This window comes from Pongo pygmaeus, chromosome 1 (assembly GCF_028885625.2).
Source record: "Pongo pygmaeus isolate AG05252 chromosome 1, NHGRI_mPonPyg2-v2.0_pri, whole genome shotgun sequence".
Taxonomy (NCBI): domain Eukaryota; kingdom Metazoa; phylum Chordata; class Mammalia; order Primates; family Hominidae; genus Pongo; species Pongo pygmaeus.
The window spans coordinates 53,457,019-53,529,107 of NC_072373.2; the positions used below are offsets into that span (position 1 = coordinate 53,457,019).

Sequence of the window (72,089 nt, forward strand, 5' to 3'; positions counted from 1 at the left end):
AACTTTTACTTTAGATTCATGAAGGATTTCTACAAGGAGAACTACAAAACACTGCTGAAAGAAATCTCATAGAAGTTTGTTGTCTTTCTCCAAAAATTGAAGGATTTAATTTGTAGAAGAGACGGGAAAAAATGAACTGGATGAGGCTTCCTTTACACAGCAGCTGCTGTTCTCTCTGTCAGGTCTGTGCCATGAGGCATGAGTTCCTGTTCCATGGAAACTCTGGGATAATTAATGTTTGTTGTTTTAAGCCCGAAGTTTTGGGCTAATTTGTTACCTAGCACTGGATCTCAATAAATATTATCTACTAGCTTCTAGCATGTGGTGAAGAAACTTGAGGCTCCTATATTAGGAAGACTTGCCTGAGGAAATAGTTTTAATAGGAAAGCTAGAATTATAAGTTAATTCTCACAATGCAAGATCAGGGTATTTGTCTACCATATTATACTGTCTCTGATTGATTATTTAACTCACAATTAGCATAAATCTATTGATTAAGTTATGTCTCCTATCACTTCAAGTTTATGTGCTTTCAACTAGTCATCAAATCAGCTGTGTTTAGAAATAACCTTCCTCTTCTAAGAGCAATAGTTACTATAAGATGACATGTCTGCTTGGGATTCAATAGAGGTTTATTGTGTGCATAGAAAAACATGAGTCTAAATGAAAGAGAAGGTATCAGCGATTCTGTGAATAGCTATCGCGTGGCCTCTGAATAATAAGAGAGTAATTTCTGTGAATTTATCAATGCCAAATAAAGTAGTTTGTTTTAGCTGAAGTGAAACCAGTAGAAATAAGGGAAGCTGAAGCCAAATGTTGATCATCTAAATAGTTGAAGGTTATACTAAGTGAGTAAACTTTGTGCAATTTAATAATTATGAAATATTATATTTCTTAAGTGTCTGTTTAGCTATAGTGTTTGGCTTGATGATTTACAAATTGAAGATGTTTTTAGTTAGTGTAGACTAACTGCTATAAAAACAAACCTAAAATCTCAGTAACTTGCCATAATTAAGGTTTATTTCTTACTCACATCACTGGTCATTAGTAAAATAATGCCTCGTTGGAGTAGGAGTTTTCTGGTTAGGGCTGCTTCTTGCAGGTATCATGGATCCAGGCTCCTTGTACCTATGGTTCCACACGTCTTAAGGGCTCAGTTCTCTAAATCTGTCTAGCAGAGAAGTGAAATTCAGACTGTGGTGAAAATACACATGTTCTCAATTACTTTTGCCCGGTGGTGATACACATCAATTTCATTTTCATTCCCTTGCTGAGAACAATCACATCTGATGGGTAAGAGGCCTGGGCAAGAAGATCTCACAGTGCGTCAAGATGAAATAAATGTTGGGAAATAACTAGCCAGTTTATGCTACAAGATACATGTCTTTATAATTGCATGTATGATTTGTGATTTCCTTTTACATCAAGAAGAAGTCAGAAAGGATTATGTATGAAATTGAATGGGAGAAAATTGTGATGTGCCAAGTAGAACAGATTAGGTAAATACATCTTTAATATCACTATTATTTCTTCTTCAAATGTTCGATATAAATCCTTAATGTTGGCTATAATTTGATATAATTTACCAGTAAATCAACTGGAATTCAAGTTATTTTTAAGGCATTTATTTACAAATGTAATTTAAAAAGACAGATGTAGAATGATTCAATTCTCAATCTTGTTGGACATAAAATTTTGTAAATAGCAATTAGCTCAAATTAGATTGCTCAGATTTGTATACTTACGGATATTTTGTCGCTTTGATTTCAACTATTAAGAGGTATTAAAATATCTAACTATGATTGTGAATTATTTCTTCCTTTAGTTTGGCCAGGTTTTCCTTGTGTATTTTGCAGTTCTGTGATTAGATACATATATGTGAATGTTTATTACAACTTCCTGATAAATGATTTTTTTCACAATTATGAAATGTTTCTCTCTGTCCCTGCTATTAACTTTTGTTTTCAAGCCTGATCTTAATATAGACATATAAGCTTTCTCATGCTTACTATTAGGATGGTATATTGTTTTACATTCTTTTATTTCAATGAATCTGGGCTTTTATTTTTTATTTATTTATTTTTTTGAGACAGAGTCTCACTCTGTCACCCAGCTGGAGTGCAGTGGTGCAATCTCAGCTCACTGCAACCTCTGCCTCTGGGTTCAAGTAATTCTCCTGCCTCAGCCTCCTGAGTAGCTGGGATTACAGGCGTGCACTATGACGCCTGGATAACTTTTATATTTTTAGTGGAGAGAGGGTTTCACAATGTTGGCCAGGCTGGTCTCAAACTCCTGACCTCAAGTGATACACCCGCCTTGGCCCCCTAAAGTGCTGGGATTACAGGCATGAGCCATCATGGCTGGCTTGTGCTTTTATTTTAAAGTGTATTTTTAAATGCAGAAATAGTTGGGTGTTGTTTTTTTTAATCCAGTACGGCAATAATTTCCTTTTAATTTGAATAGTTAGTCCATTTGGGTTTAGTGCAATTATTCATGTGTTTGGACTTATGCCTATTATTTTGGTACTTGTTTTGTATTTCATCTCTTTTTTTGTGTTATTTTTTATTTTATTCTTGCTTCCTTTTGAATCAGTAAAGTACTTTAACATTAATGTATTGTTTCACTTTATTTCTTTTATTTGTCATGTAGCTATGTCCCTTGTATTATTTTTTATTTGCTTTTCAAGAGATTGCAATAGATATCCTCAAATTGTTAGAATCTATTTAAGTTGTTATTGTGTCCCCATTTCGTGTAAAATGTAACTAAAAGGAACTTTTTTTTTTTTTTTTTTTTTTTTTTGAGATGGAGTCTCACTCTTTCACTCAGGCTGGAGTGCAGTGGCACGATCTCAGCTCACTGCAACTCCCATGTCCCAAGTTCAAACGATTCTCCTATCTGAGCCTCCCAAATAGCTGGGATTACAGACACATGCCACCATGCCTGGCTATTTTTTGTATTTTCAGTAAAGATGGGGTTTTGCCCTGTTGGCAAGGCTAGTTTCGAGCTCCTGACCTCAAGTTATCTGTCTGCCCCAGCCTCCCAAAGTGCTGGGATTACAGGCGTGAGCCACCATGCCCAGCCAACTTAAAGAAATTTAATAAAGTTATTATCCTTCCCTTTTTTTGTCATATGTTTTACTATTACTTCATACCGCCCTCAGCTATCTGAGGTCTTTGATACAGTTTTAATATTTTTATTTATTCTTTAGACTGAATAATGTTTATCAATTTTTCTTCAAGTTCATCAATTGTTTCTTTTGTAGGTGTTTAATGCTATTATTTCAATCCAGGCTACTTTTCATTTCAGATCAGGTACTTTTAAGTTACAGAATTTCCATCCATTTCTTCATAACTTCCCATTTCTCAAGATTTCCCACATTTTCATTCACTTTATCCATTTTCTGCCTTGCAGTCCTTTGATATATTTTTAGCAACTTAAAAAAAACAAATCCCTTGTCCCTGCTAATTCCAACATCTTTTTACCTTGGTGTCTCTTTTGATTTTTTTTTTCTTGATCATGGGCTACATTTTTCTGTTTCTTTACATAGATTGTAAGTTTTTATTGTATATTGGACATCATGGGTGACATTTGCAATATCTGAATTATATTGTTTTTCTGTAAAAGGTATGGTGATTTGTTATGGCAGGCAGTTTAATTATGAGGCATCCTCTTGATTCTATCAGGCTTAATTTTATTTTTTATTAGGACAGATCTGTTTTAGTTTTGTCCTAAGAATTGCCCTTACTCTTTAAGTGTAGTCTTTCAAGGTTTACCAGTGCCTCCCAATTATATATGTCTGTACTGAGAAAGTTCTCATACCTATGTTTGCCTTCCAAACCCACAGCAGCCATTCTCAGTTAGCGCTCATGGAGTCTAGTTGTGCGTATTACAGCCCAGCCTTTATTTAAAGACTCCATGCAACTGTCTGCTATTGCTCCTATGCACAACTTTTTCCCTTTTAGACCCTGAAATCCTCACCTCTTCTCCATGCTTGAAACTTGCACCACCAGTGTAGTGAGACTTATCTCTTTTGGATTCATTCTCTCTCCACTGTGCAGTGAAAAGTGCCCCCAGGCTGGAATCCAGTCCAGAAACAGGTATAAAATGATATGTTTTCCTTTTTCAAAAATCATGGCCTGCATTTTAATTTTTGTTGTCTCAAATTTTTCCAGTTTCATAGCAGTTTGTAGAAGGAGGCATGTCTTTTTCCAGTTCCTCCATTATGGTAAAAATTAGAAATCGCAGTTGAATCAACTCTCGTAATAAATAATTGATAGAAGGTGAAGTCTGTTTTTCTCTTCATGTCTTGTCTTTTTTTACATCATGTAGCTCAGGTATTGTATGAATACAATGTGGAGTCCTGGGTGCTCATTTTTACAGCTAATTACAATGATTATAATTAATATATAAATACTAATCACCCTATCTAATTTTTAAAATTAAAAAAATCAACAGCAATATCAATTCATCTTTAGATGCTGCTGATTCAGTAGGCAATCACAGCAATTGCCTTAATTAGAAAAGTTATTCTTAGAAGAAAAGACAAACAATAAAATGGGGCCTTTTTCAACTTTCTGAAAACCAAGACAGGCCTTTTTTTTCTTTTTTCTAAAAATTACTGTGTCCCTCTGATGAGTACTTCTACGGATATAATACCATGGGAAATAAATGACAAGTGGGTAACGGAGATTTTTCAAATTCACACAGGTTCTCCTACTCTGCCAGCATGAAAATGCTGTTGACAATAATAAAATGTGATTTTGTTTTCATCATATGCTTCCAAAAATCCAGTGTTAATAACAAATAAATTAAACTGAATAGGATTTAATATAGGAAACCCTGAGTTACAGCCAACTGAAAACCAGAGGTCTTACAAACTGTAAGCGCCAGTTCCAATGAAAAAGTATGTAGTATATCCTACTAGTCGTCTTTGGAGTATATATGCAATTAATTAAAATAATTTGACTTCTAAACCTTATACTGAGTGAAAATCAGAATAGAGTACTTTAAAATCAATAGAGTATGTTAAAAACTTTTAGTTAGCTACTAAGATAATGAAATTTCAATTTTGTTAAAAGAAGCATTTAAAACCATTTTTACTATGTTGGGAGTATTATCTATTCTTATTTAATTATTCCGAAGTTATACTGTATATCTTATTGACTCCTATTTTCTTCATTTTAAAACTACATATTAATTTCACTGGTTTATTATTTGGATGCAGACACCACAAAAATTAATTAGAAGATATTTTAATGTTGTAAATGTGATTGATTAATATTCTTACAGTTTATATACTTAGGTATCTTAGAAAGGTACTTCAATCTGACTTTAAATTCTGTAAGAGTGTCTTTTTAAAATCTTCTTTACTACTGCTATTTATCACCACTTATTACACATCACAACAGACACTTATTTCATATAATTTTCATGTTACATGTTTCCTAGTATGTATCAAGAAGAAAGAATGGAAGAGCGCTCAAGCTTTCTCCAATGCTGACATTTTGGAAATGTCATAGTTTATAAGGAAATAATGAAAAACCATATTACATGGCAGAACATTCTGACCTTTTGCTTGGAAATTGATAAGAGTTCTTAGGCAAACTCTGTAAAGAAACTCAGAAGTAAAATTCAGTTACTAATAAGTAATTGAAGATTTCAAAGGTCACAGCACGAGCAACAATTCGGTTTAAACGCTAGGGCATGGAATAAATTTATTTTTCAATTATCAATTTTCCCCTCTAATGTTATTTCAGGGGCAACAGACATGTGAATGTGTGTGTGTGTGTGTGTGTGTGTGTGTGTGTGTGTGTGTGTTTAAGGCAACTTTGGATATTGATTTTTAAAGTATTTTTAAAGGTTAAATTGAGGTATACTTGGCATATAACAGGTCGTACATAATTAAAACAAACAACTTGATAAAATTCGACGTATGTGTATACCTGGGAAACCATCGTCATGATCAAGATAATGAATGTGTACGTCACAGGCAAACTTTCTTGGTGCCTCTTTGTACTCCATTCTTCCCTATCCCAACCCCTAAGCAATAACTGATCTACTTTCTGTCACTGTGGACTATTTCACATTGTCAAGATATTTTTGTAAATTAAATCATACTGTATGTTCTTCTTAATTATCTGGCTTCTCTCAACAAAATTATGTTGAGACTTATTCATGCTGTAATACATATCAAGAGAAGATTACTATTTATTGCTGAGGAATATTTTGTATGTACATAACACAGTTTGCTTTTTCATTCACCTGGTTATGGAAATTTCAGTTGTTTCAAGGTTTTGGCTATGAAAAAGCTGTATAAATGTTTGCATACAAATGAGATGGCTGGATCAGAGTAGGCATATTTTTAACTTTTAATGAAACTGCAAAATGGTTTTCTAAAGCTGTTGTACCACTTTACATTCCTCCCAGCAGTATATGAAAGTTCCAGTTCTTCAACCTCCTTGCCAGGATTTGAAATGTTCAGGTTTAAAAATATTTTTTTTCAACTTTTATTTTAGAATCAGGAAGAACACATGCAGGTGTGTTACAAGGATGCATTGCATGATCCTGAGGTTTGGAGTACAAATGAATCTGTCACACAGGTAGTGAGCATAGTACCCAATAGGTAGTTTTTTTCAACACTTAACCCCCTCTCCCGCTCTCCCCTATGACATTCTCCAATCTCTGTTGTTCTCATTTTTATGACCATGTGTACCCAGTGTGTAGTTCGCCCTTACAAGCGAGAACATGCAGTATTTGATTTTCTGTTCCTACATTAGTTTGCTGAGGATAATGGTTTCCAGCTGCATCCATGTTGCTGCAAAGATCATGATTTCATTCTTTTATATGCCTACATAATATCCAATGGTATATATGTACCACATTTTCTTTATCAGATCTACTCTTGATGGGTACCTGAGTTGATTCCATGTCTTTGTTATTGTGAATAATGCTGCAATGAACATATGAGTAAATGTGTATTTTTGGTTGAAATTTTTTTTCTTTGGATATACATACCCAACAGTGGAATTGCTGAAGTGAATGTTAGTTCAACTCTCAGTTCTTCAAGAAATCTCCAAACTGCTTTCCACAGTGGCTGAATTAATTTACATTGCCACCAGCAGTTCATAAGTGTTCCTTTTCTTCACAGCCTTACCAACATCTGTTATTTTTTTAATAACAGCTCTCTGTATTTTTTAAATAATAGCCATTCTGACTCATATGAGAGGTGTCTCATTGTGATTTTGATTTGCATTTCTCTGATGATTAGTGATGAAGAGCATTGTTGCATGTTTGTTGGATGCTTGTATGTCTTCTTGTGAGAAGTGTCTGTTCATGTTCTTTGCCCACTTTGTTTTTTCCTTGTTGATTTAAGTTCGTTACATAATCTGGATAATAAGCCTTTGTTGGATGCATAGTTAGTGAATATTTTCTCCCACTCAATAGGTTGTCTGTTTGCTTATTTGATAGTTTCTCTTGCTATGAAGAAGTTCTTTAGTTTAATTGGAGCCTATTGTTACATGAAAGGGGTTCTGATGCGGACCCCGAGAGAGGGTTCTTGGATGTTACACAAGAAAAACTCAGGGCGAACCTGTAGAGTAAAGTGAAAGCAAGTTTATTAAGAAAGTAAAGGAATAAAAGAATGGCTACTCCATAGACAGCGCAGCCCCAAGGGCTGCTAGTTGTTCATTTCTATGGTTATTTCTTGATAATATCCTAAATGAGGGGTGGATTATTCATGCTTCCCCCTTCTAGACCATATAGGGTAACTTCTTGATGTTGCCATGGCATTTGTAAACTGTCATGGTGTTGGTGGGAGTGTAGCAGTGAAGATGACCTGAGGGTACTCTCATCGCCATCTTGGTTTTGGTGGGTTTTAGCCAGTTTCTTTATTGCTACCTGTTTTATCAGTAAGGTCTTTATGATCTGTATCTTGTGCTGACCTCCTATCTCATCCTGTGACTTAGAATGCCTTAACCATCTGGGAATGCAACCCAGTAGGTCTCAGCCTTATTTTACCTAGTGCCATTCAAGATGGAGTTGCTCTGGTTCACATGTCTCTGACATTATGAGTCATTTTTGTTTGTTTGTTTGTTTGTTTGGAATAGTCAGTCTTTTAATTCCAAACACCGTAGCCTGTGACACAGCTCAGGAGGTCCTGAGAACATAGGCCTAAGGTGGTTGGGTTCCAACATAATTTTGTACATTTTCAGGAGACAGAAGTTATAGGCAAGGACATAAATCAATACATGTTAGTTATACATTGGTTCAGCCCAGAAAGGCGGGATGTCATAGGCAGATTGAACAATTTCCTGACTGGCAATTGGTGAAAGAGTTAAGCTCTGCCTGAAGAGTTGAAGTGTCTGTGAGCAGCCCGGTCCCCTAGCTGCACGGCCAGGCCAAAAACCTGTGTCTGCATACTCCATTCATCCATTGCTCAGCCAGGGTCTGAGGGTCAGACCCAGCAGGTCAGCTGTGTCTAAACTCCAAAGGGAGGAGGGTACAATGAGTCATGTCTAACCTTCCTCACTTTCTGTAAGGGCCTGAACTAATTTTTCAAAAGTTTTTGGAATCCTCTTGGCTGAGAGGGGTATCCATTCAGTCAGTTGGGGGGCTTAGAGATTTATTTTTGGTTTACAGTATTGTATTCCAGCAATCTTTGCCTAGTCTAGAAATTTTAAAGCTTTACATTTCACATGTAGTCATGTCATCATTTGAGTTAATTATTGTATATGACATGAGGTTTGGATCAAAGTTAATTTAAATTTTTTTTATTTTGTATAAGTTATTTCAATAGTTCTTTCACAGTTGTTGAAGACTACCTTTTCCCAACTAAATTGCCTTTGTAGAAAATCTGTTGTCCATGTATATGTGGCTCTCTAATCTCTTCCATTCATCTATGTATCTGTCTTTATGTCAATACCACACTGTATGATTACTGTGACTTTATGCATCTTTTGTACTTGGTCATTAGCTACCTATATCCAGATGGTCCCCAACTTATGGTGGCTTGACCTGTGACTTTTCAACTTAACTATGGGTTCATCGAGGTATTAAATGCATTTCAACCTACAGTATGGGGTTTTATCTTGGGTTTATCAGGACATATCCTCATTATAAGTCAGGGAGCCCCTGTATTTGTAATTGTTATATCTTTTTGATACACTGACCCTTTATCATTATAAAATATTCTTTAACTCTGGTAATATTTTTTGCTTTAAAATCCATTGTCTTTGTTTTAAAATGTATTAGTACAGCCACTCCAACTTTCTCTTGATCACAGACACTTGGGATTTAGCCTCAGCAGCCAGAAGCTGGGAGTAGGATAAAAAAATGCTAAAGTCTTTATCCTCTGGAGAAGGAAATTCTCCAACTGGGGGCTAGGGTGGGGAGTGGGAGGATGGGGGAGCCCTGTGTTTTTGGCTACTGCAGTCTGGAGAGGAGTCTGCTTCACTGAGCTGGAGAGGAGGGAGGGACTGGTATAGGTTCAAGTTCTGTATTATCACCCTTCTTAACCACTTTTTGTAGATTTTCTTGAATAGGTGTTTCTTCTTTTACTTGGTGCTCTTAGGATCAATTCCAGAAGGTTTAAATGGTTGGATTAGTTTTTGAAAAATAATGTCTCCCAATTTCCCTGGGAATTGTGTCAGTGGAGCTTTTCATGTTGTCATACCTAAAGTCAATCTCTGGAAATTCTAATTTATACATAAAATTTTGCTTTTTAAAAAGTATGAAGTAAAGATGACGATATGTTCACATGTATTACAGCTTGGTACTTACATGGGTTTCAGTTATATTATTTTCTCTGATGTTTTTATGTCTGTAATATTTTATAGTTTTAAAAAAGAAGAGAAAATTGCTAAGAGGGTGTATATCACTGAAATTATCGTGGCACTGGCTGAACTGTTTTGCATCTTTATTCCATGTGTAAGATAGATAGGTCAAACATAATCTGGCAGTATTGCTCAGATTGTGATTAATCACAATTAAGATTTATTTACATATAACTTATCACTATTACTGCCCACTTCAGACCTCCATCGCTCATTCTGGGTCCCCATTGTCTACACAATCCAGTCCACATTTATGAGCAGATAATTTACATTTTTTATTATCAGGACAAAGTCTGCTTCTCCAGCCTTATCATCCACTTCTCTATTTGTATGGCTTTTAGCCATTATGGAATATTTAATATTACTCGTGTATACTACACTTTCATTTAAATCTGTTTTTTGTATTTTCTTTGAACTGAAATTAGCATTCTCCATACTCCATCTGAAGAAATGGTAGTCATTGTCTAGGATGAGCTCATATATTATTTTCTTTATGAATACAATTAGTAGGTAAAAATTACTAAGCTTCTGTATGTGTCAAGCGAACTGCATACAATTCCAAATTTAATTTACTATCTTTGGAAAGAAGGTATTTTTACCCTCATAAGTGCATAAAGTACATTAGAATGAGTGAATTAAATCCCAGATTGCTATGTCATAGCCAATATATCAGTATTTCTGACACCGTAGTCTAGTATCTTTTCTCTAGAACATTCAGGTTTCAACCAAGTTTTCTTCAATATTTTCCTCCTCAACTCTCTCACCTCACTTTCCACACCCAGTGTACTTACTTGCTCCTTCCTCTCTGTTAACTGAGAATGTTCTTCATAATGCTGAGTCATAGTTCATAATGCTGACTTCATACTCTGATCACTTTGATATTTGATATTTGCAAGAGGGTGTAATTCATTTAATAAATTATGAAATTATTGAGGCTTTTTATTGTTTTTGTTATATTCAGTAACAAGAATCATGAGAAAAACAGAAAAATTATCAGAAAATCTTTGTCGAGTCTTCAGATTTTATGGTTCTTGTTTTAACAGATAAGTAATTATGAAGATTTGGGACTTATTTTTACAATGTGACAGTATTTATCTTTTTACTTAATTAAATTTAAAATTTATTCCACAGAGGCCAATAAAATATTATTAAAAAGAGGTATATATGTATGTATATAGTATCCAGTAAAAATTGTGCGTTAAATTTTACCTGTAGCTTTAAAAATTAGGCTTAAAATTTTATGGAAAGAAATCAAATTCACATGTATACATACGAGTAATACAAAACAGTTAAAATAATTTATTTGAATTATATTGCAGTGTAAACATATTTTACTTGATTCTTCATGTATTAGCTCTGACAGATAGGAAATTTATTTCAAACCCTTGAGTTCAATTTTTCAGTCTTTTGCTTTCTCCCTAATCTTTAATAAAATAATATTTTTAAAAGTCATACTAGCAAAACATGAAGTAATAGATATCATAAACCATTTATTTAAAAGGACACTTTGCTAATAATTATCCTGATGCCATTTGAAATGGCATCTTCATGTATTCTGTATCTTGCTGCAATTGATCTAGCATTAATCAATTATAATGCCCAGGAAAACTGATGTTCATTCATTTTGGTCAAGGATAAAATGTGAAACGGTGTCAAGTCACTAGAGGATTCTTTTTTTATAAATATCCTATTCTTAAATTTTACTATGCATATCTACTTCCATTTAGGCATCCTGAATATTAATAAATCTCAATGTATAAAGTGTGCACAACAGGGATTTTTAGCACATACAATGGAGTCAGAAATTTATAGTTTCTTTTTTGGTTAAATCTCTTGTCTTCCAAATTTCTTTTTTCTTCTGCTTTCTTCTTTTCTTCCTATTTTTAGCACAAAGTTGAAATTGCTGGCATATTTCAAGCAACATTATAATCTGCAGAGAAAGGGAAACAAGGGCTGTATGCTTTTTTAAGAAAAATGTAGTCTTAGATAGACCAGTATTGCCAGTAGATTATATTACATATAATGACAATGACAGTTATTTGATAACTGTGTGTGATGTGTGCATGAATGCACAATTGTGTATGTATCAAAGTAGTAATTTGAAATAAGATGGAGCAAAGAGTTCTGTTATCATTTAATCATATGCTACATTAAATAGCTATATAAAATATTTTAAACTAAGACAAATTATGTTTATTTAAATTACAACAATTTAGAACAATGCAGTTATTTTCACTTGTTTTCTTCATCATTTTCTCTTGTAATTTTCATACAGATTTCAAATATCATTTAAAAAGTGATATATCTAAATAATATAAACACAAAACTTTACTGTTTTATGCAGTATATCAACTGTACTCATGTCTTTTGTTTTCGAAAGTAAAACACATTTACATGTATTCCACTTGCCTTTAAAATTGATAAAAATAAAGATTGAAATGAAATTATCATCATCCTGTTGACAAAATGAAAACTCTCATTTTTAGTAGATAAAGTAATAGGACCTAATCATAAGAATAACAAATGAATATAACACTCTCACATCAGTGAATAACCAGTGAAAATTGACCCCAGTGCAAAATACTACGTGAGTTTCTTTGGATGCCACTTCTTTCCTTCCTGTGGGGGGCGATTTCAAGCAAGGATAAAGTCATGAGCTATGTTAGATGAGGGAGTAGAAATTAGTGGAAGTGATTTTTGTCCCAAAATACTTGGAGTTTTATCAAGTAGCCCTAGCTTACCTATTGCTTTTTGGTTATTTCCTTGGCTAAGCAATGCATACTTACACAACAGCATGAGAATAGCTCTCATAGGACCACGTGTGAAAAGCATTGACTGCTTCCGCTTAGTTTTGCTGCTTTTTGTCATATATTATTTCATCTGATGCTCACAAAACTGCAGGACAAGTTTTATTCTTTCTATTTAGCAAATAAGAAACAGGCTCTCAGAAGGTGTCATATGTAAGAATCAAATAGCTAATGATTGTTTTGTTAGGACTAAACCAAAATCTTATTATCTCCCATCTAATTCTCTTTTCACCATATTGCATCTATTGTGGCAAACTTAGTAAGCACTTCAAGGATGGCAGGTAATTTAAAAGCTTCTTTATCCCCCAAACAACCCTGAATTTTAGTGTTAGAATGTCTATTCTTCAGATGCAAAACTGTAGCTGAGATAAAATAAATGATTTGCTCAAGAAGTTAGTCGTGTTCAAAAATTGTGCATGTGTCTCAGGTTGCAAAGTCTCTATCATACATTTTTTCTGTCGCAACCATTCACTGGAAAAGTGGAAGTTTATAAAACTGAAAATTGTATAGCCCTATAAACAAGTCTTGAATTCTTTAATTAAACCTGGGCTGTGAACAGTGGCAATCACACACATGGGAGTGTGGCAAAAATTTATAGGAATATATAAAATATTAATGCAATAATTAGTAATTTGAATTTAACAAGTTGAAACTTTGTTTATTATTTCATGTGCATCATAAAATATTTATTAAAGCATGAAGTAATCAATATTTAATAGGTAGCCAGATTTATCTTTCCAAGCATTACTCAATAATTTTTTCAATAAAATGAATATTTAAAAAATATTAAGCTCTGTCCAGGTGCAGTAGCTCATGCCTTTAATCTGAGCACTTTGAGAGGTCAAGACAGGAGGGTCACTTGGGTCCAGGCGTTCAAGACAAGCCCAGGCATATGGCGAAACTGTGTCTCCATTAAAAATACAAAAATTAGCCAAAAGACAAAAAGTAGCCGGGCGTGGTGTGACCCTGTAGTCACAGCTACTTGGGGGTGTTAAGCAGGAGAATAGTGAACCCAGGAGGCAGAGGATGCAGTGAGCTGAAAGTGTGCCACTGCACTCCAGCCTATTTTGAGTTATTAAATTAATTACATTAATGTTTTAAAAAACAAATATATAAAAAATAAACAAATATATGCCACATATATAGTTAATATTACATACTAATTATATATGTGATATATATTTATTTGTGTGTGTGTGTGTATATATATATATATATATATATATATATATATATATATATATAAAAGACTAAAATCCTCTTTGGCCACTTTTTGGAGCTATTGTTTACTATTAAGACTGCAGAGCCATAACTCTTTCCCTCCAAGCTTCTTGAATTTTGAAATAATATCTACCACTTATTGCATTTTCTCAGAAATATGGAAGCATAGAACAATAATGACAATTTACCCACATTCATGTTTTGACTATTATTCCATTTGAAATGCATATATATGTGCAGATATATGTATTACTGTTTATATACATATCATCTAAGGGTAAGTGTGTGTGTGTTTTTAATCACTCTCCATTCTTCAACTGAGGAACTATTTGTATCACATAGAGAAAGATAAACGAATAATTTTTTATATTGTTAAAGTGGCCCTTAAAATTTTTATTGTGAGTTCCTTATTACTTCTTTTACCAGGTATTTCTTTTCTGCTTCCCCAAACCTCCACTGAGTAAATTTTTAAGTAAATATCTGTCTTGAAGTAACTCTTCTTAAATGGATAAATGAGGTCAGGTGTCTTTTATATGGCTTCATACAATTGTGTACCTTATGTTTATACATTTACCATAATTATAATTTTCTATTTATTTGTGATAATTTAATTAAAATCTTAGTTTCTTACCAATATGACATTTGTGAAGGTAAGGGCAATATCTACTTTTGCCCACTTTTTTATCTCTTTGTGCTCAAGATAATATCTGGAATATATTAATAAATATTTTTAAGTGAAATAATTAGTGCTAATTCCCATTTCATTTTTCTTTTCTCTCTGAAACTGTATATAATAAACATTTTTTCCATGGAGTTAAATATATTGAACTTAAATTGCACATGTAAATATTGTGATATTTTCAATAATACAGAGCTCTTTTTTTATTCATACTCATTTTAGATAATATTTTTGCATTACATTTTATTCTGGCTTTACCTTTCCAAGAAAGATATTTAATTCTGTAGCATATATTGTTAGTCTGCAGATGACACTTAATTTTATGAGGCTAACTTGCAACCTTCACAACCTAACAAGCCCTTTCTGTGTTCACTATCAGAAAAGTTTCAGAAAAGTTTATTAGTTAGGTATTATACATAAAGGTCTCAAATATCTCTTTCCATATCCTTTAACTCAATTTTCTTTCATGTTATGTTTAATAGTATTAGGTATGGTATCAGTAGCATTATATGTTAAACTACTTTGAGTTTTAAGAATGTGATGTTTTAGCCTAACAGGGATATATCGATTTAGTTTTGAATTTGTGTGGCCACTTTTTACTTTTTCCTGAGTGTCATCAAGAAAATTGCTTGCTGTCTCTGTTTCCTCATTTTTTATGTGAAATTAATAAAGATCACTAGTTAATGTGGGGATACATAAATTGGAAATAATTAAAATATATGTATTTTTGTCTGTGTGTGTGCATCCTGGTGGATAATATACCTTTAGAAATGGTAAGAATAATAGGTGCTAGTACAGCTTTAAATAAGGCATTAATAACATTGATAGTAATGTAGTCATGACATTTTAAAAGGAGAATGTCAGATCAGTAGTGAATAGAATAATATTTGTAAGACCTACTATTCCTTCACCTAACACACACACACACACACACACACACACACACACACGTTTAGAACTAAAGCCACTGAAGAATAACAGTACTTTCAGCATAGAAGTATAGCCATCCTCACCTGGTTGCTTAAGTAAGGTGTCCTGTAAAGGGTTACATTGTTAATATTTGAATTCAGTTTTCCAGAAGAGCTATTTTCTCCATTTAGTAGACTTAAATACATATGCACCAATTCATAGCTATGGTGGGTGCTTAAGATTTAAAATGCAAAATATTTATTATTTAGATGTTCTTGCTTGCAATTAAATGGACAGAAGAGAGGCAGAATCCATATTCCCATCTCTTTGGCTCTTTCTGCTGGTAAGCAGAGTTGTGAAAATTTAAGTTTTATATGTAGCAGTATTCCCTTGTTCATCCTCTGGCCTTGGTTTGTTGGCTATGCAGTGCCAGTGGCATATTCATGTATGTTCTTTATTTCCTGGATTGAAGATATCATTTTGCCTATGAAGGCATCTATGAACTGATGCCTTCAATGGCCTCGGAGGTATCTCTGGTAGGCCAGTTTTGCATGATCATGGGATTCATTCTAAGGTAACTTCAGCATTTCCAACAATTTGGTAACACCCAGTTCTCCGTATCATTTTTTTTTCTTAGAATACTTCGATTAGTTTGTGTTCTGCCTTGGATTGATTTTTGCTGCTGTGAGTCTCATGAGGAACTCCATTACTTACTAGCTTTCTTTCCTCTTACCTTTACTCTTATGTATTAACAGATTAAGGGCAGTGGTTCTTAGAAAAGTCATATATTATTTGCCACCTCCCAAAGTTATACACAAAATTCAATTTATAAAACTTGCAGGCTAATTGCAATGTTGTCATTTTTATTTACTCTTCTTACCTAGTAGCAATAAAGAATTCAGGGCAAAATGTAAGTGTTTAAAAAAGAGTTTATAATAGTTTTTATTAAATATTTTGAAAACAAGATTTACTCTGCAAGTCACTTCATCGTATTTATAATCTACATTGCTGGTCCTCAATCATAATATTATGACATGTATAACAAATTACTTTTAACTAATGATAAGGTGCTTAGTACTTTGACTGTGTAGCTTTGCAAAATTAGAGAGGTTTCAAAGTTATTCTCTCATTGATGTCACTCTTGCTCATTTTATTGAAGCATTATTTTTTAAATAGTGGTGGAAGTGGAAGGCATGTGTCTTGAACACTACTAATTATGCATTATGGGCCAGCTAACTACTCTGTGACAGAGCTCTTTGGGAACATTAAAAATGGTAATTACAAGTTAGTTTAGTACTGATATTGCCATGGCTGTAGGTTGGATTTATGCACAGTATACATTTTTAGATTCAAGAAATATTTATTGAGCTTCTACTCTGCAGGGTAGTGATGGTGCAATGATGAAACGGACAAAGACCTGGCCTCAAAGAAATTTTTAGCATGGATGATGGACATCAACCAGCCAAATATACAACTTGTTATATATTAATACCTGTTACAGTTATTAGCAGTTATTTGAAATTACTAGTAATTAATTAATTGTTTAATCATATGATTGGGAAGTTGAAAGTCTCAAAGGTTAGGAAACATTTTCCTTATCATGGGCCATTTAAACCGAGGTTTTAAGGAAGGAGTAGAAAGATGATATTGAATGAAGGAGAGGGGAGCTTTGTCCAAGCATAGGGAATAATATATGCTGTATGTAAATTCATACTGGAAAGAAATGAGGCAACTCTAACAACAAAAAGAGGACCTCTAGCAGTTTTATAAAGATCACAGGGGCAGATTAAAAGAATTCAGTTATAAAAGCAACGTGGAGCTATTGGAGGTTTCAAGGAGAAGAATGATATATTAGTTTAGGATTTTAGAAAGATACTTAGGATGGAAAATTGATTCGCGGAAATTTGTGGGAAGGCTAATTATGACGCCATTTTCTTGATTCAAGCAAAAGGTGATAGTAAGCTGGATGAGGGTATTGGTAGTGGTGTATCAGCTGAAAGATGACAGAGAAGTGTTATATAGATATTATTCAAAGTCATATTACTCTAAACAGTATCAAAGAAAAAGCATCAGTTTTAATCTCTAATGTAACCAAATCATGTTTTTTCAGACTATTGTCCTGTACATTAAATCAAAACAAATGAAAAACTGAATTATTTGTGTTGTGATATGGTTCAGCTTAGAGCTAAGATAAGAATTTTCAAATTTATTTCATTTGAGAATAAAAATATTGTTTAAACAAAAATAACAAAAATAAAGGTAGGTGGCATAATCACTAATCCTTTTTAACTAAGCAATAATATGACTCTTGTTTGTGTAATGTGTAGGGAGAAGGAAAACCCCACTGGGTTTTCTGATTTATTGGAACTCTTTTGAAATTCAACAAGAAAGATTAAGATTGTTGAAAGCCTAAGGTGTCTAGAGAGTTTGTGTAGTCTAGCATGGAGGCTTTGCTTGTCAGATGTCTCAACTACAGTGAAAGGTAACACTAGCATGACAGAAATGGTACTTGTTGAACATGTTTATAATGCCCCTGGGATGAGATGTCTAATGCAAACATAGCCACACAATTCCCTTCCTGAGTTATTTGTTTCTAACATCAGCATTTTCAGGAAACTAGACAGTTTTTCAATGTAATATTTCTTAAAGTTCCAATTAACCACATAATTAATGAAAAGTATTGAGAATATGTTTTAGCACTTTCAACTTACAAAAATCAATGTGGTGTGTTTGCTTATAGACTGTGTTTTCTTTTTATTTAATAGCAGCTAACAACTTACATATTGTCACATTAAAATTGTTGATATCTTTACTGGAGACATTCTCACTGTTTATCACAGTCCCTATATTTATAACATATTGCAAGAAGGCTGTTAGAGCTTATAAATACGTTGATTGTAGTCCTCCTTATGTAGAGATTTTGATATAGATTACTAAAAGGAGTATATAGTAGTGTGTGATCTGATGTGTGATCACCATAACAACAATAAACAAAAAAGCAAAACATAAGAAGTTGAAGCAAAAAGCTGAGCTCTTAAGAAATTTTAATTCTATCAAGATTTAAAAAGCAAACACTGATTTTTAGAGTCACAGTTCAGAAAATTAGAGAGATGATGAAATGAAAAGCTCTTTGAGCAATGTTATAATTTGCTGCTCTTCCTATTTTTTTAAGCCATGCCTAGCAGTAGACTGGCGGTTTTCTTTGAAGAGATTGATCTAGAATGCCTCTGGATTCAGGAAAATGGGCACATTTTAAGATGAGGGTGAAGTGCTGGAATGAATGAGGATGTAGAGCAACAGAAACTCTCATTCCTTGCTGGTGGGAAAGCAAAATGGCACAGCCACTTTGGGAGACAGTTTGGCAGTTTCTCACACAACTAAATATAACTTTACCATATGATCATCCTCCTTGGTATTTACCTAAAGGAATTGAAAATTCCTTTATAAATGGATGTTTATAGTAGCTTTATTCATAATTGCCAAAACTTGACAGAAAAACTGGTACCTTCAGATAGTGGAATATCATTCAGTATTAAAAAGAAAGGAGCTATCAAGCCATGAAAAGACATGTGGGAACCTTAACTGCATATTACTAAGTGAAAGAAGCCAATCTGAAAGAACTACAAATATCAGGAGTTTGGGGAGAGAAAGATGATTTTTAGGGCAGTGAAGCTACTCCGTATGGTACTTTAACAGCGCACACAGGTTCATTATATATTTATCCAAATCCATAGAATGTGCAACCCCAGAATGAACCCTAATGTAAACCACTGACTTTGAACGATAATGATGTATCAATGTAGGTTTATCTATTCTACCAAATGTATCCTCTGGCGGAGGATGTTGATCCTATGCACATACGGTGGTAGAGGGTATGCGAGGAAGTCTCTGTTGCTTCCTTCAATTTTTCTATAAACCTAAAACTTCTCCAAAAAATAAAGCCTATTAAAAAAACAACAACAGAAGGAAGAAATGAAATGTATACTGCTGGTTGAAATATAGTTCATTATAAAATAATAAAGAAAATGCCAGTGAATCAACAAATTTTACACAGAAGTACACTGACATTTCCTGAATACAATTTATAAATTCATTATTTAAATATACATAGTTTATTCCACTATATATTTAGTCATTTTTAATAAATTTGTTTTTAAATTTTATAATATAAGCTCTTAGTTTCATTACTGAGTCAAATACTTAGAGGAGAGTTAGCTAAATTGGACAAATCTACTTGAAAACAGTAGATAGATATTTTATATCCCAAATGAAAATTGGAAAAACAGAAGCACTCATAAAATGGTCATTGAGTAGTGTGCATTTTTTTGAGCGTCCTGTCATTTGCATGCTGTGTTTATATTGCTCATGCTATTTTTCTTTTTTGTTTAAGGAAACTAAACTACTATGACTAAAGATATAGTTCTTTCTCAGTTAATGTACCCTGGTGAGGTCTTCTGAAATATGCCTACTATAGGTCTCTGTCATTGCTCATGTTTCCTTTTTTTAGTTGGCTATATTTTATACACCTCTGACTTTCCACTTAAAGAGAACTACTTATAGATTCAGTGCTACAGAAATCTTCCCCTCTTTATGGCTTTAGTACTCTAGTTATCAAATTTCTTTAATAGTTAATACACAGAAGTAGGTACACATAAAAAATGAAACTTACACAAAAGCAGATAATTATTTATATATAATTTATCAATTGTGATGCAAATATCTAGAGTACTATTACAAATAAAATATTGTGTTGTAGGCCGGGCATGGTGGCTCACTCCTGTAATCCCAGCACTTGGGAGGTCGAGGTGGGTGGATCACAAGGTCAAGAGATTGAGACCTTCCTGACCAACATGGTGAAACCCTGTCTCTACTAAAAATACAAAAATTAGCTGGGCATGGTGGTGTGTGCCTGTAGTCCCAGCTACTCGGGAGGCTGAGGCAGGAGAATCACTTGAACTGGGAGGTGGATGTTGCAGTAGCCAAGATCACACAATTGCACTCCAGCCTGATGACAGAGTGAGACTCTGTCTCAAAAAAAAAAAAAAAAAAAAAGAAAAAGAAAAAAAAGAAAAAAAAATTGTCTTGTAAACTACATTGAAAATAGAAGCTCTTATTTGGAAATGTCATGGGAATTCTATATTTAATATATTTTCTAATATTTTCCACTTTATTTTAATTATGTAATAGAAACGTAATGAATCTATTTTCTGCAATCCCATAAATCTTCCCAGCTCTGCTCCTGTATGGTAGCATGCCATACCAACATGATTACTTTCTATTACGCCATGAAGTGAAAGAGTTTCAGTAACACTGAACAAGGGATTGATGTATTTAGAGCCATTCTTATGTAAATCATAACTCCCAGGTGGCTTGAAAATAATGACAAGTTATTTTGACAATTAATACAAGAAACTTTTAATGTTTTTAAAAATATATTTTTAACAAATGGAAGAGACCCTTGAGAAGAATAAATTGATGAAACATTGTATCATGTACATTTTACTCGTTTAGTACTGCTATATACATTCTGCTTAGAAAACACCCATTTACAATGTCTCCATAGAGTAGTATCAAAAATATAAAATATTTAGTGATAAATATTACAAAATATTTGCAAGACCTGTATAATTAAAAGTAGAAAATATTGCTGGGAATATTAAAAAGATCTAAATAAATGGAGAGATACACTGTGTTCATAGATTATAAGAGTCAATATTGTTTAGATGCCAAAGCTCCTGATAGTAAGTGTTGTGTTTGTTTTTGTTTTTGAAACATATGGTAAGCTGGTTCTAAAATTTATATAGAGATGTAAAATTGGAGGACTTACACTATGTGAATTCAACACTTATCATAAAGCTATAGCAATCAAGGCAGACAAATAGGTCTATGGAATAGAACAAAGAGTAGAGAAACCAATCCACACGTATATGATCAACTGATTTATGGCAAAGTTACAAAGGCAATTTAGTGGAGAAAAGATAGTCTTTTCAACAAATGCAGCTGAAACAATTGCATATTCATATGCAAAAGTATTACTTTTGATCTATTACAAAGCACCAAGAGCAGAAATTAAATAAAAATGGATTGTAGAACTAAATGCAAAACTTAAGGTTATAAAATCTCTAGACAAAAACATAGGAGAAAATTTTTGTGGTTTTGAGTTAGCCAATGATTTCTTAGATGGATAATATAACCATGATCTATAAGGTAACAAATTTACAAATTTGACTTATTTAGTCAGTGTTAAGAGGATGGAAAGAGAGGCTGCAAACCAGGAAAAACTATGTGCAAATTACACATCTGCAAAGGCTTAAATGTAGAATATTTCACACAACCTCAAAACCCCATAATAATGGAACACACAAACCACTTTAAAGTGTGCAAAATATTTGAGTAGACGCTTTAAAGGAGATAAACTCATGGCTAGCAAGAATGGGGAAAGATGCTCAATATCAGTATTTATTAGGGAAAAAATTAAAATCATAATGAGATACCACTACAAACCTATCAGAATGGCTGAAATTAAACAGATTTACGTGTCACATGTTGACAAAGGTATGGATTAACTGGAAGTCCTATATTTTGGTGGTGGGACTGAAAAATGGTACCACCACTTAAAAAAGTCCAGTAGTTTCTAAAGAAGCTAAACATTTGCTTATCATATGATCCAGCAAGTATACAACCGAGTTTTTACATAAAAGATTAAAAAATAAGAATTATACATAGATATTTATAGCTGTGTCCATTATAATAGCCAAAAAATGAAAGAAAGAAAAAGCAAAAGTCCATCAAGAGGTGGATGGAAAAACAAACTGTGGTACATTCATATGATGGAGTGCGTCTCAGCCATATAAAGGAACGGTCTATCGACATGAACAGAAACGTAGATGAATTTCAAAATAGTTGTATAAAGTAAAAAATGCTACATTTTATAAAGGAAAAATTGTGTGATTCATTTCTATAAAATTCTAAATAATGCAAATTTACCTTTAGTGACAGAAAACAGTTCAGTAGTTGCTTGGGAATGGAAGGCAATGACGAGGGGTAGAAGGAAGGGTTTACGAAGGAACAGAAGGAAAATTTTGGTGGGGGCTGATGATGCATACATTCATTATCTTGATTGTGGTGTCAAAATTCATCAAAATTGTATGCCTTAAACACATACAATTTATTAGATGTCAATTATACCTCAATAAAGGTCTTCAATTTTTATAAAATCACCATGTTGCTAATGACTTCCATATTAGGAAGCACAGCTCTAGAAGTTTGTTATTCCTTTCAAATCTTCCTCTCATCATCCTACTATAGAATTTTTTATGTCTATCTTTAATGCAAACAAAATTTTACAGTGTCAACTTTGTTATTTTCTCTGCCTTGAGAAATGCTTTATTATACAACCAGACTTCCTAAAATAATGCTCCTAGCTTGTTATTCCAAGCAAAACGTATCCTTTTCTATATAGATTCTTTTTTATACAGCTGAAAACATAGCTGAGAAGAGCCTTAATAATATTGGAATATAGTATATTCATTTTATAGATGGGGAAATTGAGGTTTGGAAAGACTGACTTATCTATGTTATTGACAAAAATGATACTATTGCTGGAATCCACTTCTCTGTATTCTTTGTTCAAGTTTTATTTTAGATTTTGTTTTTTTCACTAAACCACACAGATTCCATACGTCCTCTTCTTGAAGCCCTCCAACACCTCTTGGAGATGGATATTTCCTACTTACCCAACCTTATCCTTGCTCTCAAATATTTAACTCTATTATGTGTGTTATAAATATCATTGTCCTCCCTAGTTCCAACATGGTTGTCACTGATTTTACATTATGGACACCCATTGCCTTTGTATGTTGTGTCCTTTCTCCATACTTTATTGTATTTTCTGCCCATCTGCTTAGTTGTCTTCATTTGCAATTGTCTTAGTGTAAGTCAGTGTCAAATACTACTTTCCCAAAATAACTTGTCTCCTCTTCTTCCATAATACAAGTATTGTAGTCAAGTACTTGAATACTTAGATATACCCGATTATCCACCTCTTTCTCCGTTAAATGTAAACCCATGATTAAGTTCTCCCTTAGTCCATTTAGGCTGCTATAACAAAATACCATAAACTGGGTAGCTTATAAACAACATGTATATATTTCTCACAGTTATGGAGGCTGGGAAGTATAAGATTAATGTTTTGGCAGATTCAGTGTCTGGTGAGGGTGCCGATCCTTACAGAGAGTGTCTTCTTACTGTTTCCTTACATGGTGGAAGGGGCTAGTTGGCTCTCTGCAGTCTCTTTTATAAGGACACAAATCCCAGTCATTGGGGCTCTTTTTCGTAATTCAGTTATCTTTGAAAAAGCCCCATCTCCTAATAATATCATTTAAAGGTTAGAATTTGAACATATGGATTTGGAAGGGAGACACAGACTTTCAAACCATAGTAAGTCCTCACCCATGGAATTGGTGTAAGTGTCCCGCTTCCTCGATAAAGACTTCAAATGATAACAGGCTTTTCCAAACTCTTTTCTTTTAAGGGGGAATATGCATATATCAGCCTATCTTTGTCCTTGACAATGATAATACTCAAGGAAATGGGAAAGTTAAAATCTGTGAAGTATTCCTATTTCTGAAAAACCACATGAACTATAATTCACTTGGCCGGGCGCGGTGGCTCACGCCTGTAATCCCAGCGCTTTGGGAGGCCGAGGCGGGCATATCACGAGGTCAGGAAATCGAGACCATCCTGGCTAATATGGTGAAACCCCGTCTCTAGTAAAAATACAAAAAAAAAAAAAAAAAAAAAAAATTAGCCGGGCGCAGTGGTGGGCGCCTGTAGTCCCAGCTACTCACAAGGCTGAGGCAGGAGAATGGCGTGAACCCGGGAGGCGGAGCTTGCAGTGAGCCGAGATCGCGCCACTGCACTCCAGCCTGGGCGACAGACTCCGTCTCAAAAAGAAAAAGAAAAACAAATACAATTCACTTGCTTAAAGTGCTGTGAGAATAACAAACTGCTTCTTCCCCACCTCCAATAAGGTACTGCATTAATGGCTATTTGCCTTATACTGCTTTACTTTATCCAATTAATACAAGGCCAGAAGTCTTTCACCTTGTGAACTCAGCTTCATTCCCTGCCGGGACCAATCATTAATGGGCCTAAGAGTATAGTAATGGCCCCATTTTCTCTAGTATCTACAACTGGAAATCAGGTTTATTGCCCTAAACTTGAGGAGGGTCCTCAGCTTAACTATGCCAATAAACTGTGTGCCTACTAAGATTCCACCTTTTGCAAAGTAGTGGGGTTTAGAGATTTGCATTAGAATTTCTTAAAATCTTCCTTCTAGATGTGAGCTATTAGGTCAATTATTTAACTTCCCTATTGTATTGTCCTATAAAACAAAAGAATACCTACATAGATAAAATATGAGAACGTAATAGAATTTTAGAAAAAAATGTTAAATTTACTTTTCCTGTTGTCTTAGAGTTTTGATTGATGTCCCTGTATAGATGATAATGGATGTTAAACAGCCACACATTCAAAAGAGTGATGCTGGTGCATCCTGGTAAGACTCTAAAAAGTGGCCAAAAATACGTTCTAGACTCTCCATTCCAACCCCTAATTCCAGCCTATGTATAGGAGAAAGCTGGAGGGCCATGAAAGGGCCTGATCAAAATCAGGAGTTCTTTGAAAACAAATATTTGTGTAACAGAGAATATGATGGTGTTTTCCTACCCGCAGCCATTGGAGAGGGGAAAAGGATGGTAATCCCCACATGCCAAACCCAGGACCATGGCAGGATTGGTGCCATTATAGAATCCCAGGACAGTGAGAGAGATTTAATAGTGTTGATATGTATTCCTCAGATTTTGGAAGTAAAAGTCTGGTGTCTGACTTGTGCAAAAGAATCAAAATCTAGAAGATAACGGGAGGTCTGCTGACAGCCTAGGAGTGAGGAATGAGTGCAGGGAGAGTGAAGCCGTGGTCAACTACAATAAACTCAAGCTGTGTTAGATCCATCTTGAAAACACCTGACCAAGATGCGTGCCTGAAAGGTCATGTGTGAGGGCAAACTGCTTGTTTTATGAACACAGTGTTTCATTTTTTTTCCTTGATGGCTGTTTATAGATAATTTTTTCCCTTTTATAACAATGAAATAGAATAGAGATCACTTATAGGTTTCTGTACAACATCGTTTAGGTTAATATTCAACTTGCAAATTGAAGGTAAGGTGTTGAATCAGAAAAATACTTGATCACAAAAATAAAATAATGATACCAAATTTCTATGTCTGACATGATGCTGATTCCTTATATAAAAAGGGAATTCATATTTGACTTTCAATGACCATCACATAGTAGTGTAAATCCTTTAACAGAAACAGACTTTGTAAGTTTCACTTAATACTTATTTTATCTTTGCTTTAAAAATTAGTCAGTTACTATTTTTCTACTCTTAATGTTTTTGATAAATGGCAAAAATGAGTCAGTTTTTACAAGATAAATAGTTGTTATTTCAAAAAGAAAAGGAACTTGAAGTTAGGAATAATTTTGTGATGCTTTTCATATCATTCACAGTAGAATCATTGAGGAAGGTTCAATAAGAAAGAGCTTGTTGATTCAATGGTCTGTGGAATTTCATCAGCCTTTCATCTCCTATTGATGTTAATATCGTGCCAAGATGATTCACATAAGAAGCCATGCGCATGATTTTGTCTCTAATTTTGGTTCTGAGCCAAGTAATAAAACATTGTGAATCCAATCTTATCACTACCATAATGGTAAATATTAGCTGTGAAATAAAAAAAAATTAATCTCATTAGTTTTAGAGATCATGATCTGCAGTATAAAAATATTGCTTTAATTAATCAAATTGTATTTCAGACAATGTGAAAATACTTTCATTTCAACTGCATGAAGATTACATAGAAGAAAATACAGATGAAGTTCTTTATTGTTTCTCATTCATAGAATTTATTTCCACTAAGTTTTTTAAAAAATGGGTATGTATTAGGCATGTATATTTATGGGGTTTATGAGGTATTTCAATACAAGCATAAGTTACTATTTTTTAAGAAGTGAAAGAGGAGAAAAATTAACACTAAAAGTGTTCCTGATAGTTTTCACAAATACTTTTTTCAAGACTCATGATAATTTTACAAGCAAGTCTTTATTATCTCTGTTTTTATAGGCAAAAAATCTAAGTGTCATAGGTTAAATGATTTGGCCAAATCAAAAAGGTAGTGGTTTAGCAGGACTAAACATCTTTTCCAGATTCTAAATAGTGTGTATGATTTTCCCATAAATATTATGTATTCTTGAAGCTAAAGAAATTGTGGAGACAAAAGTGGCTCCACCTTGATCTGCCCTGTTGATTTCTGATTAGCTCTAGTCCCATGAAAGCCTCCTGATTATTTTTTTATTATACTTTAAGTTTTAGGGTACATGTGCACATTGTGCAGGTTTGTTACATATGTACACATGTGCCATGTTGGTGTGCTGCACCCATTAACTCATCATTTAACATTAGGTATATCTCCTAATGCTATCCCTCCCCACTCCCCCCACCCCACAACAGGCCCTGGTGTGTGATGTTCCCCTTCCTGTGTCCATGTGTTCTCATTGTTCAATTCCCACCTATGAGTGAGAACATGCGGTGTTTGGTTTTTTGTCTTTGCGATAGTTTGCTGAGAATGGTGGTTTCCAGCTTCATCCATGTCCCTACAAAGGACATGAACTCATCCTTTTTTATGGCTGCATAGTATTCCATGGTGTATACGTGCCACATTTTCTTAATCCAGTCTATCATTGTTGGACATTGGGATTGGTTCCAAGTCTTTGCTATTGTGAATAGTGCTGCAATAAACATACGTGTGCATGTGTCTTTATAACAGCATGATTTATAATCCTCTGGGTATATACCCAGTAATGGGATGGCTGGGTCAAATGGTATTTCTAGTTCTAGATCCCTGAGGAATCACCACAGTGACTTCCACAATGGTTGAACTAGTTAACAGTCCCACCAACAGTGTAAAACTGTTCCTATTTCTCCACATCCTCTCTAGCACCTGTTGTTTCCTGACTTTTTAATGATTGCCATTCTAACTGGTGTGAGATGGTATCTCATTGTGGTTTTGATTTGCATTTCTCTGATGGCCAGTGATGCTGAACATTTTTTCATGTGTTTTTTCACTGCATAAATGTCTTCTTTAGAGAAGTGTCTGTTCATATCCTTCACCCACTTTTTGATGGGGTTGTTTGATTTTTCTTGTAAATTTGTTTGAGTTCTTTGTAGATTTTGGATATTAGCCCTTTGTCAGATGAGTAGATTGCAAAAATTTTCTCCCATTCTGTAGGTTGCCTGTTCACTCCGATGGTAGTTTCTTTTGCTGTGCAGAAGCTCTTTAGTTTAACTAGATCCCATTTGTCAATTTTGGCTTTTGTTGCCATTGCTTTTGGTGTTTTAGACATGAAGTCCTTGGCCATGCATATGTCCTGGATGGTATTGCCTAGGTTTTGTTACGTTATTTTTTGTCCTTACAGTTCTTAAACTTTAAAAACTTCAGTGTAAGAAATGTCAGTGTTGATGTTATTGCACAAATTATAGGCCATGATGTACATAGTATTCTTACCAGTTCTGGAGGGTTGTCTGTAATTGTTTGCTGAAGCACTATACCTTTTCCTTATGGAATATAAGTGTATGGAATAAGCATAGGGAATATATTTCCTATGGAATGTAAGTCTGGGAGGTGATAGTGTAGAGATCTACCTGCCTTGTTGCCTCCCAAGGCCACACTTCTGTCTCTAAATTCCACCATTAAAATACTTTTTACTGGCAAACTGCGTGTTTCTGCCTCATTCTTTGGTTTCTAGGCTCCTGTGGTGTTTGGGGGCCGCTTTGCACATGTGACCCTTTCACAGAACGGAGATATATATCGGAATAAAGCTATAATCATAATTTAGGACTAATCAATATCTCTACAGGCAAAAGAAAGTGGAACTTCAACTGTTCCTTAGGACAATATGGACTGGTGTTTTTGAAGAAGCAAAGTGGAAATGATTAGACAGCAGGGACTCTTTGCAGAAAAACATGAGAAGCAAAGAAAAATTTCTCAGAAAAGGAGATTTGAAGCACAATTGTCATCAGTTCATAGAAGAATTTTGAAGGTAAATAGCTTAACGTTTGTCACCTGACCCCTTCCCCAGAGTTCCAACCACATATCACTGATATCCAGAGAAGTGATAAATTAGTTTTTACTCACCAGTGTCTTACATATTCCATACCTTTCAGTCCACTAAGAGCAAGTGTATCTTATATGCTGCTTTTATTTTTAATATATGGAGATCATGATCTTACTGCTTGGCAGCATAATGCATTTTGATATGCAGCATAGGGAACAATTGTCATTTTGGCTGTCTATTATTATCTCATGTACAATTTGCTATGTAACATCGCTCAATGCCTTGTATGGCACTGCAACCTTCTATGTAACTTTTGATCTTTTAATTTGAATTTCAGATTATTATTATTTTTACTCAGATGTATTGTGGTTCTTAACATTTTCCTCAGTAGAATAGTATTTTATCATTTTCCCTTAACTATTTCTTAGTTCTCTATCTTGTTGGTGCCAAGTATTTGAAATGCAGAATAAGTCCATAATTAAACTCTGTGTGCCCAGAAGTGAAGGATCAGGGCAATTACTTTAATACATTCAAATCTAATGCAAATTTCAGTAATTAGCCATGTGTATTTGTTTATCTAAGCATATATAAACATAGAAAAGGTACAATAAAATTTATTATTTTAATCTTATGGGACAACCATCGAATATGTGGTCTGTCATTTATCAAAAGTCCTTATGCGGCACATAACTGTCACAGGAAAAGAGACGAAGAGTTGTAAGGGTGTCTTAGTCAGCTCTAGCTGCTATAAAAAAAAAAATCCATGCACTGCTTATAAGCAACAGAAATCTATCTCTCACAGTTCTGAAGGTTACGAAGTCTGAGATCAGGATGCTGGTATTGCCGGGTTCTGGTGAGGTCCTCTTCCAGGTTGCCAACTGACAACTTCTCACAGTGTCCTCATGTGGCAAAAGGGGCAAGAGAGCTCTCTGACTTCTCTTTATAAGGACACTAATCCTGTCTGTGAAGGTTCTGGCCTTCTAACATAATCATCTACTGTAGGTGCCATTTCCCAATACCATCACAGTAGGGGTTAACATTTCAACATGTAAATTTTAGAGAGGTCACAAACATTTAGTATATAGCAAGGGGTGTATATTTTTGGCAAGGGTTACTTTTATTATTATCCCAGGGATTAGTAAGAGCTATAATGTTATTGCTTTAATCCTTTAGTATTTGTTGGTATTGTCTATGAATTACAGCATTTTGATTGATTGTAGCAAGTGTGAGCATTTTTATTGTAATATTGGGTGAACACAATTTCTGGACATTCCATAAATGAGACTTGATAGATAATGATTCATTGTTCTGTTTGTTTGATAGCACTAGTTAATAAAGTGTGTTTTATTTTGTTGGTTTGAAGTAAACATTGGCTGATAGGACTTAGAAGGTGTCATTGAGTCACAAGTGATATCCAAGAGTCTGGTTTAGCTGGAATGAGTGTTGCTAGTGGTGGTAGAATAGGAGGAGGAATGCTAGCCTAAGTGTTGATGTTTGTGGTGATGTTACTAAGACTGATCTACCCAAATAGTCAACAGTATGGTTCCAATGTCCCCAGACTGACTCATGTTATTTTCCTCCCCTTGGTGTACACATTGCATGCTGTTTTCAGCCATATCTTGTCAGTGGTAGGGTGTAAATTACCAAGACTAACATGATTCTCCAGTGGATGTGTAGTTACCACTAGCAAAGGTAAAAACTTTTCAGATAAGGAGGAAGAATGACATAGTAGAGGTTAAAGATGGAGGTCATATTCAGCAAGAAGCAAGAGATCTGATTTTACGCTTGGTATCGACCAAATGGCATTACCTGGTCTGGGGCGGTGGGGCAATTACTTCTACATCATGTTGAATTTCTACATATTGAATTTTCTACAACAGACAAGAAAAAGATGAAATTACCCAGCGATATTCCTTTGTTGTCGGCAGTAATGCCAGGGCTTCCATGCTAATTGGTTTGCATCTTTCTGTGCAAACTAGCAATTGTGGTTGTGTCTACTGTGGGTGTATATACCAGCAGAGGTCTCAGTGTCTCTACAGGTGGTTTCCTCATTGGCAGTGAATTTAAATATGATGTACTTATGCCATAAAAGGGTGAACTTAATATTACTTGGACTATGGGGAGTATTTTTAACCTCTTGGAGGGCCATTGTCATCCAAGTTCTCTGAATAGGCCCTGTTTTAAGGCTCATATTTCTTTTTATGATACATGTTCCTATAAAATAATAGAGTAAGTGAAAATACCAAGCAATATTAATGTATAATGTTGACTGTTCAAATAACCAGGAGCACCTGCAAGGCTTCTCCCATGCTTATGGCTTATGGCATTTACTAATGGCAGTTGGCAGGCAACTCAAGCACCAATATATACCAGTCTGAACAAGGAAGGACATGCAATTGCCCACCACACCAAACCTGCACATAGTCGTTGACCTAGAAACATGTACTATGGCAAATTTAACCACATGCTGGGGTTGCTTCTGCCAGCCTGATTTTATGTAACACAGAATAATACTCTCCCCTGTCCAGGTTCCCCTGCAAACCTCATTTATCATAATGAGCCTATTCCAATAACTGTCCACATCCAACAATAATATAGAGACTGATATCATGCAGATATCTGGACAATAATAAATTGAGCCCATAACCAATTTAGTAGACTCGAGTGCTCATATCATACATGCTTATTTTACCCTAACCTTTATCAACACTGTCTGCAATTGCACCAAACTACAAAAACTTGCCTTCATAGAGACACAGAATAGAAGAAGTATTGTGGGCCTGTAAGGGAACCAAATGGCTTTTCCTCCTCAGACCCTGGACGATATTTCCTGCACTTTGATTTGGATCAAAATTCCAGTAGATTTTTACTCAGCAGTGGAAGCCCACCACGCCCCCTCCTTCCAAAGTTCTTGCCTCTATAAACCACACTAGCCACAACTCTCCAATGCTGCAAATGAGTTTTCCTAATAGTCTTTAAAGTGCTAACCACTTTAGGATCACATATTTCTGGGACAGTAAGAATAGTGTATGTACAACATACCAAACACAATTAAAGAAACACAGTTATCCATGTCTAAGGAGTTAGCCACACAAATTAAACAAATGGCCCAAGGACTAAAACACTTGTTTGAATCTTACCATACATTAGTGGCCGTTATGTTAGATAATTCCATAGTCCTATATTTTTTATTTGCTACCAAACAAGGGGTCTGTACTCCAGTTAAACATCTTGTGGTATGTGGATAGGTAGGAACATGGAGCAAAGGGGCCATAATAGCACTGGACTGCCCAAACAGATTGAGCAAATTAAAGTCTTTTCTGGGCGGCTGTTTGCTTTGCTTTTCCTTAGTACATGGTCAGACAAGCTGCAAATGCCCTCTGAAATCCTAATTCACATCCTTTTAAGAGTCTGAGTCTTAAAGATATTTCATCACTGGCTCTAAATGCAAGTATTAGATTGTAAAACAATACGAGACCAAGGAATGGATTGTTATATACATGAGATAAGGATACCCTCTGTGTTATTGACCCTCTGTTATTTACTTCTTTGTGGCAAGCTGGGGCCAATTAGCTCAGAAGGCCTCCAGCATCAAACCCAAAATTGTACACAGTGGTTTTACACATAGCTCCAAAAAGCAGATTATAAAAAGCAACTTAGGCTATCTTCTATGTATACCATACAAAACTGCATTTAACATCCACTAGCCATTGATAAAATAAACCCTGTAGCTAAGAAGGAGCCCCAGCTGCTGCTGCCCTTTGGTGCTCTCTGACCCAGAGACCCGCTGCTGTGTTGCTGCCTGATGTCACCTAGACACACAATCCGCCTAACTCGTACCCTATCCCATGTGAGTTCCTTTGCCTTCTTCTCCTTCTGTGTGTCATAGCCTCTGGATGGTCGTATGCTATGATGGTCTTCCCATGCATGCAAACCTGTCAAATTCTTACCTAAATAAACCTCATTGTGTGTTCCTGCCACATGGTGATTATATCTTTTTCCCTGATCAGGCTCCAAGTCCCTTAAACTCACTATACTGAGGCCATAGGGAAATAGAAAAAGAGATCTGCAAATCATTAATTGTATTTTTTTTATTACAAAGTGCTCAGTTATATATGCAAAGTGTTTTAACCCAAAAATCCGGAAGGGAGAACTTAGTCTGCAAGATCTGGGCAACTCAAAGCCAGATTATTTATCTGAATTCCTTCCAAAGGCTCAAGACTACTAGGAAATGGTCTTAAGCCTTTGGAAGGAATTCAAATAAATAATCAGGTTAATTGAAACTTATCATGTCCAATATTATTATCCTTCTTAATCAAAGCAAATTACAATTAGAATGCTTTAACTTGAGAAATAAGGTCCAAATTGGTGTAAATCTGTAGCTAAAATAGTTAACAAGAGAGAATTAAAATGTTACTTTTCTATTTACTTGAATTCCAGGTCCCTATAGCCATATTTAATTCCATTCTGACCATATTGTTGAATAGATTGAAAACAGCTGAAGGGCACTTATGCTTTTGACCAAGATGGATTAACAAGGATCAGATTTACCCTCCTACAGGAATACATAAAAACTAACCAAATATATAAAATGGTGATCTTAGAGAGTTACTATCAGGAATAGATAACAGTGATTCCTGAAAGATGATAAATAATAAGGCAAGTCCTAGAATTACTCCAGTGTATTGCCTTGAGAGATTTTCCAGATCTTGGTATATATAGAGAGAACCAGATGGAGACTATGGAATCCTTAAGTTAAAGAGATGAAGCTAAGGGTTGAGTAATGACAAAGAAACTAGAACTTTTAGGACAGAGTACCATAGAGTAAAGAGATGCCCAGAAATAGAATTCTGGGGATCTATAGAGGATTGCCCTTAAATATTCCATGAGTCTTGATTAGCAATATGTAGGAGGAAACTACCCAAGGCCAGGAGAAGAACACGAAAGATTAGAAGAAGAATACCCAGCACTCATATAAAATGTGGAGTAGTGTCTGTTCCCACTAAACAAGATGGAAAATAACAAAATTGACAGGGCACTGGGTAGAGTATACAGAAAAATAATGCTTTAGCAGTGAAGAATAATTAGTCCTACAATGAAGACTGCTCCAGAACCACCTAGCAAACCTCAAACGCAAGACAAAAAAGGATAAAACTCTTTCCAAGTAGTTAACTGCACCACAAAACAAAGCTTAAGAATATTTATAGAAACACAAAAATTTCCAGCATCCATAAAAGTAAAATTTAAATGTTTGAATCCAATGAAAAAATTAGCAGGCATGCAAAGAAACAGGAAAATGTGACCTATAATGAGGAGAGGAAAAAAATTAACCAAACTATTTTCCATGCATTTAAAAAGTTAGTGGAGAGAGAAAAGATATTTTAAAAAGATTCAAATGGAACTGTTAAAGAAAAAAACTACAATGTCAAATTTGAAAAATAACTTGATAGGTTAATGACTACGTAGAAATTGAAAAAAATAATAAACTTGAAGGCATAGCAACATGAATCATCTATAATTTTACAGAGAGAGACATTAAGGAGGAGAATAAAATAAACAGCATCAGTGAGCTGTGGTACGACTTCAAGTTACCTAATAAACCTACAATTGGAGTCCCTAAAAAAGTGGAGTGCAAAAAAAATTGACAAAGTAATGGCTAAAAGCTTTCAAATTTGGTGAAAATTATATACCTGCTGATCTGAGAAGCTCAGTAAATCCCAATGAAAGACTACTATACCAAGATACAGTATAATCAAATATTTCAAAACTAGTGATGAGATATTTTTTAAAAAAAATCCAAAGGAAAGAAACATGTTATGTACAGAGGAAAAAATTAAGATTATATCAGATATTTCATTTGAAACAATGCAAACAAGAAGAGAGTAGATACAAATATTTAAAGATCTAGAGTGCTGCAGAAAAAGAAACTGTCAACCTAGAATGGTATAGCCAGTGAAAACATCCTTCAAAAAAAAAAAAAAAAGTGAGTTTAAAAAGGGAATAATAAATACAGTTTAAGGCAATGAAAAGTTGAAATAATTAATCACCAGCATACTCTCACCACCTAAATGTTAAACTATATTTTTCAGGCAGAAGAAAAAGTGATATTTGATATAAACACACATCTATGCCAGGGATTGGCAAACCATGTATCACAATCTGCCCAGTATCCTCTTTTGTGTAGCCATGAGATAGCCTGGTTTTTATACTTTTAAAGGATGATAAAGGAAAAAAAAAAGAATCTAAAACAGAGACCATATGTGACCTGTAACTCCTATTACTTAAAGAAAACTTCAAATTCACCAGCTGTACAAAGAAATGAAAGTACTGGAAATGTAAATGTGAATATGTGGAGAAAATATATATATTTTTTTATTTAAATTCATTTAAAATATAGTTGACTATTTAAATATAGATAATAGCAACAAAATTGAAAGTGAAGTGTTTGAAGTAAGTAGATGTTGTAACAATAACACACAAGTCCCAGCTGAGGATAAAAGGGAAGTCCAATATTTACTGTGCTCATACTATAAGTGAAGTAATATAACATCATTTGAAGATAAAGAGTAATAAGTTAAAGATGTATTCTATCAAAATAAAGAGTCGTAGCTAACATGTCAACAAAGAAGGTAAAATGGAATCGTAAAATTAAATAAATCCAAAAGGCAGAGAAATAGAAAATAAATAGAAAATAATTGAAAGAAATAGAATAAAGAATAGATGGGAGAATACAAAGTGTACAGCAAACTGATAGTTTTAAACCTAAAAATTTCCATACTCACATTTTATGTAAATGGTCTGAAAAGTCAAAATGTACAAATAGAAAAATTAAGGAGGAGAGTAGCATTAAAAAACAATAAACACCACCTTTAAGAAAAATACTTTAAATCTAAAGATATAAATATTTTAAAAATGTATACCAGGCTAAGTCTCTCATACTACCAAAAGAAAGCTAAAGATTCTTTTTTAAATATTAGAGTTCAGAGCAAAGAATATGGCTAGGGGTCAAGTGGTCCATCTCATAATAATAAAGGCACATATTCATCTGGAAAGCATTAAAAGGTTAGGTGTTTATGTATTTAAAAACAGTTTCAAAGTAACAGAACTTCAGAATATATAAAGTCTAATAGAATTTTAAGAAAAGATAGACAAATTAATAATGATAGCTGGAGACTTTAATACCACTTTGTATAAAAGAGTTGATAGAATAAATAGACAGAAAATCACCCCAGGTATACAGTAGTTGACTTGAAAAATATAGATGATTTGAAATTAGGTCAACCTACCTGATCTAATTTAATGTATAGAGTAGTCTACCCAATAAAAGCAGAATACATGTTCTTCTGATGTTGAACACATGGGATTGTTTGGGAAGCATTCATACTTTGTCAATTTTTTGGAAAAGTTTCTGCATGTAATACTTTTACAAAGATTGATCATATTCTAACAACTTTTAATAAATCAATTATAACAACTAACAACTTTTAGTAAATCCAAAATGATTCAAGTCTATAAAGTATATTTTCTGGCCACAGTGGAATAAAATTTGATATTAAAGACAGAAAGATTTCTGAGAAACTCCTAAGTAGTTTCAAAATAAACAATCACTTCTAAATAACTGATGAGCCAGTGAGAAAACCAAAAGAAAATTACAAGTATTTTGACCTAAACGAAAAGGAAAAAATGACATTTGAAAATATACATTGTATATTGCAAAAGCAGTACATAGGAAAAATTTTATACCACTGAATTCCTATAATAAAAAAGAAGAAAGGTCAAAATCAAAATCAGTAGTTTGTTTTTGAGAATAATTAATAAAATTGATTTTAAACCTTTAACCAGATTAATTAGGAAAAGTGATATTAGTATAGTTTCTAAGCAAAAAGTGAAATTAGTACAGTTTAACTAACCTGCACATTGTGCATATGTACCCTAAAACTTAAAGTATAATAATAAAAAAAAAACACAACCAAGTGACAGTGCACAAGCTATTAAGTGGCCACAAAAATGGAGAAAATATTAAAAATATGTGAATCTAAAAAAAAAGAATATTAGGAGAATGTTATGAACAACTTTATACCACTGTATTTAACAGTTTATATGAAATGTACCAGTTATTTGAAAGACACCAACTACCAAAGCTTACCCAAGAAGAAATAAATTGTAGAGTTCTATATATAAAGGAATTACATTTGTAGTAACAAATCTTGCTACAAATAAAATTCTAAGTCCAGATTACATCACCAGTGATTTCTACAATATATTTGAGAGGAAAATAATACAAGTACTAAACAAACTTCCAGAAAAGTGGAAAGGAATACTTTCCAAGTGAATCATGTGTACGGAATTAACCTGACACCAAAACCTAGACAGAAACACTTCAAGAAAACTACAGACCAAAGTACCATCTGATGAAAGTTACAAAAATCTAAAACAAAAACAGAATACATCACTATGCAAAATGAATAATACGTGGTGCCAAAGTGGGTTTTACTTAGCAATGCAAAAAATGCAATGTAGTTCACCATATTAAATTATTTAGAAAAACATCATCTCAATAGCGATGGAAAAAGTCATTTGACAAAACCTAGAATTCCTAATAAAAGTTTTCAGCCAACTAGGCATAGAAAGGAACTTCCTCAACCTGATAAATACCATCTATGGAGACCTAAATAGCTCATGATATTTAATGGTGGAAGACTGAATGCTTTCTCCCTAAATCAGGAACAAAACAATGATGTCTGCTCGCACCATTTCTATTAAACATTTTACTGGAGGCTCAAACAGTGCAATAAAGCAGAAAAATGAAACAAAAAGTGTCCAAACTGGAAAGGAAGAAGTAAACTCTTTTTATCCACACAAGGCATAATGGTCTTTTAAAAATGTTTACTGAAATCTACTTAAAATCTAATAGAACAGTGGTAGTGCATATATGAAAGAATATACATCAATGTAAATAATCAATTACATTCCTATATATTAGTAATGAAAATGAGAAACTGAAATTTTAAAATACCATTTACAATATCATCAACAAGTGGTAAATACATAGAGGTAAATCTGAAAAATAGTTGTGAAATATCTGTATGCTGGAAACTATAAAAAAATGCCAAAATAATTAAAGAAACATAGACATAAAGACATATACTGTATTCATGAGTCAGAAGACATATTAATCATTGAAATGTCAATTCTCCCTAAATTAGTCTATAGGTTCAATATGATCCCAATGGAAACTTCCACAAAAGTTTTAGTAGGGATTAACTAAGAGATTTTAACATTCATGTGAAAATACAAAAGGCCTGGAATAACCAAAACAACTTTGTTTAAAAAAAAATAGTCCCACAAAACTCTCAGAAGATACAAAGAGTATTAATACTATCTTTCAAAGACAATGTAAAGCTACATCAATCCAGAGTGTGATGAATTGATGTCAAGAAAGACAAATTCTTCAATTTAGTTTATGTCAAAGGTATTTAAAAAGCAACAGAGACCATGTTTGGGTCATATTAGGAAGACATACTTGAAAATATCCAGAATTCTGTGATACTCAATTAAAACTAAAGCTAAAATTTGCATTAAAGACATTTATAAGATTGAGCAGGTATTGATACTATAAAAATAATTTTTGAAGCACCATGGTGCTTACTAGACATAGTGTGCATACTATTACATCCTCATACATTTAAATCTTGGCCCAACTATTTAAGACTTACATCTAATGTTTAGAGCTCTTCCTATTTGTAAATAATAGGTGATAACACATTCTCTTAAGGGTTGTCGTTTCAGCCTGAGAGGTTATGCCTGTCATAAATATCAGAGGCAGTATGGCAAACAGTAGGAGCTCAATAAATGCTGAATTTCTCAATTTTTTTGTGTGTGAATAATGAAGGATAGAGTCTGTGCTTATTTCATGTGCTTACCCTTTATGACTAACATGTTATTTGGCAGAATTTCAACAAATGCCAGCTAAATCAAATCTTGAATAAAAATAATCCAGAATTGCAAACAATTGCCAGAAAAAAATACCCAAAAAGTGTAGGAAGAACAATACACAAAAAATAGAGAATAATAGGAATAGAAAATGTCAAGTATTTTAGAGCAAAGAACATTTGCAAAAGTTGCTTTTTTTTTCAGGTTGACTAATCAGGAGACTAGAAACTAGATTTTCATTGAAGACAGGTTTTTCATTAAAGTGTAGTATTTATTTATTATTTTTAGAAGTATAAAGTTTAATATCAAAATTACAAGTCAGAAATAAAAACTGTGCTGCTACAGTCTGAAAAGTGAACATTGTGCCCTAAATTCAAGTAATAAGTTACATATAGCTAATCTTAGAACAACCAGGTTAGAAAATTAAAACTTACAGGGTTTAACAATCTTGATATCCTTAAATGAATTACTCAACAACATTGCCATTTAGGGGAAAAAGGAATAGAAAACATCATAGCAAAAAATAATAAGATTTTAAATTTCTTTATCTCTATGTACTTCTAATAATAATGGTAAATCAATTTAACATCAGGTTAAAAATTTTTCACTTTCTATCTGCCGGACACTGGCTATTTTTCATGTACGTAGAAAATATAGTTAAAAACCATGTATCCAGAAAAGGAATTCTAACAGGATAATCAGAACAGAGACTGCTGTCCAAATGATATTCACAATATTTCTGAAATTGAAGAGTTCATTTGCAATTTTAGATGTGTTGTTTTTGACTAACAGAATAGAAAAATGAGGAAATTCACAGTTAAATAAAATTTCTGAGTTGAATAAATATATCAATTGAGAGAAAAAGAAATAACCCATATTTTGCCATTGCTATAATAGCATTCGACTGCACACATGCATAAAAAACTGCTCGATTTGGTTAACATAGTTTTTATATTATTTATTTCACTATGAATAAAGTTGAAAACGTGTATATCTTATAAAGGATGTTTTGTACATAACACATAGAGTAGTTTGGATTTTTGTTTTGAAAATAAGGTGAACCAGCAAAGGATTTTAAATAAGAGTATTGCAGAATCAGGACTGTACTTTTGAAAATTCATGCATAATGCATTGAGAAAAATAGAGAAATATTAGTTAAAATTATTAATACATGAAAGAAAAGATAAAGTACCAAGTTAATACAGTGGTAGCAGTGATAGCAAGCAAGGGGAAGTCAATTATATTTTGGTGTAGAGAAGTTACATGTGAACAAGAAAGTACATCTATCTTATATAACTCACAGGCTTCTAGCTTAAGAAAGTAGGTAATGACTGGTTTCTTTCACAAGCAGTGAATATAGGACAAGTATGTTATGGGGGAAGAGAAGCTTAATTTTATACCTGATGCATATGGGACACTCGCGTATAAGTGGAAGTTGAATATATAAGACAAATGCAGAAAATAGAGGCCTGAGCAGAAGAGAGAGATTCATCAGAAATAACTAGCATATTATAAGTAGAAACTGAATGTTGAATATGGAACAAATTTTCCAAAGGAAGAAGATAGAGTGAGGATAGATGACTAAGGAAAAATCTCTGGGTGTCACTAGCCTTTAACTACCACTTGAATGAAGAAACAAAAGAGTTACTATGTAGTTTTGAAAAAACCTGAAGAAGATGATTCTTTTTGATTATGACAGAGACATTGAGATTTATTCATTAAACACCTATTTATTGAATATCAACTATGATACAATTGATCAACTATATCAATTGTAGCAGATACTCAAGACACAGGCGATAAAATTAAAAAAGAAATGGTAGAGGATCTGCCCACAAAAAAGGCTTAAGCCTAGAGGGAAATAAAGTTAACTATGTAAGTATGTAACTTGGAGGTAAAGGGTGTGCATGAAATAGTGGAAGACAAAACAGTTATATTTAAATATAAATATATAACAGTTATATTTAAATATAACTAAAAAATAAAGGGTGATAGAGCAAGGGCCATTAGTAGAGGTAATAAAAGAAGCTGAGAAATTAAGAAATAAAACAATTGACCACATTATCTTCTTCGAACTCTGTTCCATTTATTTCCCCAGTGGATAATTACGGAGGAAGGGAGGATGTGTCTATAGCACAGGTCGAGAATTAAATCTGATGGAAAGAAATAATATTTATTCCCTTCCAAATTAGGTAACAGAGAGATCTCCAATCAGGATCGTGCAAATTCTGGTTCTGCTACATATTAACTACGTGGATATTAACTAACCTCTGCAATGTTACCTAACCTTTTGAAACTTCAGTTTCATTATTTTTAAAAAAGATGACAATATTAGTATCTTTCTGATATTAAATAACATAATTATTGATGATTCTTTTTAGCACAATTCTTTGAATATATTAACAGATCAGTAAAGAGCGTTATTATGTTTTTTATTGTTTCTGAGAGTGGAGCTAAAGAGGAGAACACATATTTCTCTATGAGAATAAAAATTTGAGAAAATTCATGAATTACAAATTATCATTCAATAATTAGCAGAATGTTCACCAGAAATGGGGATTTGAAGAGGTTAATGAAGTATAAAAGAAAAATTGAGAAAAGAGACTAATAGGCAGGGTCAAATGCCCTGATGAGAAATTAAAACATTAAGTTCTTAAAATACATAAAAATACAGAGTTTATTTTTCCTTGGGAATGCTGGGCATCTTAGGTGTTGGAAAAGAGACTTTTTTTTTTTATCATTTGCTTGTTTTGTGGTTATAAAGAAATATTTTGTGAAATGACCATTCTTAATTATCAAATAGAAGGTTATCTATGTTCTCATTAGGTAATTTTCAATATAGCATAAAGTTGAGGGTGGTATTGCAGAATAATATGTAACTAGAACATTTTGTAAGTATTATGGGTATTTTATGTATGGCATTGATGATTTCCAGCATAAGCCAGTGCAGGTTCAAACGTATCCCAGAACTCTGTAGTAGCTCTGATCCCCTTGGTAGCAATTGGAGAAAGATGCACCAACCAGGAGATTAAGGGTACTGAGAGGAAGGGCGAAGTTGCTACAGGTAAATGTAAATAGTGAATGCTCTAACTTCTCTCTCCCTCTTCTTTCTCCTGCTACTGACTTCTTCTCCTCCAGCCTCCTCCTTTGTCTTCCCTGCCTCATTTTTCTCCTCTCTCTTTTGCTTCCACTTAGATTTACATATTTGCTTAACATTCAACTCTGAACATAGTGTTTCTAAGAAATCTATTGATTTGCATCAACCTGGCTGCTCGAGTAAGCAGTCACTTTGCCTACATAAGTTCCTAGACTAACTTAACAAAGATTTATTAAGTACCTTTATTAAGTGATTGGTACTATTTTAGGCACTGTTTATATATAAATATGCCAAAAGAAGCTTGTATTCCAATATTTAGCAAACTGGTTATCTTTCATTGTTGTGTTTGTGACGTATTTTAGTCCTAACATTAACAGAAAATACTAATTTTTAAAATATAATTTATAGTGTGATGCAATCTGTTGTGCATTTTGATAATGTCTAAGCATTACAATTATTTTCTAGAAGAATGCTGTTTCAATTTTATATAGAGTTAAATAGAAAACTAAACATAATATAAAATAATTTACCTAAGCAGGAACTCAAAGATTTTATCCACTGCTGACATTTTATATGAAACTATGAAATGATTTAGAAAACATTTCAATGAACCATCATCCCTTTTCAAAGAAACATAATACTCAAATGTATCACTTCATATTTTTTTCATTCAGAGATTAAGAAAAATAGAAAACATATAGACACATAATTCTTCCAAGTATATGTGTTACGAATCCTCTCCAAATGAAGTACATTTATAGTTTTTAAAATGCAACTTCTTTAAAACATTCTGATGCAGTATTTCTTCTCTTTTCTTTTAAATTGTTACCTTATGAATAAATTTGTCTTTTAGTACTGCAACCTGAGATCAAAACATTTAGCACCATAAGATCAGACTAGTCAAAGTATCTGTAATAATCCATTGTAGAGTACCAAAGAAGTATTATTCATACTTGCTACTGTATTGCGAATTATGTGCAAGCACAGTTCACTGAGCAAAGTCAATGTTCAGTAATTATTAGTCGAGTGAATGAGCAGATATCAGTTCCATTTTGTGGTTTGTTACTAAGTGTTTTAAAAATATCAATAATGAAGTCATACAGTCTTAATTTTGATGAGCTAATTTACATGTTTATTTTCACAGAAATTTATAAACATTTAATGATATATAGAACTAAAATAGTGAAACACATTGACTACTCCAAATGTAGAGTTTGCATTTTGAAGTCAGTTTTTAAAAAATTGTTCTTCACAACCCTTCTGATATCTCTAATCTTTCTTGCATGCAGTTCTGTTTCCAGACGCCTATATCCTTTCCTTCTAGTTCTCTGCCTGCCCAGAGACTACATCTTTAGAGATGAGCAAAACTCTGCACTCTGCAAAATCAGCACCCTCTGTCTAATCAAAAGTTAACTTGGCCCAGGTTTTAGTTTCTCTGCTAAGTATTGTTGGCAAGTAATATAATAAATCTTATTACAGGATACAGCTGATTATGTATACATTATGTCTTTGGATAAATTTGCATTTTAAGAGGAAGGCCAAGGATGCCTTAATTACAAACATTGCATTTTTGGTTATTTAAATAGTATCTGGGAAAATGGTGAAGATATATAGGAAGTGAAGAAAGATACCTGTATCTTCCACGTGTGAAAGATTATCTCAGTAAATAGAATTGGCTACATATTCATCTATTATAATAATACCAAAAAAGAAGATACATATCTTCAAAGCTTAAGAAAATTCAGAATTTTTGTAGTCAGCAAAATGAATGGCAAAGATAATGAGAGAATAAAGATACAAAAATGAGTATTGAAAAATAGAATTCTGATGGGAAAACTGTTAATTTTTAAAATTATATGTAAAGGTGAGGTTGCTGTTAAGCATTTTACACCAATAGAGATATCAATTGGAATATTTTATGTGAAGAAAAGAATTAATGGCTTAACTTTGTCAATAAAGAAAGCATCTACTTGTGTTCTCTTGTCTTATTCCTTTTACTTCTGTTGCACTCGAAATGATGGCAGAACTTTTGATTTATCACATTTTTAATTGGTCTCCTTGGTGACATGTTCCATATGTTTATTATTCACTTAGTCAAGTTCTTCTCTGATTTTACTATGATACCTGAATGCTAATTTTTCTACTTTCCTAATCCTTAAATATATCATTTATTCAAAGACAGAGCCAGTATAAAGAATCTCCGTTTACTATTTTCAGAAACTCCTGTCCCTATTTTTCACATTTCTTGCAGAATCACTGGAAATACTTTCAATTAACAAATAGTATAAGAATAACACTCATAACCTGGGAAAAAGAAGTAAATTATTTGTTTGCTCTCATGCATCTGAAACCATTGTAAGAATGTGTTTTCTGGCTGGGCATGGTGGCTCAAGCCTGTAATCCCAGCACTTTGAGAGGCCAAGGAGGGCAGATCACTTGAGGTCAGGAGTTCAAGATCAGACTGGCCAACATGGTGAAAACCCGTCTCTACTAAAAATACAAGAATTAGCCATGCGTGGTGGCGCATGCCTGTAATCTCAGCTACTGGGAAGGCTGAGGCGGGAGAATCACTTGAACTTGGAGGTGGAGGTTGCAGTGAGGCAAGATTGTGTCACTACACTTCAGCCTGGGCGACAGAGCAAGACTCCGTCTCAAAAAAAAAAAAAAATGTGTTTTCTAAATCAAATGTCTAAACCATTTGTTGAATGTAAAATCTACACATTTCAGTTTAGTTTTGTGTCAAATATCAATTCACTTAATATATTTTTATCATATTGCAATTTTTTTTCTTTTTTTATTATTATTATTTTACTTTAAGTTTTAGGGTACATGTGCACAATGTGCAGGTTAGTTACATATGTATACATGTGCCATGCTGGTGTGCTGCATCCATTAACTCGTCATTTAGTATTAGGTATATCTCCTAATGCTATCCCTCCCCCCTCCCCCAACCCCACAACAGTCCCCAAAGTGTGATGTTCCCCTTCCTGTGTCCATGTGTTCTAATTGTTCAATTCCCATCTATGAGTGAGAACATGCAGTGTTTGGTTTTTTGTCCTTGCGATAGTTTACTGAGAATGATGATTTCCAATTTCACCCACGTCCCTACAAAGGACATGAACTCGTCCTTTTTTATGGCTGCATAGTATTCCATGGTGTATATGTGCCACATTTTCTTAATTCAGTCTATCATTGTTGGACATTTGGGTTGGTTCCAAGTCTTTGCTATTGTGAATAGTGCCACAATAAACATACGTGTGCATGTGTCTTTATAGCAGCATGATTTATAGTCCTTTGGGTATATATCCAGTAATGGGATGGCTGGGTCAAATGGTATTTCTAGTTCTAGATCCCTGAGGAATCACCACACTGACTTCCACAATGGTTGAACTAGTTTACAGTCCCACCAACAGTGTAAAAGTGTTCCTATTTCTCCACATCCTCTCCAGCACCTGTTGTTTCCTGACTTTTTAATGATTGCCATTCTAACTGGTGTGAGGTGGTATCTCATTGCGGTTTTGATTTGCATTTCTCTAATGGCCAGTGATGATGAGCACTTTTTCATGTGTCTTTTGGCTGCATAAATGTCTTCTTTTGAGAAGTGTCTGTTCATATCTTTTGCCCACTTTTTGATGGGGTTGTTTGTTTTTCTCTTGTAAATTTGTTTGAGTTCATTGTAGATTCTGGATATTAGCCCTTTGTCACATGAGTAGGTTGCGAAAATTTTCTCCCATTTTGTAGGTTGCCTGTTCACTCTGATGGTAGTTTCTTTTGCTGTGCAGAAGCTCTTTAGTTTAACTAGATCCCATTTGTCAATTTTGGCTTTTGTTGCCATTGCTTTTGGTGTTTTAGACATGAAGTCCTTGCCCATGCCTATGTCCTGAATGGTAATGCCTAGGTTTTCTTCTAGGGTTTTTATGGTTTTAGGTCTAATGCTTAAGTCTTTAATCCATCTTGAATTAGTTTTTGTATAAGGTGTAAGGAAGGGATCCAGTTTCAGCTTTCTCCATATGGCTAGCCAGTTTTCCCAGCACCATTTATGAAATAGGGAATCCTTTCCCCATTTCTTGTTTTTCTCAGGTTTGTCAAAGATCAGATAGTTGTAGATATGCAGCGTTATTTCTGAGGGCTGTGTTCTGTTCCATTGATCTATATCTCTGTTTTGGTACTGGTACCATACTGTAATCTTTTAAAGTAAAATCGAATAAAAGATTTCTTTAGAAATATTACACATTTGTAGTAGTTTTAATTTTTGATGTCTTACTTTTGATAATCTGGATATATTACAAACTATATATAAAGTATTGATTTGTATTATGTGTAGATAAAAGATAGTAAGGGCTTAGAATACATCAAAGTAAGCAAAGAAACAACACTTATTCCATTATTATATTTTAGATAAGCATCTGAACCTCTGTTAGTTAATTAAAATTAGTAGGCTTAGTTTAATATGTCTACTTGATATATATATTCAGATACTTAAAGATGATAGTTGATATCTTGGTTGGAAGTTATACAGGGAAATATATATATATGTATGTATAAATATAAGTCTTCAAAATTAAAACTGTATTTGCACCATCCTGAATACCTTCCAACCAAGACACGAATAGCAGAGCTTCTGGTGGTGTTCTACGCCTCTGTCAAATTCAAATATTAAAATTTTCACAGCTAATGATACTTGAAGACCATTACACAGGCATTGTGATAAAGTTGAAAGGATATGTTATAACTTTGGAGTTCACACTCAGAGCAGGATTGGATCTGCCTTGCAAAAGGGCTTAATGCTGGTGCCATTAACCATCTCTTTTTCAGTTTCACTGCATCCAACACTCACATAGATGAACAGACCTACACAATCACAGTCAACAGGTACACTGTAGGAAGACAAGATTTTTCCTTAAATGCAAAATATTTAATATAAAATATTATACTTTAAGCAAGGGGAGAAGGAGTAAGTTAGCATACTTGGTTAAAAAGAGGCAAATGTATTTATAGACTACATGGAATTTGACAAACTATGTAGGGCACTATGTATGACCCAGACCAGACCAGGCCAGGATGGTCATTTCAGGCACAGGAGCTAAGAGTTTCATCACTTCTTGATGAGGAAGAGATGGAGATTTAAAATTCATTGTGCATTTAGAGTCTCATTTCAGAAAATGAATTCAGTTATCAAGAGAGCGTTTTTATCATCTTTGTAAAATTTCAAAGAAAAAAATCACTGTAGATATTTTTATATGAGAACATTTTGAATGATTAATCCTACAAAGCTATTTTCTATCTCATCATCTGGAAAACAAAGTATACAAATGCAGGAAAACAGCCACTGTTCAGAGTCCAGATGAGGTCAGCTACATTATTTTTCTACTTTGCTCATAATCTGTATAAAAAAATGAATAAATATCAGGTGCAACTTTCTAATTTCAAAGCCATCCAGCAAGAAAATGAACTCCTTAATAAAGTAAAGTTTCCCCACTGCAAGAATTGTTCAAGCAAAGACTATTAACCTTTTTTTATTTTCTGTGATATTATTATAGGATTCTTTTTACATTAAGGGAAATTATTCATACTTTCAGAAATTAGGTTTCCATTATCTAAATTTTTTTATACATGAATTGATCAGCTTTTATGCTGTTATATTGTGGCTTTTGTTTTTCTTTAGGACTTTATTTTGTTTTTTAGCCATATAGAGTGGTGTCGGGGTGAGAAAGGAGAAAAGGAGATATAATTCACCCCAAAGAGACACTCCTTATCAATAAGAGAGAAAATTAAGAATGTTTGGCTTTCAATAAATAACCAAAATTCTTTGATGACATTGAGGATGCATGGAAAAATGGTTAATGTATTTAGATAATTCAAGACACTCTAAGAAATGTGTGAAATAAAAGAAAGATTGAGAGAAAGAAAAGTCTGAATAGAAGAGAACTTGTCCATAACTGAGAATTGAGAGTGTTTTTGAGGCTTATGAAATTATATTGAGGAATTCACATATTATACGTAAAATGGAATGACAAAATTATGACTATAATTTATGGAGAATCAGAAATATGATGCAGATTATGTTTCTGAGATGTGAATATTGTTTAAATTGAAATAAATATTTTTCTTAGTATTTTGTTGGTGGACTACTTGCTAATGTTTTGCTATAAACAATGTTTTTACACTACATTTATGATTAAGCATTTTAGGAATGCCTTCTCTTATCTGCTAAATTTGAAAAACTACATGATTTGAATATACATTAATATTTATGATTATTTTAATTGTTACAATATGACTTTAATCTTCCCAAGAAAATATAATTTACAACTTTATTAAGAGATAGCAAATAACTTTCCCATGTGTTCTGAACTTGTTAGAATGCCCCACAAACTGCCTCATTTATGTGACAAGGTGTTTATTAAAGAAGAAAATTATGTGCCACATATATAGTAGTGAAGTAAATTAAAATTAAGAGTTATTTCCTGGATTTATAGTTGATTCTCATGTTTGATGAGCCTTTTAAAGGTTGTTTTGTGTAAATTATTCCAGAAATATTATAGAGTAATTGTTCAGTAGCATAACAACTACATGTAGTAAAACCCTAAAATTAAATTGTTAAATTATTTACACTTTGGATGTTGTATGGATTCAAGTCCCAACTCCAAGACTATAAGAAGCTCTACAAGATTACTTATCATGTTCTAAAACAAAATTTTAATTATAATTATAGTCTTCCTCTTCATACTAAAAATACGTAAACCACAATGAATAGTTTTGCATAATAATTGCCTAGCAAAATAAATATCCAAAAAAAGGTTTTATTGAGTCCTATTGTAAAAATGATCAACTAGACCAAAAATATAATTATACAGTATTCTGATAAATTAATATACTATATTGGTTCAAATTTATATCTTTTTACATATATTAAAATATGTCAACTTATATATCCCTTTATATATTCCTTTATACTGATTTTATTGTAGTAAAATGCAAAATAATATTGTTTTTTGCGTGCCTGCACACGCAACTATAAATTAAGCTACTGAGGAACTCACAGATACTGTTGATGTTGATTATAGCCAAATAAATAATGTAAAGACTACACTACTGTGCTCACCCAGAACCAAAATCAAATTATCCTGTGTAGCAGACACCACAGGTAAATCTACAGGAAAATCTACATTTTGGAAAAATCTACATTCTTCCAAATTGCCAGAAGTGACTGTTACAACAGATGCATAGATATCAATATTGGTACAAAAAATGAAAAATACAGAAATAATACCTCCAAAGGAACATGTTAATTTCCCATGAACAGATCCCCAGTAAAGAAAATCTATAAAATTTCTAGAACTGAATTAAAAATAATAATCTTAAGAAAACTCAGCAAGCTAATGGGGAGCATAAGGTAGATAATACAAAGAAATCAAGAAAACAATTCATGATTGAATGAGAATTTCAAAAGTGAGCGAGATATCATAAAAAAGAACCAAACAGAAATCTTGGAAATGAGGAATTAAATCCATAAAATAAAAATACAATTGAAAGCTTCAGCAGTAAACTAGATCAAACAGAAACAAATAATTTATGAACTAGAAGATATATATTTTAAAATAAATTAGAAAAAAAGAAAAATAAAAATTAGAATGAAGAAAGCCTATGTGATTAACGTGACACCACCAAGTGAACAAATATTTGCATATTGGGATTCCTAGAAGCAGATGGGTACAGCATAGACAACATCTTTAATAATAAAATAGCTGAAACATTCTCAAGCCTTGGGAGAGATATAGACATTTAGATATAGAAGGCTCAGAGAGTCCCAAATAAATTTAATCCAAAAGATCATCTCTGAGGCAAATAGTTAAACTGTCAAAAGTCAAAGACAAGGAGAAAATTCTAAAAATAGCAAAAGTGTCAAATCACAAATAAAAGAAACAGCAGATTTCTGAACATAAATCTTATAGTCCAGGAAATGGATAATATAGTTGAAGTGCTGAAAGAGGGAAAAAATATTTCAGCCAAGAATACTATTTTGAGCAAAGCTATTCTTCCAAAATAAAGACAAAATAAAGACAAAATAAAATATCTCCCAGGCAGGCAAAAACAGGGAATTCATCACCACTGAACCAGCCCTGTGAGATATGTGTAAGGACATCCTACACCTGGAAGTAGTTCAAATACCCACTTAAAAGATATAGAGTGGTGAATGGATAAGACAACTTGACTCAACTGTATGCTAGCTACAAATGACTCATTTACCTGTAGAGACACACATAGACTGAAAGTGAAGGAATGGAAAGTTATATTCCACGCATGTGGAAACAAAAAGCATGCAGAAGTAGCTATCTTTATATCAGATAAAATAGGCTTTAAGTCAAAAGGCTTAAAAATAAACAAAGGTAGTCATTATATAACGATGAAGGAATACATTCAGCAAGGGGATATAGCAATTGTAAATACATGTGCACTCAATACTGGAGCACCCAAATATATAAAGCAAATATTAGAGCTAAAGGGAAAGAGACCCCAAAACAATAATAGTTGGGGACTTCAACACCTCACTTTCAGCAGTGGACATATCATCTAGACAGAAAATTTTTAAAAATTAGACTTAGGCTGCAGTGTAGACCAAATGGACCCAACTGACCTTTAGAGAACATTTCATCCAAAAGCTTCAGAATACACATTTTTCTCATCAGCACATGCAACATTCTCCAGGATAGACTGTATGTTGGGCCACAAAACAAGCCTTGACAAATTTTTAAAACTTGAAATTATGTAAAATATTTTCTCAGACTACAATGGAATAAACCTGAAAACCAATAGCAAGAAAAACTTTGAAAACTGTAAAACTATGTGGAAATAAAACATCATGGTCTTGAACTACCAACGTGTCTATGAAGAAATTTTTAAAATTATAAAATATTTTGAAACAAATAAAAATCAATTTTAAAACTATATCAAATTCTATGGGATACAGCAACAGCAGCACTAAGAGGGAAATTTATAGGAATAAATGCCTAGATCAAAAAAGTAGAAATATTTCAAATAAACAGCCTAAGAATGCACCTCAAGGCACTACAAAAGCAAGAACAAACCAAACCCAAACTTAGTTGCAGGGAAAATAATAAAGATCACAGCAGAACAAAATGAAATAGAGAAACAAAATATTTTAAAAATGAAATTAAAAGTTGTTTTTTGAAAAGACAAAGTTAAGAAACCATAGCTAGACTTACTAAGGTAAAAGAGAGATGACCCTCCAAAAAATAAAACTAGAAATGAAAAAGAAGACATTACAACTGATATCACAGACATACAAAAGGTCATTAGAGACTATTATAAACAATGATGCACCATCAAATTGAAAAACCAATAAGAAATGAATAAATTTCTGAACACATATAACCTACCAAGATTGAACTAGGAAGAAGTAGAAAACTCTAACAGAGAAATAACAAATAATAAGATTAAATCAGTAATAAAAAGTCTCCCAAAATGAAAAGCCCAGGACAGAAAGGATTTACTGCTTGAATTCTACAAACTTTTAAAGAACATCAATTTTTTCCAAACTATTCCAAACAATTGAAGAGAAGGGGCTTCTTCCTAATTCATTCTATGATGCCCACTTTTATTTAACACAGTACTAGAAGCCCTAGCCAGAGCAATCAGGCAAGTGAAAGAAACAGAACCATTCAAACTGGAAAAGAGGCCTAAGTTCCGCCTCCCGTCAGATCAGAAGTGGCATTAGATTCTGCACATATACACCATGGAATACTATGCAGCCACAAAAAATGATGAGTTCATGTCCTTTGTAGGGACATGGATGAAGCTGGAAACCATCATTCTCAGCAAACTATCGCAAGGACAAAAAACCAAACACCACATGTTCTCACTCACAGGTGGGAATTGAACAATGAGAAGACTTGGACACAGGAAGGGAAATATCACATACTGGGGCCTGTTGTGGGGTGGAGGGAGGGAGGAAGGATAGCATTAGGAGATATACCTAATGTAAATGATGAGTTAATGGGTGCAGCACACCAACATGGCATATGTATACATATGTAACAAACCTGCATGTTGTACACATGTACCCTAGAACTTAAAGTATAATTTAAAAAATTAAAAAAAAAAGATTCTCATTGGAGTGTGAAACCAATTGTGAACTGTGCATGCAAGGGATCTAGGTTGCATGCTCCTTATGAGAATCTAATGCTTTGTGACCTGTCACCATCTTCCATCACTCCCAGATGGGACCATCTACTCGCAGGAAAACAAGCTTGAGGCTCCCATTGATTCTTCAGTATGATGAGTTGTATAATTATTTCATTATATATCAAAATGTAATAATAATAGAAATAAAGTGCACAATAAATGTAATGCACTTGAATCATCCCAAAATCATCCTCCACCCATCCATGGAAAAATTGCCTTTAACAAAACTAATCTCTAGGGAGGCTGAGGCAGGTGGATCACTTGAGGTCAGGAGCTCAAAACCAGCCTAGCCAACATTGTGAAACCCCACCTCTACTAAAAATACAAAAAAAAAAAAAAAATTAGTTGAGCATGGTGGTGGGCGCCTGTAAACCCAGCTGCTCAGAAGGCAGAAGCAGGAGAATCGCTTGAACCAGAGAGGCAAGGGCTGCATTCCAGCCTGGGCAAGAGAGTGAGACTCCATCTCAAAAAAAAAAAAAAAAAAAAAAACAATAAAAAAACTGTTCTCTGGTGCCAAAAAGGGGACTGCTGTTCTAAAAAACTTGTGAAAAAATTGAAGAGGACACACAAAAAATGGAAAGTCATCTCATGCTTATGAATTTGAAGAAGTAATGATGTTAAAATGACCATAAAACCCAAAGTGATCTTCAATGTAATCCTTACCAAAATACCAATAACATTATTCACAAATAGAAAAAGAATTCTAAAATTTGTGTGAAATTTTAAAAGACTTTGAATATCTAAAGCAATACTGAATGAAACAAACAAACAAACAAAAAAACAACCAGAGGTATCATACTACATGATTTCAAATTATAATACAAATCTAAAGTGACCAAAAAGTTTTGGCATTATATTGAAACAGACACATCGACCAATGGAACAGAGTAGAGAACTCAGAAATAAATACCCATATTTACAACCAACTAATTTTTGCAGTGGCACCAAAATCATGCATTGAAAAAAGACACTGACTTCAATAAATGTTGCTGGAAAAACTGGATATCCATATGCAGAAGAATGAATCTAGACCCCCATCTCTCACCATATGAAAAAAAAGCTTAAAATTGATTAAAAACTTAAATGTAAGAAACAAAACTGTCAGACTACTAAAAGAAAACATGAAAAAAATACTTCAAGACATTGGTCTAGGCAAAGATTTTATGGGTAAGACTTCAAATGCACAGATAACAAAAGCAAAAACAGATATATGAGACTATGTCAAACTAAACAAATTTTTTCACAGTAAAGAAAACAATCAATAGAGTGAAGAGACAATCTGTTGAATGGGAGAAAATATTTGCAAACTATACATTGGACAAAATACTACTATTCTAGAAAGACAAGGAACTCAAACAACTCAGTAGCCAAAAGCAAATAATCTAATTTAAAAATGGGCAAACGCTGTGAGTAGACATTTCTCAAAAAAACCATACAAATGACCAAGTAAATTTTAAAATTTCAACATCACTAATCTTCAGAGAAATGCAAATAAAATATCACTTTACCTTAGCTAGCACAGCTATCACCAAAAAGACAAAACAAAACAAAAAAACCAACAACAACAACAAGAAATCCCCCAAATGCTAGTGAGGATACAGAGAAAAAGAAACTCTTACACACCGTTGGTGGGAATGTAAATTAGTATAGCCATTATGGAAAACAGTATGTAGGTTTCTGAAAAACTAAAAGTAGAAATAGCAATCCAGCAATTCCCCTACTGGATATTTATTCAAAGGTAAGGAAATAAGTACACAGAAGATATATGTACATTCTTATGTTTATGCCAATACTATTCACAATAGCCAAGATATAGAATGAACCTACATTTCCATCCACAGATGAATGGATACAGAAAATGTGTTGTATATACACAATGGAATGCTATTCAGCCATAAGAAAGAAGTAAATTTTGTCCTTTGTGGCAACATGAATCAGCCTAGAGGACATGATGTTAAATGAGATAAGTCAGGCATAGAAAGAAAAACACTTTATCTGCTAATTCATATGTGAAAACTAAAAAAGTTGTACTCATAGAAGTAGAGAGTAGAACTGTGGTTATTGGGGGTATGAGAGGGTAGTAGAGAGGGGAGGCTAGAGAGAAATTGGTTAATTGATACAAAATTATAGCTAGATAGGAGGAACGAATTCTAGACCTCTATAGCTCTATAGTGTGAATATAGTTCACAATAATTTATTGTGTATTTCCAAAAAGCTGGAAGAGAGGAATTTGTATGCTCCCAACACAAAACAAAGTAATATATGTTTGTGTTGATGAATATGCTCATTACTCTGATTTGATTATTACACATTGTATACACATATAGAAATATTGCTCTGAATTTCATAAATATGTATGATTATTGTGTGTCAACTAAAAATAAAAGAGGGAACAAAAAAAGGCAGACCACTGAAAAGGAAAATGGATAAAAGGCTAACAGACATTTCACAAAGGAGGATATCCACTATTAAACAAAAGAAAATGTGCTTAGCTCAACTAATCATTGGGGAAGTGGAACTTAAACTCACAGTGTGACAGCACTACATACCTACCAATCTAGCTGAAGTAAACAAATCAAAAACAAGTATCTTTTACATGCATATGAGAGGCTATGGAATAACTAACTCATACTTTCCTGGGAGTGGAAATTGATGCGACCATTTTGGAACTATCAGCAGCTTCTAAAACTTAATCACATATATGATGATCCATTCATTTCACTTCTGTGTATATACCAACACAAATACACACACACACACACAAATGTTCATAAGAGCACTAACAAAAATAGCCTCAGCCTGGAAATAATCCAAATGCCCGGCAATAGCAGAAATGAAAAATGCATTTACTTTACAATATTGAGAATGAGAAACTACATGTCACGTGCAACAACATAGGTGAATCTCAAACACATTCGTCAAAGAATAAACCCAGACACAAGTGAGTGCATATTTGTATTTCTGTTTATGGAAAATATTTATGTTCAAAACAGGTAAAACTAACCAATGCTGTTAGAAGATGGGATAGTGGTTACCCTTGATTTAGTAAGTACTAGAAGAAAATAGTAGGAGCATCTGGGAAGCTGCTAACATTCTGTTGTTTTTTTTTTTTTTGATGTGAGTGCTAATTATACAGGTGTGTAACCTTAAAATTTATTATTTTTCCTTTTATGATGTGAAACACTAACTTTTCTCTAGGTTTGCTTCATTTCAATACGTTATACCCTCCTGAAAAATGCAAATTAAAAGAACTTATTTATGTTAGCGTGTAATAAAGGTATTATATACATAAAACAATTATGCAATTCGATTTTTCATACTTTTTATTAAATTATTATCTTGTATATCACATCATATAGCCAAGTAAATGTTAAAAGTTTAGTAGAATATTTTATTTAAAATATTATTGGATGTTTAATATTCTAGGCTAGAAAGTAGCGATATAGCAGTAATCTAGATATACAAGTCACCTGACATGAGAGAACTTTGGACTAGATCAAGACCGTTGTTATCAAGTTATTCTGATATGAGTTCAAAAATAGAATTTCTTGAATTTCAGATAAACTGCCTTTCATGGGTACCAACCATTGTGCAATATATTTTGTTGACACGTAGGAAGAATTATATACCTCATAGTCCATTTAGTCAAGCCAATATATTCATGTGGATTTTAAATTATGAGTTTTCTAACAAATGAATGCAAGCAGCAAATTGAGTTAAGTGAAACTCGCTATTTTTCCACCCAATTATAGTTCTTAAATCTCTAAAAGGGAAACATCTGTTGAGCCAGTTATAGAGCTGGTTGCTGACTGAGAACAGCAGGAGAGCTTGCAGTTAATCATCTGTACTCCTACCAGGAGCCCCGCTCACCAACGTGAATTACTGAGGATGGTTTCCTGAAGGATAAGACACTATGTAGTTTCCATGTAAAGAGCAGTAAAAGTCACAGCAGGGAGAAATGGGAATTGGCACTTTAACAAAAGGAGGAGGGGTTCTTAACAGTTTCATTAGTAGCTCAGAGGTTTGTATCAGCACCTCTTCGGAACACACAGAATAAAACCTGCTGTAAAATAAGGTATTAGTCTTAAATAGAGCAAATAAATTAGTCAGTTTACTGTATCTTAACAAGGTGTTAACTTGAGTAATCAGCATGTTGAATAAATCTTCAGTTTAATTTGTGTACATTTAGCATAGAGGGAAGCCGAATGAATTATCCAAGTTAGAAACAGATAAAGACAAGCAAGAAATAGATCAGAGCATATTTTATTTTGCTCTATTAGAAATCATCTGTTTACTACAAGCTCAAGTTAGAGCTATTCTTAAATATTACCATAAATATTTATTATTTATGGGTTATAAACATGAATACAAAAATAAAACTGAAGGAAATCCAAATACATATCTGTCTTCTGGGTTTTTTGATTCTATGTATTATATTTTCAGTGCTGAGAATCTACATCTCTGTCTCTCTCACTTTTTTTCTTTTTTCTTCTCTTTTTTTCCTTTTTTAATCTTTCTTTTTGATTCACTGAAGACAAAATTTCTGCATCCTCTTCAACAGCATAGTCAGTTTCTTTTGGCCTTTTCTTCTATAAATTAAATAATGAACATTGCATTCAGTTTTCCCCATTATTTGTATTTATCAATATACTAACACATTTCGTGGATTCTCATTTACAGCTTTTTGATGTTCTATCTTAATACTCCTTCCCTAGAGATCAGTATGAACTGAATTTACTGAAATTTACAAACTTAATACATCAATAGTTTTTCAGAATTTTTTACTGAAGAAATTACCACATAAATAGATTCACAGATACTCATCAACACGTGGACCACAAATGGAAGTGTTGATTGAAATACATTTTGTTTTTAATTTGAAAACAATAAAATCTTTAAAGAGTGGTAGATAGACAATTTTTAAATTCCCTGACCAAGTATCTTTATAAGTATCTCCAAATATGATTGAATTTTTATTATTTAGGAATCATATTATACCTATATAATATTCAATTTGTTATGTTTCCAGGAAATTATTTCAACGGCCACAGAAGACTATAGACATTAATAGAAATTCCTATTTTGGTGTGCTACTGCAACCTATTTACCAAATTACCCCCTAAAATCTATAGTTATGGATGGGCTCAGAATAAGAGAAGGTTCTGCAACAGGTCCAGGCCAATCTGCTGTGACTATGAGACATTATGACCCACCATATCTGATGGTGCTTAAAGTGTTGGTGGCAGATAGGAGTGCTGATTTGGGCCTTCAGCAGGCCAGTATAGGAAAATCATTATGCATACCATTAGGCTTTTGGAGCAAAACAGTGTGGATACCTATTTTCCTTTTGAGAAACAGCTTTTTTTGGCTTGCCTTGGGGCTTTAGTTGAGATTGAAAGCTTGACCATGGAACACCAAGTTATTATGTGATCTAAACTCCTCATCATGAAGTGGGTGTTTTCTGACCTACCAAGCCATAAAACTGGTCATGCACAACAGCAGTCCATTATCCAATGGAAGTGGTACAGATAAGATGGGGCTTGAATAGACCCTGAAGGCACAAGAAAGTTGAGTTGATGGAGGAATGGCCCAAGTGCCCATGGTCCTTACTTCCACTTTGTTAACTTATCTCTCCCAGCACACAACTATAATCTCATGGAAAATTCCCTATAACTAAATGACGAAGACAAAATTTGGGTCTGTGATTTATTGGTGAAGCTGCAAAATATTCAAGTATTTCTCAAAAGAGGACAGCTGCTGCTCTACAGCCTGTCTTTGAAATATCCCTGAAAGACGGTGGTGAAGGTAAATCTTCCCAGTGGGCATAACTTGAAAAGTGCACCTGACCATTCACTTTTTGCCTGGAAGAAGAAATAGTTAGAGGTATAGGTTTATATTGAGTCATAGGATGTGGCCTGTTGTTTGGTAAGATGGTTAAGAACTTGGAATAAGATTAAATTTGTGATTACAGGAAGCATGTGGAGATACCTCGCCATACATGATGTGGAAATGTTAGTACCTCAAGTGAAAGATTATCAAAGGGTAACCTCCACAGAAGAGGGTTTTAATAATCAGGTGTGTAGGATTACATGTACTATAGATGTTAGCCTCTTTCCCTAGTCACTCCTTTCGTTGACCCATAGACTTATGAAGAATGTGGCCATGATGACAGGGATGAAGATTTACATCAGATCTGCAGTGTGGACTTCTACTCATCAATATTTACTGGTCACAGAAACTGCTGAGTTCCAAATCTGCCAACAATACCATCTGTGTGCTACAGAATACCTTATTCAGGATCATATTATTCCTCACACCATCACTGTTGGCCAAGGAATTTATTTTACAGCAAATAAAATGTGGCAAAGGGCCCTTGCTCATGAAATTAATTAATCTTGCCATGATTTTCTTCATAGTATGGATAATAGTGTGGTGGAATGGCTTTTTGAAGACTCATTTATGATGTCAGCCACATGGCAATACTTTTCAGGGCTGAAGTAATATCCCCAGGATATTCCACATGGTCAGCATACATGTGTGGTGCTGTATCTCTTACAGTCCAAATGTATGGGTCAAGGAATCAAAAGGTGGGAAAAAAAAATCAGAATGTGCTATCACTATTTCTTCAGGTGATATACTAGCAAACTTTTGCCGCTCATTGCCATTATTTTAGGCCCTGTGAGTTTAGAGATCTTAATTTCAAAAGGAAGTAATGCTTCTATCAAGTGATAATGCAATAATGATTGCATTGAACTAGACATCGAGACTTGACCCAGCCAAATTAGGGTCTTCAATTAACAGGCAACAAATGGGGTTTCTGTACTAGTTGGAGTGATTCTTCTAGCTATCAAGGTAAAATTGGGTTTCTACTAAAAAATAAAAAGATATATATACCTGAAATGCAGGAGATCTTCCAGAGTGCTTATTAGTATTCTCACTTCTTGTGATTGAAATCAGTGGAAAACTAGCACAGCTCAATTCAGGATGGACTGATAATCACCCAGATCCTTCAGGAATAATGATTTAGGTAACTTCATCAGGCAAGAAACTACAACAAACTGAAGTTCTTGCTGGGGGCAAAAGATATAAAAATGGTCATGGAAGAAGCTATTTAAACATACCAGCTATAACGATGAGACCAGTTGCGGATATATGGACTAATTTAATTATGAGTATTTCTTATCTCTATATAAATATGACTCTTTTGTGTGTGTGATATCACATACATAATGTTTATTTTATTTTCTTTCTTCCCTCATTCCCTAATCATGTAAAATAAGATGTGTTAATAGTGCTTAACTTTATATCTCAATATTTAAGGTACACCATATCAATAATGGAGCATGAATAGAAGAATGAATATTACCCAAAGACAAAAAAGGGACTTTATATTCTTTCTTTTAAAAGATTAATGTGTTTTCAGCTGTATCTGAAACAGCTGTAACATGTTACATGGAAGCATGACTTTGCTGTTTTCAGTATCTGTAGATTAATATGGTTTATGAAGATGTATATGCATGCCAAGTTGACAATGGGTGAACTCGGCTGGGCTTAACTACTTTTTCTTAAGTTTTTCAGAATTTTATTTTCTGTACTTTTCTGGTTAGGGTGGAGTATGACAGAGTACCTTATGGGAGATCTGGAGGGAGGATGTGAGCAGCCACCACTTTGCAGCTCACAAATGTTGTCACTGCTGGCTCACCTCATTGATGTGAGGCACTGGCAGTCTGCATTTGTCCCACCTTCCACTGGATCCTCTTTCAGCTTCCTTAACTCTTGCATTTGTGTGGATGCTTAACTCCATGACAATGGGTCTTAACGTCTGCAATATAATCATACAAACAAAGTCAGAGGCAACAAGAACTGACATAGGTTACAGTCTGTTCTTGGAGCCTCTAGCTTGCCTTTATGGGTTCCTGATTGCTCTTGCTCTACTTTATATCCATCTTCTCTCCCCAGCTGCCTATCTTGTGAACTCCAAGCTCCAGCATCAAACACAAACCCCTAGGGAGTTGGCCTTATGCATTTGTTTAGGTAAGACTGCTGCTTTGTGTCCTGTGATGGGCTTGTGAAGTATACAAGACAGATAGCTGGGGAGGGAAGATGGATCGATAGATATAAATGATCACTGGTTCTGCTTCTTTGGTTGAACTCATAATAAAATATTTCCATTGTGTCCTGGAAGGGAATAGTAATACATTAATTCTTAAACATATAGAAGAAATAAATGTGATGTTACTCATTTAACTTTAATTTTCCTAAAGACCCAGAATTAAATTATGCCTTCTTTTTTGAAAGTCAAGAGTAGCATAAAACTCTGAATATTGCTTATCTTTTCTTGGTAGCAATAACTAATAGAAGAAAAAAAGTAGGGAAAACTGAGGAGTCAGTAGAAAACAAACAGCTCAGAAAATCCACAAAAATATTGTTAGCTCACCAAAAATTCAGTTATTACTAGAACATGCCAGTTTTCTGTCTTTAGAATAGCAACAACTTCCCACCACTGAGAGGTGCTCTCACACCTGGAGCTACAATATTTCCAAATACTATCATATTAAAGCTTGTGCAAATATAATTTTTCAAACATAATATTAAACATAGGACATTTTTGCTTAAAAATGATTATATGCCATAGTATGAAAACAGATAATTTTGTTGTTACACAAACAATGGTTTGCCTGTGATAAAGTCATCCTTATTTAGTCGCCCCTTAGTCGGCATATCAAAGGAATAATAAACCTTAACATATTAAGTTCTTGATGTATTATGTTTTAAAGCAATACCTTATATGCACTCAATTAATGAGGTTTTGGCATTGTCTTAGTACATTGTAAATGTACAGAAACTACTTATTTATACCTGCCCTTTTATTTGTCCTTCTAAGCTGCTTAAAACCTTCTTGCTTTGTCATAATTTTTACTTATTTATGTTAAATATTATTAACATTTGTAAGCTTCTAGTGAATTTGCCTGAAGGGATGACTGCTTCAGAGAAACATCCTTCTTTTATTTGGCTGGGTATTTTATAACACAGGAAATATGGTGTTACAATCAAACATTGGACCTAATTGCTGACTTTAAAGCCTGGCTCTGCTTCTCACCTGTTCTGCAACCAATAGGATGAATTTAAACATCTCTGTATCTTATTCCTTCTCATTTGTAAAACTGTAGTGATGACAAAGTATCTATCTTCATGATTTGTTGTGCAGATCAAATGATCTAATTCATGTAAAACCTTCAAATAGTGCCTGGCATATGGTAAATGCCCAATAAATGTTACCCATAATAATATCTTCTTCTGTGCATGCTGATAAACTATGAAAACATATGGACCTAAAGGACAAGGCTTATAATTAACAAAGAAAAGTGTAAAGATCTTAGACAATAAAAGTAAAAAAAAAATGTATCTTTTAAATATAGCCCTCTGCACAGAGATATTGCAAAAACAGTAAAAGTCAGAGCAATAGATGCACATAACTGTTTTATAACTAGCAGTTAGGTCCTTAACTCTATATAACTTTGAAATGAAATTGTAAAGCATAATACATTTCTCTCAGTAAGTTTCTCCAGATTCCCTTTGAATTTGTGTAGGACCAATAGCTATATCCAGGCACTATTTGACAGAAGGCTACTTTTCAAAAAGTAGGAACAGCATGTAATTACCTCAGCATGATATTTCTTTGGTAATTGCAGATAAATTGATAAAAATATCTCTACTACTAGGCAAGCAGAGTATTGATTGCAATTTACTCTGTTATAAGAAAAAGTGATTTTCCCTCAAGTTTTAATATAAGTACTTACTTGTTTTATTCTATGAAAAATACAGACTTTTTCATTTCAGAAACTCAGAGTCTTCATGGAAAAAATCACATGATTACTAATCCTCAAGATTGTCTCTCTATATTTTTTTGCAAGTATTTGCCTGTTCATTATTTTCCTGCTGGGCAATTTTCTAAAAATTACAGTTCCTATAATGGAGCATTTTATTATTGCATTTTATCAATGTATTTCCTAAGTGCAAAATCTTCAGAATTTCATGAAGATATTCTTTTTAGAAAGAAAAGTAGGGAGGTAACGGATCCTCCTTTTCACTAATTTCTCACCACACATATACTTGCATACACAAATCATAGAAAAGCTCGTTCCATTTGTATTCAGTTCTTTGTTTTTGATTTCACTGACATGCAGTATCCTCCAGGACAAGTTGTCCAACACTTTGTTCTGAAGTAAAGCAATGCTCTATATTAATTTTAATTTGGGATGTACCGTTTGGATACTATACTGAATTTTGTCTAATTACATTTTCCACTGCATTCTTGAATTGATCTCAAAAGAAACATGTGCATTTATAGTTCATTTATCGTGACATTTATTCTGAGTATAACAGTATGCCATCTATTTAGCTCTAATTATAATTTGTTTCACCTAACCAAAAATGCAACTCTCTCACTGATTATAAGGTTTTGGATTCATAACAGATAATAAAATAAGAGAGTACAATGATATTTAATTAGTTTGTAGAGTAGGGGTTGTGTACTTACAGAGGGAATTTTATCAGTGATGACATTGTTTAGTTCTGACATGAAACTTTTAGCATGCAATTATTTTCCTTTGGGGAAGTAGTGTGTATACTTAAGCAGCATAGCCAATCAACTGTTCCTCCTCATTACCGTGCATTCCTATTTTTAAGTCTAGTGGCAACTCTTATGGTGAAATTGGGTCACTGTAGATAGTTCTACATATACAGACAAAGGTATGATGAAGATGATACAAACTAATATTAATTTATCAAGGACCACACATGAAGTTAATATTTGTCAATCATTTATTCTTGAAAAGATTTTTCCCTAAATCTATTGGCACATTCAGTTATTTCCTAGAGAAATATACATGATAATTGAGCATAATGATGCTAAATAGTCTTAAGTTTGAAGCTGCTGCAAGTAGAAATGGTAATTAATAATGTATAAAATTATAACATTATTCAAATTCCTGCCCAATTTACAAACCTTTCTCCAATAGAGTTTTTCTGGAATACACCCTTCTAATTCAAAAGCACTGAGAATGGTCATTTTAAAAGTTATTAGAGAAGAGTGGTAGCCCATAGAAAACCTGTATGTAACAGGTAGCTGGTGGCAGGCACATTGAAGGGTGGAATGATTTAGCCAATCGGTTGATACATTATTTAAAATCTGAAATTTGGAAAATTGCAGATGAAGTGTCGTAAAACATATGAGGTAGAAGGAGGTAGAGTTGTGTCTTCAGCTTCTCTCACTTCCTTTATCTTTCCCTTTTTACTCTTGTGGAAGAGCATCTCCCTTATCATAGTAACTCAATTATGCTATGAAAGAATGCAAATGATAAAAAAAAAGTTTGTTTGAAAGATGCTTCACTCTGAATAATCCGAAAGAAACAGTTATTTAGATGGAGGTTTATAAAATATTTTCTATTATCTTCCTTCCAGAATGGAGCCAGGGATTAAATCGACATTTGTTGGAATGCCTCTGGAATGAAGTCAGGGCTTCATGAAGGCATTGGGGGGGGGGGGTAAAAACACTGATGGTGACATGGCAGGAGTGAGAAGTGTAAAGACAGCTAAAGAAGAAACCTGAGCCCCAGACACTTATGTGAGATTGACCCTTTATGAACTGAGGTGCAAATCAAAGAAGTTATTCACATGACCTTGGTCTGATATAATACAACATCCTTTCAACTGAAAAAACACTGAGCAGTAGCTTTGCTCAGAAACTATGCCCGAAAGAAAACTACCTTCAGAACTTATGGTAGCAGCTGGAACAGGGGACATAAATACAACTAGTGTTCTCTAGATGTGACCTCTAAGACCACTCATAGCTTCAAGCAACACTGTCTCACCACAGCTTATATTTCCCGCTGGAAACTTATCACACCATCACTGCCCTTTGCCCTGCGTGAGATAGCTGATGCTTCAGTGGCAGTGTACTGTCACCAGAAACTCTGTGCCTGACAGCTTGTAATTTAAGGCAATCTCTACTCCTTTAGCCATTAGTGTAATAAAGATGGAATTACAACATATTTGACACATCCCTTTTCTGAATTGTGGCATTAGGAAATTCTGGACATTTCAGCTAAGAGCTTTTAGATGTTGAAAGGAAAAGGAGAAGAGACTCTTTTATAATACTAGCATGTGGAGCCTGAATACTATGATTCCTGATCCACCCAGGTTATTTATCTGTGAGAAAATTTGGAACAGAAATCATCATACTGAAACAATGTCACTCAATAAGGATCAATATGAAAGAATCTTATTTTTAACCTCCATTGTCCATTCACTCCATGCTGTAGGACTCATTTTGCCTTTTCTTCCCTTGGATGAAAACTAGGGCAGGTCCCATGGCTGTCATTGTCACTTTAAGATAAAAAATTCTCAAGTGACTTCCAGTTTTCATACACAGTCTCATTCCAGTAATTATTTTGTTCAATCCATTATATTAATTTAAAAATCATAAACTTCATCCAAAGTTGAAACACAATAATCTTCCCCATCAAAGGAGAAGCTTTCCATACACAGTGGGTGTTGGGTTGTGACATGAACCTTCCTACTTGATTAATGATGTTGTGAGGGAACATCGGACTCTCCTGTGGGGCAGACATTTAAAGCTGACACTGTCTCTCAGGGTGTGTGGGTTCTTCCGTGCCCACTTCCCCACCTCTGGGAACCTCTCATTCATGATTTCTGTAAGGGAGACAAAGAACAACTCTATTCTGACTAGTCACATTTGGCAATGGCCTGTATCTTGTCCTATGCAAACAGACTACCCAATCTTTTGCCAGAACAACCTATGAAACTTTAGGTCTTATACTGTCAGTAATTTATTGAAAAAAATTCAGCATCATAAGTAAAACTTTTGGAATATGCACTAATATTTTATTTTATAAGTACTTGGTTAACACTTGAAATACTTAGGAATGATCACTACAGGGGTGGTGAATTAGCATTTGAAATTAGTAACTTTTCCCATTTTTACTGAGATAAAAAGAAATCCATGAAAGAATTTTAAAGTCATAGGTTGATTTCAACTAAAAGCTCTTGAACTATCATTTTCTCAATAAACAGTGGAAGACTTGATGACCAGTATAAGGGAATTTAGAAATATATGTATTTGCTGAAATGAGTAATGGTCAAGAGGTGTTTATTAGCTAATAATCTTACATAGATTTGGCCCTTGAACAAACTCTGGAGAGCTCTCAGACTAACATCTTCCTGAGTGAGGGTCTTTGTCCAGGGCTTTATTCAGTTCACTGTGCCACAGTGTTTTCGAGAGATCTGTCATCTTACTAGATGAAAAGGTTAACTTAATACTGCCACCACAACAGGTCCCATGACTGTTTGGGACCTGTTTACAGATGAATTTTCTGTGAGTGGTAGAATTCAGTCTAAGCCGCTTTCATTCTAACGTATCACCTAGCTGTGAAACTATAAGAAAGAATGCCTACCACAATTCATATATCTCTAATCATTTGAGGCCTTTCGTCTCACAAGCAACAGAGTGAAGATACTGACTCATGTCAGTTCTTATCAAAAGGCCGATTCAACTCAAACACCTTTATCCTTGATTTGCCCTGATAACAACTAATAATCCAGTCTTATTTTTTTAAAAAACTATGAGTCAGACAACAATATATTGTACTTTCTCAAGCTCCAGGGGAACCATATGAAGTATCCGAGTGGGCTTTGAAAAGCCCCTATGGTTTCACATTACATGAAGAGGGAAGTGCCTCCTGCTCTCTTCCCTTTGGGATGTGGATATGACTCACTATATTAAGATCTGTCACCAAAAGTCTTCTCTTCATCTTTAAATAACAATACTTTTATTGTCTTTGTGTTGCTTGAGAAGCTAATTTTTTTAAAAAAAAGAGAGTTTTCTTTCCTCTGTACTTAGAATAGTGTAATCATAACTCAATCTGAAATATGGGAACAGTTGGTTTCTATTATGTTGGGGCTTTAGCCTAAATTGAGATGAAAATGCATCCATTTTTATATCACAGTATATGTAATAAATATAATATAACTGCCAGAAAAAACTGTGCCAGCCAGGCTATTTATTTATAATCTATTACATAATCCATTAGAACCAATAGTTTTCAGGCAACCACTGAACCAATTATTATAGTACAACAGTGATTTAATCTAGTAGACCCATTGATTATGCCAAATATAAATTTAAAAAAATTATTCATAAAAGATAAAATGAAAGTATAAAATTAATAAACATTTTATTTTTGAGGAGAGCAGAGGGATAGTAAAGCTAATTAAAAGAGCATTTGAGTAACTGTTATCTGTAGATATTTAAACATATTAAAATAAGAAGTATTTGTAAATGTTTAGTTGAATGTGATGCTGGCTAATATTTTAGAGGACAACTACAATCGTAAACATCAGGTTTCTTCTTTTATTCTTTTTTACTGGTAAGAAATCTGCAAGCTGTCACTTTACAGGTTCTGGACAATAATTATATAGAAAAGGGTAAAAATCTAACACAGCTATATTTTCCTAGAGAATGTAATAATCTTTGGGTTACCATGTTAAACAATGCTCTTGACTGACATTGAAAGGATATGTTACATCCCTTCGCCCGTTTTCAAGTTTTGCATAAATTTCCCCAACTAGTGACAACATACTTTTCCTCATACAATTATGAAACATTTTAACCACTTTCGATAAATAAATGAGAAAATGGTAATGGTACCAAGTGTAACATGATGTGATAGATATATGTTTTATATTTTCAGAACATATGGTATAGTTGATGAGAAAGATATTTTTTAAATTACGAATATTTAATTATAAACCGGTATATGCCTTGAATGAAAGTACGGGGTGCTATGTAATCTTAGAATGGTGGAAACTGATTTAATGTTAGAGGACACTTTTCAGGAAAGCTGAAACCTAAAGGATGAGTTAAAAGGAATTAAATCAGCTGTGGTGGAGGTATGGGTAAGAGAGTGGAGCACATTCCACGAGAGGAAGTTCTGCTGTATGTGTAAATACTGGGGTGGGGCTGAGCATGTGTACTTGAACAACGAAAACAAACAAACAATATTATGGCTAAAATACAGAGATGGAGAGGGAGATGATTATGAAAAGAGAATGAAAAGGTAATAATAATAATATTATAAATTGATGTTTAAATTGTGTGAAAGGCATATAAATCAAAGTAGTTAATATGTTGTAGTTAATTCAATTTTTAAAACAATTATATGAAGCAAGTACTCAATATTAATAACCCATCTGAAAACCGAGGCTCAGAGAAGAAAATATCTTGTATAGTTCACATAGCTAATGACTGAACTATTTCAGATTTAATGCCAGGCAGTCTGGTTTGACAACTCCTGTTTATAATGATTATGCCAAATATGCTCAAACAGCTGGGGAAGGATCATGCAGGACTCATATGCCAAATGAAGAATATTTTTTGTTTCTCCTAAGAGAAATAGGAATCCATGGAAGGGTTTTAAAGGGCAACCTGAACAGATGTGATCTCTAAAATGGTTATTCTTTTTACAGTGTGGAAAATTAACTGGAAAGCAGAAACAAAGTGTTAGTGAGAACAATTAGAAGGACTCTATATTCGTCCAAGGCAAGAGATGGTGATGCTTGGCTTAGAGTTATAATGGTATTAATGTAGATAATATTAATAAATTTGAGAGATAGTTTAGAAGCAAATTTTAAAAAAATCACAATGTTGAATTGTGTATGAGGGGAGAGAGTGGAAGCATTAGGGACAATTCACAACTTACTGCCTTATATAACTGTATTCACCATAAATCATTCATTAAAATGGGAATAGTGAAGGAGAAACATAGTGAAAGATGGGTGATGAGCTTTGTTTAGGACTATTCAACTTGAGTTGACTTTCATTTATCCATATGCAGATACGAATTAAGAAGTTGGTGGTAATATCTGGGCCTCACTGGAGCTATACGTTCAGAGGTTATTTTCTAGAGATGGTATTTAAAGCAATAGATGTGGATCATATTGCCAGGAAAGAGAATGCAAAGCAAAATATATGGAATCCAGAACCAGCTAGGAGGAAGAATTACATTCTCAGCAAAGAAAAGCTAAATCGTCTGTAAAGAATACTGAGAAAAAAACCCTCTAAATTGTACAAAGGAGAATACGTAGATGAAAATAGCCAGATACACAGAATGAAAATGGAGAGGTGTCAGAGAAATCAAGGAAGAGATTGTTAGAAAAAAATTAGAGCCTATGGTGTTGAAATGTGCTTAGAGGTCAAGCAATTGAAAAAATAAATTAGTTGTTCTTGGTGTCAGAAATTAACTTAGAAACCAATTATTCCAAATTTTTTATTGTTAATATATGTGATTGGGATCCAAAGAAACTGAGGGCTTTGACCAATAATATAAACTGTGACTTTTAAAATATTTATGATTTAATGTCTGTTGCCATACATGTTGAGTATTTATTGCTTATAAATGTCTAAACTTACTTTTAAATTAACGCAAGATTTAATTATTATTATGTGTTAGCTTGGATCATTGAGAACATAAACGTAAATAAGATTAGGGCTTCTAGTTAAACATAGCTGTATGTTTCATACTCTTCCACCAAATAAATCTCAGTAAACTTCTTAGTAAATCTCAGTGAAGGAATAAAATAATCATAAACACACAAGGAAGAAAAAACAAGAAAGGAAATAATAATATATACAGTGACTTCAATAAATGTTCAGAAGATGAAAAACAAGTGGTAAAACTGAACTAACTGAGCAGAACAGAGAAGGTTGCAATCTAGCTAACCTTCAAACAGAACATAAAAAAGAAATAAGCCAATCAAGTACAATGAAAAGCAAAAATGAAATTGGGGCAGAAATGAGTGGAGTTGGAGAAACTGGCATACTGAATTCAACTTCCCTTCCCTTTTCCTACTTCTGAAATATTAGAGTCAAGCATATAAGCCTATAAACTTCTTATGATAGGAAATGAGTAGATTCCTCTTTGGAGAAATTGAGTGGCCCTGTGGTCTAGTAAAATCTTATAATGACACTTGGAGGATGTGTGAGAAAAAAGCTACTCAATTGCTTTTACAATATTTATCAAAGAACAGCTTATGGTGATCTGACATGTGATGTCACAAAAGGGTAAAGCAAGGACTCAAATATTTGCCCTCAGACATTCTTTCTTAAGAAGATATTGTACAATGACTGCATCACCAAAACAAAGAGTGACAAAAGGAAAATGCAGGCTTGTGAGTGGAATCAAGGAATCCAATTCAGATAATAATAATAATAATAAGTTCCCAGGCAACAGCTAAGTGCAAGCCTAGGGAGCTACCTGGCCACATGGAAAGGAGGATAGAGTACTCGAAAAGAGGGGCTCCAAGAAAAAGCAAATTAAAGAACTGAGGGGTTATCTGATACATTCGTTAATATTGACAGGAATGACAGAAAATTGAAAAGGATTTGGCTTTCTCCTTACCTTGATATATTACTACCTGACGATATTCTACATTTTATCAGTTTATATGTAATAGTGATACAGGAGCTAGAAATAAATTATTTAGGCAGATAGTGAGGGTAAAAGAGGCCTCAATAAGGTACCTTTTAATAAAAAGCAGCCCCCAGAGTGATTTCTTGGCTGGGTGCGGTGGCTCACGCCTGTAATCCTAGCACTTTGGGAGGCCGAGGTGAGCAGATCACCTGAGGTCAAGAGTTCCAGACCAGCCTGGCCAACATGGTAAAACCCCGTCTCTACTAAAAACACAAAAAAATTAGCCGGGCATGGTGGCATGCACCTGTAATCCCAGCTACTCGGGAGCGGAAGGCGGGAGAATCGCTTGAACCCCAGAGGCAGAGACTGCAGTGAGCTGAGATTGCGCCATTGCACTCCAGCCTGGGTGACAGAGCAGACTCCATCTCAAAAATAAATAAATAAATAAATAAATAAATACATACATACATACATACATACATACATACATACATAAAATTATTTCTTTTCTAACAAAAAGCAGCCTGAAAAATCAAGCTGCAAGCATAGAAAAGCAAACTAAAAGCTTGCATAGGTAAATGCTGGGAGCTGTGCCAATTGAAAAGGGGATACCTGGAAACCAGGTATATTCAACATAAAGGTTCCTTCTTCCCTCTTCTTTGTTGCCACTTGTGCAGTAAAAAAGTAAGCAACAGGGCACCAGCCAGGTAGAGACCCTATCTGCATAATAAAAGATTAGGGTGTGATGGCCAACTTCTTTGCATGCTATGCAAATGACACACCTGGTCTGACCAATCTCTGGGGCCCTATGTAAATCACTCACTACCTCCTCAAGCTTGTCTATGAAATCCTGTGCATTTCACCACAAAACCAGAAGACTCACTCGGGAGCCCACCTCTCTCTCTGTAGGAGAGAGGACTTACTGTTTTCCTTCTTTCTCTTGCCTATTAAACCTCTGGTCTTAAACTTATTTCTTGTGTGTCTGTGTCCTCGATTTCCTTGGTGTGAGACAATTAACCTCGGGTATTTACCCCAGATAATGACACTGCTTCAATAGGTCATGAGCTTTATTTACTAAAACAGTGTGTGGCATTAAAAAGGAGTTTTTAACTGAATACAGAGGGAAATAATATTTAAGACTGATTTAAAAATAGTAGGTTATGTATAATAGATAGATACACATTAGATAATATTGAATAAAAACTGAAAATTGCTAAGAGCATAGCATGTTAGTTATCTTTTAGAACTAGGCTCAGAAACAACTCCTGGGTATATACTACTTAATGAGACTTCATATACCATGTCACTTAAAAATATATAAATTTATTACTTTGATAAGAACAAGTTATTAAAAAAATAGGTTAGTATAGCAGTTCCTTTACTCAAATATTTCACAATCAAGCAAAGTGGGAAAGTGGGAAACATCTATTTAAAAGTAAGGAAATAAGAATTTTAAAACTTATTCTATAAAGTTACAAAGAAGAATGTAATTCTGATACCTAGTGAGGGTCTTGAAAGGTAATTTATCTGTTAGGGTTTAGTTGCTGAACAGAAATCATCATATGTATTTTAAGTTGAATGGCATTTAGTAAAGGTAATTGCATGCTTATAGAGTCACTGGAAAGGTGTAGGCTGGATCTCCAAAAACAATTTCTGAATGAATGTGTTCAAAGGGCCTGCAAAGGGAACACTATTCAGGAAGGTAGAAAGTCAGTAAGCCACTGTCCCAAATACTGGTTTCATGATCACTCCACTTAGCTGCAACCCAAATATATATATATATATCAAAACAAAACAAAAACCTGACTGCTTCCAGAAGAATTTTATGTGATAGATCCATCTCAGCAAAATTGATGGGTTTGTGCTGTTTCTTTTTCCCCCACTTATCTCAGTTATAAATACAAGTCTCACAGTGTTGTATCTGATTGGCAGAACCTAAATGGGATTTAGAATCCTAGCTGTAAGGGGATCTTGGAAATGTAGCCTTTTTCTTTCTAGTCTCTGCAGAGAAGAAAAGTACACTAAATGGAGATTGGAGCAAATACTGAAGGACACATGTTATCACATTTACCTCAGGTGTTTACGAGATTCCTAAGCAAATAACAGAACAAAGCAGAGAGAATATTTCAGGTTCACAACTGAGGATAGGCTAGGTGATTTTACAGTAACAAAGCTGAAATAATAATCAGTAGCTTAGTTGGGAGAGTTGCATTCACATTCCCTCCTTGAAGAATTTTGTCTAAACAAAGGACTTAATTTTAGATATATGTCGATTTTGACACTCCCCTCAAAGGTTTTAACCATGGCTGTGATGGTCATACTCTTGATTTGTTATTTGATGCAAGGCTGATGTTCAATCATCCTTTGCCACACAAAGCTTTTCTCAATGTACTTTTACAGTAATAGGAATTTAGAGAGTTGCTTCTTTCAGTGCTACAAGACTGAATTGGTGAACTCTTTCTCTCTTCCTTTTCATTCCTGCTTGCACATTGGGTAATTCATTTCTAAACTCACCTCTTTTGTGTCACCTTAGAGGACACAACTAATAGCTAATAGAAAACAAGGCGCAACCAATATTGTTTTTCCCACCAATTTTCCCTAAAGCTACAAATTTGTTAGGTATATAATCTGTTTTTAAAGTTACCAGATGTAAAATTTTACCAAATATTTTGCCACTGTGTTATGCAGATTGTTATCTCTCCAGTCTCTGATGGCATTTTCTCATCTCCTGCCAATTATTAAG

General features: G+C 33.8%; 1 long non-coding RNA gene across 1 annotated transcript; it reads left to right on the forward strand.

Moving 5' to 3' along the window:
- Positions 1-1,286: 1,286 nt before the first annotated feature.
- LOC129023119 (uncharacterized) lies at positions 1,287-43,625 on the forward strand. Its single transcript, XR_008496691.1, has 4 exons — positions 1,287-1,499; positions 26,324-26,442; positions 28,424-28,606; positions 42,941-43,625. It is a non-coding gene; the product is annotated as an uncharacterized LOC129023119 (long non-coding RNA).
- Positions 43,626-72,089: the final 28,464 nt, after the last annotated feature.